At 40.6% G+C, this 72089-nt stretch overlaps 1 protein-coding gene across 1 annotated transcript; it reads left to right on the top strand.

Annotated features, from left to right (window-relative positions):
• Positions 1-28711: 28711 nt before the first annotated feature.
• DENND3 (DENN domain containing 3) lies at positions 28712-66160 on the top strand (the record flags this gene model as incomplete). The annotated part of the gene is made up of 23 exons (XM_079533236.1): positions 28712-28795; positions 33892-34168; positions 34888-35003; positions 35487-35626; positions 41446-41557; positions 43110-43229; positions 43747-43965; positions 45320-45441; positions 45624-45779; positions 48968-49064; positions 52251-52354; positions 52676-52857; positions 53486-54007; positions 55078-55340; positions 56373-56543; positions 57523-57652; positions 58046-58153; positions 59682-59821; positions 60997-61157; positions 62552-62685; positions 63706-63821; positions 63951-64088; positions 65960-66160. 23 exons carry the CDS (start codon positions 28712-28714, stop codon positions 66158-66160), a joined length of 3813 nt encoding a protein of 1270 aa, XP_079389362.1.
• Positions 66161-72089: the final 5929 nt, after the last annotated feature.

Here is a 72089-nt window from a genome sequence, read left to right as displayed (position 1 = left end):
TATCTGGGAGATGAGAAACAGGTTGGACAAACTGCCAGTGCTAGAGGTTTTACAGTCTTCCTAGGCATCTCAAAACTAATGTCCTCTCTAAGAAAAAGTTGCTTGTCATCTCTAATTACTCTCTCCTTTTTCACTTTAAATTCGTTACACCTGACTGCCCCCCAAGGGACATGAAGAGCAGTTGCACGGGTGTGCAGTGCGGAAGCTTGCTTGGATTGTGACCTGAGCCTACAATTAAAAGCTCAGGTGTGGGAATACAAGAGAAGCAGAAATACAGAGCAGCAGCTGTGAAGCAAGATAAACAGCGTGAGAACCAAGGACACCTCTAGAAGAAGAAAGGACGTCTCACGGCTCTGATTGGATGAGCACCTGCATGAACGGTTGAAGAGAGTTTGTAGAATGCTCTGTTGGCATGGAAAGATGGATGGGAAAGTTGTAGGGGCAGATGGAGAAGCTAAAAAAAAAGAAAACTTGTGAAGGTATATAAGTGATGTGAGCACTTGTAATAAGGGATTTGGATCATTCACATCTGAGCCTGTGCATCAGATGCTGCACTCAGGTGTGGCATATCTTCCAAACTACTCTTCTCATTCAGATGATGTTCCTCAGAGGTATCCAGGCACTGGAATCACCTTCACATAGAGAAAAATACATCAAGAGTAAAATAAATAAAATAGCAACATTTGCTGTCTGTAGTCCAAGAAACAAAATGAATGGGGCCGTAGCACTTCTGGAAATCACCGAAGAACTCTCTCCACAATGTCACTTTTGTGGCAAGTCAGCATGTGGCAGTGTATTTCATCTAGGAGAGAAGAAAAATTTCTTAGAAAGGCAGCTATCAATGGTGCCTTCTGCATGACAGATGACCTCCCATATGGAATCCATTTGGTTGCAGGCAGAAGCAGCCATGGAGGTGATTACAGAGATCCTTAGCTCTGCAGCTCTCTGTGACTCTATGAGGACAGATGGGTTTTCTCATAGTTCTTAAATCTTCATTACCTCCACCCAGCAGATCAGAGAAAAAAGAAGAGCAGATAATGGAGATACGAGACTCTGAAAGCACCCAGCAGCTGACAGGATAGCAGATGCTTAGGTTTCCTTGGGGCATCTATTGTATGAACATACTGAACAGCAGAGGGAGAAAAAAGAGTCACTTAAATTATTAGGGATGGAAAACCTTTTGCTCTGAGGACAGGCTGGGGGAGATGGAACTGTTAAGCCTGGAAAAGAGAAGACTCTGAAGAGTCCTCAGAGTCGCCTTTCAGTATCTAAACGGGGGCAATAGGAAAGAAGGAACAGACTTTTCAGCATGGACTGCTGTGATAGGAACAGGGGAAATGGTTTCACATTGAAAGAGGAGAGGTTAGACTGGACATATAGAAGGTGTTATTACAATAAGGGTAGTGAGGTACTGGAATAGGTTGCTCAGACAGGTGGTGGATGCCTTGCCCTTAGATAGTTAAGATCAGGCTGGACAGGACTCTGAGAAACCTGATGTAGCTGTAGGTGTCCCTGTTTATTGCAGGGGAGTTGGACTACATAACATTTCAGGGTCCCTTCCAACTCAAATGATTCTGTGATTCTATGATTATTAGCTTTATTTCAGACCTTATCATTTCAGTGTATGAAGATGAAGTCCTCAGGATTGATCTATGTATACAGCATGTCAGCATAAAACTCTGGATCTGTATGAAGTATGAGAACAAACTCAAACATCATTAGGGACCAGTTTTTGGCTGTGCAACAGAAACTATATTGCAAAACTTCATCAAGAGAGAGCTTGGATGAGATCTGGGAGGGAACCTTGGAGAACCTTGAAATAAGGTAACAAGAGGAAGAAGCGAAAGGTGAGTTAAATGGAGGACTTTTACAAGATAGACCAGTGAGTCATCTCACTGTACTGTGTGTGGTTTTGGGCACTACAATATAAAGACATAAAACTGTTAGAGAGTGGCCAAAGAAGGGCTATGAAGATTAGGAAGGATCTAGTTGGCAAAATGTAGGGGAGCAGCTGAGGTCCCTTGGTTTGTTCAGCCCAAAGCAGAGGAGCTGGGGGGAGGCCTGATGGGGGCTGCAGCTCCTCATAGGGAGCGGAGGGCAGCGCTGAGCTCTGCTCTTTAAGGACAGTGACAGGATCCAGGAGCTTCCCTGTATTTTTGAATATAGATCTCTTAACTCTATTGCTCACCCATCTCCACTTTCTTCCCCAACCCCAAAGCTCTAGGGAAGACAGACAGGAGGTATCCATAACAGTCCAGTAGAGACAAAATTCAGACTCAACACACATGTGCTGCCCTGCCTCTGCCTGAACTTCTAATGAAGTGCAAACTGCAAACAAGGTTACAGCAGCTTATCACTTGCTAAAATTGCTGGGAATAAAAAAAAAGTTGTGGAGTCACAAAAAATAATACAGGAATAAGTTTGAAAAGTGCTCCTTTAAAACAGATTAAGGACAAAGAGAGACTGTGGTCTCTAGAGTTATGCTAAAGGCCTTTGATGCACAGCAGCTCCCAAAGGATGATATAAATTAGCTATTTCTAGCCTGAGCAAACTTTTTGCTGAGTCACCATCGATGCACAGTTTTTCTGATGACCTCCTCATCAGAACACTTGTCCTCCTTTTCCCTTTCTTCACTCCATTCCTCCTCTCACTGGCATAGTGTTTTATTTACACTCTGTTTTTCTTCCTTATCTACACCATTTCTCTCTTTTCAGACCATCCCGTCACACAGTCTCCTTTCAACCATTTTCCTTCTGTTGGCCTTCTTTATGTAGAATCGTAGAATATCACAAGATGGAAGATCAAGCCCAGCAATCCTTCCTCTGTCACTGAAAGGCTCAGAGCCATCCAAGATCATTTTCCAACCCTTTGCTTCTCTTTGGGGAAATCTACCATTTGTCAGAAAGGGAGAGGGCAGCAGAGTGAAATGTAAGGGTTGTGCCGCACAGTACATCAAATCCAACAGTCACACCCGGCTCCATTTCTGGTATCTTGCTTTTTTCACCTGATCTCTTCATCTGGCAGTTTTCTTCTCTTACAGGAGACTCCCTGCTGGTACTCCAGCATTGGATCAGAAAGAAAAAGGTTGAGCTTTTCCTCTGTGCTATCTGCTGTATTCCACTTCCTATTTCTATCCTTTCTCCTTTTGAATAGTTCCTACACTCGACCCTTCTCCCCTCACCCATCCATGCTACCGCTTACCTGTGCCCATCCAGCTTCCCCCAATCATTATTATTCTTCTTTAATTTGTATTTCTTTCCTTCGTTCCTTTCTTCTTCTTTCCTTCTCAATGAATTTGTTCATCTAGACAGGAGTAGGGCAACAAACAGACTTTTAGGTCCAGACTTTTCAGAGATATTGAAGAAGGACTGCTGCAATTTAGTTTTTTTTACTTGTTTTCTTTGTACAGAAATTTCAGTTCACTGTCTTTTCACAGTGACATGTTCAGCAGCAGGGTTTATTCTGTAAATTGATTCAATATTAGGTCTGTGTTATTTCCACTTAGCAGAAGTAATGTGATGCTGCTTCTATTTCCTGCATATTCTAGATCAGACATGAATATTTGTCCGCAAATGAAACTTTTTTCAACCATTCAGTCTGAGCAAGAAGTTGCTACTTGCCAATACTTTCATCTAAATGAAGTTTCTAATATGCAGAGTTATGGACTCAGACACTAAATATAAACACTAAATTTCCCACTGTTAGATCTCTTATCGACTAAAATCGGAACGAAATACTCAGCAGCAGTTGTTTTTTCACAGTGTTCCAATAACTATAATTGCTTCTTTCTCTATCTAGACAATAAACTTGTAGTGGAGCTGCTAGGTTCATGATTTCTTGTCCACAGACACCTACTCCAATGTATGTAGAAGAATCAGTATAAATTGATGAAATTCTGATGCTTTTTCCCCTAGATCATAGAAAATCCTAAGGTGAAAGGGACCCATGTAGTTCATTGAGTCCAACTCCTAGCTCCATGCAGGTATACCTGTTTAAAATGGCTTAGAACTAAAAGGACTAAGATTTAGGTTAGATGTTATGAAGAAATTTTTGGTCGGCAGGTGGTGAGGCACTGGCACAGGCTGCCCAGAGTGGTTGTGGATGCCCCATCCCTGGAGGTGTTGAAGGCCAGGTTGAATGGGGCCCTGTGCATCCTGATCTGGTGGGTGGCAACTCTGCCTGTGGTATGGACTTGGGACTGGATCAGCTTTAAGGTCTTCCAACCCAAGATATCGTATTATACCTAAAAATTAAACCATGTCTCTAAGGCTGTTGTTCAAAATCGGGTAGATACTGGCTACTGTTATAACTTCCTTTAATTGTGAGTTGTTTACCTCATGCATAATGATGTTGAATACATTTCTGCCATATGTACTTGTTAATAACAAAACAAATAGGAACCCACTTTTGAGAGAATAAAACTCTAACTCAAAACTTGTGTTTAATCCTAGTGGTTACTTAGCCTGGATGCATTTACCAGAAATATATCCATGGAAACCTTACTGATAGCCAAATCTCCAAATCCACTTTGACACTGGACTGCTTGAAGCCAATATGCCTCTGGTGTTGTCTGACAGCAAGCATGGAGGATTGTCAAGATTTATTTTCTACCTATAGTGCTTTCCTCTACCTCTCCATGGGTTTTCTCCATGGGTCTCTTTCAATGGCTATTTATATGGACTCCACCTTCTTCTAAGTAGAACATCCCATGACCTTGAATAGCATCTCCATGCTGGTGAAATAGGGTGTTATCATTAACCTCGTTATTTAACAGAGTAGTTAAAGAGCTACTAAGTGACCTGCCCGTGGTCAGAGATACCACATATCTCACAGAATGAGGCCATCTATCAAACCAGTGCAGAAAAAGATCACAGAGATTCCTAAGTGGAAAGTACTCCCCAGAGAACAATTATCATAATTAATTATACTAAAGATTAAACACTTCTTTCTTTTAAAAACAAACACATACCAGTTATGGCTAGGTCCTGGTCATAATTCTGGTGTGTGCTTATCACTTCAGTGTCACAGCAGATGCAGAGCTCTGCAGCAAAGACACTCTCATTAATTCCTCGACTGCATCGTAATCTGTAGATTTCTGGTTGAAAATAACATTTGCATTTGAATTTTGTAAATCCTTAGAACTGAGGGAGGAACGTGGCCACTAAGCATCTCCCTATAGAGCATAACAAAACAGACTCCAGGTCTGGGAGGAGCTGAGCACACATAACTCTGACCAAAAACTGTAAATTCAAAGTTTCTCAGCTTCATGTAGCATTGAGGACACACAGCTGAGAACATTGGTGGAAAGATGGTAATAGAACAGTTGGTCTGGCTCCATCTTGCTATGCAGCTGGAGAACAGCTGTGTGCTGGGTAGCAGTGTCATCCCTCATTTAGAAGAATAAAGTCACTGCAAGCTTTCTTTTAGGATATGTCTGAGCTGCCTGAGCTCCCTCTACAGCTTTGTCAGGGCAAATAAGAGACTCCGTGTCTGCACCCACCTAGGGGAATGAGTGAGTCACAGCCACGAGCAGCTGCCTGATGGCACAGATGTACATTTGAGCTAAGAAAACTCAGCTCAGAAGGACTGGGCTGGATACAAACTGATAGTAATTCCAGGAAGAAGAATCACTCACCTGAATTCAGATCAGTAACCTGACCTAGCTGTAGATGTCCCTGTCCATTGCAGGGGAGCTAGAGTACATGATCTTTAAGGGTTCCTTGCAACTCAAATGATTCTATGATTCTGCAGAAGCCTTTCTGTGATGCAAAGTCGACACCTTCATTGATGTCTCAGGAAGGGTTGCATTGGCTGATGCTCCTGGTGCCAAGCAAATCCCAAGGACAAAGCTGCCCTGAGGTACGGCGTCTTCGCCATCCCAGTGTTTCCAGGGCAACCAGAGCTGGAAGTCAGCTCTGATGAAAGTTCACCAAATCCAAGCTCTTTCAGACATAATATTTTTCACTCGCTGAACTGGCATCATTGAAAATCCTTTCTAAACAGTAGCTCTAGTGTGCACAGCCATGCTGAGTACCACCAAGAGCACAGTAGGAAATACATTCTGGAAATAAGAGACGGCTCCGCTGCCTTCAGTGCTGTTATTATTCCTTAGGAACACAGACATCACTGTACTGGAGGATGCATAGCCATTTGGTGGGGTAGCTGCTTTCTGGAATGGAGACATCTGTAGAGTGTGGAAACAGGCTCTGATATCTCTTCTCCCTGACGGAGGAATATTAGTTGCCTATATATAATAGATACTGAAGTGTTTATCTCTCTTCTAAAAGAGTTGGTTGGTTTTTTTTTTTGTTTTTAGCTTTCAGGACTGCAAGTGTATACATACCTGTATCTGTTACCACATCAAGATTTCTCTCTTTTTGGTTGAAGAGAATACCACAGCTCCATGCTTTGCAATTACACTGATCAACTGCTTCTGTTTTAAAGTTACAATTTGCTATTTTCTCATCTCTTTGAGCGATACTTTGTTCTTTTATTATATGAAAGAGGAAACGAGCACTTCTAATCCATGTGTCCTAGACCACGTATTATCTGATTTATTGCATCTTATCCTTCCCAGATAAATGGCTCCAATTCTCTTAGTTTCTCTTTCATTCACTGTAAGAACACTGCTTGTCCCTGAACTCCACAGCCCTGTTATTTATATTTGAAACACCATAATAAGCACTGAAGTCAGTCTGCCAGTGACTGCAATCACACGTATTGTGATAGTATTAAATAACCTCCCATCCCAGTTGCACCAGGGGGTGTTTGGGTTGGATATTAGGAAAAAATCATTTCCAGAAAGAGCGATGAGGTATTGGAACAAACTGCCCATGGAGCTGGTGGAGTCACCATCTGTGGAGGTTTTAAGAAAAGGGGAGGTGTAGCACAGAGGAGCATGGTTTAGTGGGCATGGTGGTGGTGGGTTGGTGGTTACCGTAATGATTCTATGAAATTTTACCCCATTGCATCCCATTGCATTCCATCGCATCATATCCTATCCCATCCCATCTCTTCTAAGCCTCGTAAATATTTGGTTGTTGGTTGTGATCGTACCTCCAATGCAGTTCTGCCCTTACCCTTCTGCAGTAACCAAGGACATTCTCTGAGTCAGTACTTGCACTGATTCACAGTGGCACAACGGCACAATGAACTGTGACCGTTCTAACTCCCAGCTGTGGATGTGTTCTGCAGGAAGTCTGTCTACAGAGAGAAGTTATCCCAAAATCTTTGGAACAGTCTCCCACACAGATAAGTCCTGGTTTAGGGCCACGTACAAGTCTCAGGAGGCAGTTTGGGAAGAATCGTGGAGATGCATAAAAGGAAAGATGAGCATATGAGCCATGAAGGTTGCCAGGGATAGTGGAGCTGGGAGTACACAAGGCTGCTGTGACAGCAGAGCTAAATAAAGTGAAAGTGACACAGTCAAAGACCTTGAAACATGCAGCACAAAATAAAATATTTCCCCAAAAGACAGATCACTCAATTAAAAAAGAAAAAGGGCCAGTTTCTAGGCAGCTGTAATTCTCTACAAGAATAGAAAAGGCAACATTCTTCTCAAATTATGTTGAAGGGTAATAAATCCACAGGTAATTCTTGGAGAGACCATTCAGCATACTGACTGACAAAGGTCTGCAGGCCCTGCTGTGTGGCTTGCAGCTTTTTCAGCTCATAGCATGAAGACACAGCTTGGAGGAGTCACGCTGCTGCGATTGCTTTTGGGCATTGCATGCTGAAGGCTGATACTTCTGCAGACGTGACCTCCGCACTGAAAGTCTGGGTGATGCATGCAGCCTGTCAGTCCCAACAGATCGCTCAGGAGAAAAATTAAGAACTGAGGATTTCAGTGGAATTGTCTCTGGTGAAACTCAGCAGAGCTGTGACACGTGCTGTAGCAACTTTCATAGTACGTTTAATTATCTGACATCATTTAAATAGCTGCAGAGCTGCAGCTAGATGGAGTAATCACTGAATCTGATGCAGACAAGTGGGTGTGATATCCATGGGAGCTGATGTTTTCAAAGTGATGTTGCTAAATGCACGCAGGACTGATGGAGTTTTGTCTGCGCCTTCAACATTTTCTTCTTGCTACAGTTCAGAGTTTTTGGGGAAATCATTGCTCATCTGGGAAAGTACAATCCTTACTTGTCTAGGTAGGAGCAAGTGGTGGGCTTGCTCCTTTGTGTTGCTGTGAACCAATGCCTGTGGTTGCAGAAACTCCTGGTTTCTGAGCCCAAAGGCTGTGTCAAATGGGAAGGACAGAAACCAATGAGCCTGGAGGGTTTCTGTCTGTGCACGATGTCTTATGTGCTGAGCTTTGGATACAACAGCATTTCCTTTGGCAGCTGCAGTAATCCTGTCCCAGCCGTATCTCTGACACAATCTGGCCCTAAAATAGCCCGCTGCACTGAACAGAAGTAGGAGATCTCATTTTCAAAGCATTTCCTCTCCTGGTAACCTCCCAGCTTTTGCTCACAGTGCTCCAGCATCGCTCCTGCCCAGAGGAAAGCCTCCATGGAGGACAATGAAGGCTGAAGTTGGAACTGTGATAATGCTGTCAGAAAAATTCCAAATGTCCTCGAGTCCCCCCAGAATCATAACAAGAAGCACCTAGTGCTGTGTCTTCCACAGCATGGCTAGAAGCCATGTGAGACATGATGCAGGGCATCGTCAGAAGGGAATTGTTCATGGAAGGGGCAGGAAGAAGCACATCTGCGAAACAGGAGTGAGCTAACATTCTTACAGCAATAGCTCAATTAGGATATTTCAGCTGTAGTGGGATGATAGTCACGCTTAGCTGGACTAGGAGGAAGGAAATCTCTGAGGTCTTGTCTTGTTCCAGCTTCTTTTCAGCATCTCTAGCTCAAATCCTTACTTTCAGTCATTTTGCTCAGACCCTTTAACTGACGGTCCTTCATTCTTGTCATGCCCCACCTCATATTTCCAGTGTACATAACTATGAAGTTTAAGCAACTTAAAGCTGCCACAGACATTGCTTGTCACCTCTCCTGAAGTGTAAAACATGTAGAGCTGTTGGCTCTCGTTAACTGTATGACCACAGAGTTTCTGGTTTCAGCCCTGAATTTGAGCAAATCCACCAGCACTGCACTTGGTAGACGCATTCCAAGTGGAATTATCATGGAATTATGGAATCATTAAGGTCGGGAAAGACCACCAAGATCATCAAGTCATCATCAGCCCATCACCTCCATACCCACTAACCATGTCCCTCAGTGCCACATCAGTGCGTTTCTTGAACACATTCAGGGAAATTAGCTCAAACGATCTCTTCATGAGAAAAATGTGTCTTTAAAACTGATGTAATGTTGTTTAAACCAAGTCCAGCTGTCAGAAAAGAAACTTCTTCCTTTAATGAAAAAAAAACAAGCAACCATTTTCTTTTCTCCTTCAGAGTTCATCACTGGGCAACATCTGGATATGGTCTAATTACCATCGCCCAGAGAGGCCTGAAGAAATCCTCCCTTAGCATAGTGCTAAGGCTGAACAACAAACCAGGGGTCCTGCACTCCATATTGCAGGCACACCTTGCCTATCCCAGCCAGATGCTGCCCAGGCTGGTATATTTGCCCAACATTCTTTGCTGTGATTAGCTCCCCATAAAACTCAAGAGCAATTTCAGCTACTGCTGGTGGTGGCGGGGGCGGTGGACATCCCAGTGGACCTCTCTGCAGAATAGGGAAATCCCACTGGGGCAAGGGGGTGGCTTCCTTCCTGCCCAAATATCCTGCTCCAGCTGCAATGAGAGGAGACAGGTCTGGCATTTGTGTGCATCCTTTTGACTTCATCTGCATTTCAGCTTGGTTCTGCCTCAGCTCTCAAGGCCTCCATGTGATCAGAAAAAGGGCATTTCCCTTCACATTTCCTCCCCTATTGTACCCTACAAGGTAAGAGTTTAATAGCAAGGACTTTGCTGCAGGCTCACACAGAAGGAAAACACTGATGATAACATGAACATCAACGGATGAAAAAAAGAATATAGCTCAGATTCTAGAATATTCCCTACATTAGAACTAAATAATCTTTAAGGTCCCTTCCAATCCAAGCCATTCTACGATTTTGTGATTTGATGATTAGAAGTGGATATGGAGTTTGAACTAGATTTTCAAGGAGAGAAATGATTATCAAGGAAATCACTGAGAACAACTTGGGATGAAGCACTCAGGTGCTTCTGGTTGAAGAGGATATCCAGCAGTCTGTCTCTCAGAACATAAATAGGTAACAGATAAAAAACGTTATCTGCAGTTTTGCAATTAGTGAAAAAACTGTCCTCCATTCCTCCATCTCTTCCTTCTCTCTTTCCTTCATTCCTTCAATCTTTTTGTTTCCTTCCTTCTTTCCATCCTTTCTTCTTCCTTTCTTTCTTCCTTCTTCTCTTTTCTTCTATTTCTCTCTTCTATTTCTTCCTTTATTTTTCTTTCTCTCTTCCTTATCTTTTCCTTTCCCTTCTACAGATCTAAATGTATATATATTTTTAAGTTCTTGTTGTGTGCTTAAGTACTTCTACCCACATAATTTTGCTTGGTAATGATCACTCTCAGGGAAATTCATCAGAGCAGAAAGCACATAGCAAAATTAAGAGGATTCACAACAAATTGCATGGGACTGCTGATAACCCTGTAAAATTTCTATCTGCAAGCCATGGGGTCTGAGTCTTTAGAAGACCAAAAAGTCAAAGTTTAATGGGGTGAGCTGGGATAGCACCGAGCTGCTCAGCTGGGAGCTCCTCAAGTTGTCAGCTCTGCTCAGTGATCCAGGAGGTGGGGAAACGAGGGCCTTGGAGGAACTCACAGGCAGACACAACCCCAGCTGGGCAGCCCACCCTGTGTGGCAGGCTTAGTATGTGGGGTGGGCATACCTTATGGTGCCTGTGACAGATGGAGTAATATGGCATAGTGAATTCATGAGAGCAATTCAGGCCACCTGCTACCCGTGACTGTGAGGCTGGGGGGGCTAGGCTCTGCCAAATCTGGAAGCAGTCTCTGAACCGCTGTCAGAAGCCGTTTCTGATGCTATAGTTATAGCCTGAGTGTGCTGCCTTCTAAGGTAGCTTGGAAGCAGGATGGCTGTTCCAACCTGTGAGCCAGGAGAGACCAAAGGGAGCTGCAGTCCTTCAAGAAAACTAAGAAGGGGGTTGATTTAGGTATCCGGTGCTATCTAACATTGTATGTTCATACTTGGGAAGGTAGCGGAGGTTTGGGCATGGGCCAGAGATGTATTTGCACATGACTTACACTTCAGATCAGGCACACAATGTGACTTGCTGCCTACAAGGCGAGGTGTTGTTTGCACATAACTGTGTCTGTATTGTCCATGCAGCTGAGCATAAACAAACGACTGTGTACTTGTTTGCAAACATCAATCCTGCAGAGCAAGGAGAGCAGTTGCACAAGAGCTGGATCTGTGGCAGCAGCTATCAACTCCCTGAAAAGCACAAAAAGGTACAGATGTGTGTGGCGCAATTAGCAGCATGACAATGAATGTTTTTCTACTGGGAGAGGAGCCAGAGGAGGCTTTTTTGTCTTCAGGAAGCTGTCAGCCCTTCTCTGTGCCCTTCCTACAGAATTTCTCTAAGCGGGGAAATGAAAACCAAATTTACTCATCTATTCTTGCTTTTTGTAATGGAGATCAGATAAAGGCAGTAGGTGCTTCCTGCAAATGGCAACAGCATATACGAGCTGAGCAAAAAATCCATTCAAGGCTGGATGCCAGAGGAAAAGGTTGGGCTTGGATGTTCTGCACTGCCTGGAAAGCAACTTTCACATAAAATTGTTTTTGAATTTTGACTCTCAGAGCATTTCCACCCTGTCTGATGAGAGCTGTTTTCCCACCTCACTTTGATGCTGGCTAAATTAATTGCGTGATTTCTGACTGGTTTCCTTCTTGCTAATAATTTTTAAATGTTTTCAATGAGAAAGGCAAAATTTTGAACAGAAATATGCCACCTTTGTGAAAACAGGCAGATGGGTTGAAGAGAAAACACCTGTAAGCATCTGTACGAAAATAAAGGCAACCATCCTTACCAAAGTAAAGGCTATCAAATTATTCCTTGTTTGAGACTCATCATGTGATGGACATCTCATAGGTGCTGCTGCTGTGGGAAAAGCTTCACTGGGTGCTTTTTGATAGGACAAGGGAAATAGTTTCAAACTAAAAGAGGGGAGTTTTAGACTGAATATAAGTAAAAAGTTTTGTATGATAAGGGTGGTGAGGCACTGGCATGCATTGCCCAGAGAGGTGATGGATGGGTCAGGCTGCACAGGGATCTGAGCGCCCTGATGTAGCTGCAGGTGTCCCTGTTCATTGCAGGGGAGTTGACTAGATGACCTTTAAGGGTCCTTTCCAACTCAAAGTCAATCATATTCTATGATTTTCTTATTCTTTCTCCTCTTTCGCTGTGGAAAGCAGTGCAAGTCTAGGAAATCATGTTTTGTTATTGCTCCAAAATTATTTGTACAAATGATTGCGTGTTGCTGGAAAGATTCCTGCATGTAGCTATCTTTAAACAAACAAACAAACCCAAACCCACAATCCATGGTTATGATACTACTTCCTTTTAGAAAAAGCTGTCAGTGTGTCAATATCACGTGCTACAAATGTAGTCTGATCTCTGAGATTATTCATGTACTATTTCTAAACGTCTAAATTTACCCCTTTAATCAGAGTTTCTAAAAGCACTCTGCATATGTTACAAAGCAATTCCCCATGGATAAGGGAAGGTTTCACATGGGAGAAATGTGTGGCTGGCAGGTGAAATGATTCGCCTTGGGGTTACAAAGAAAGCTGGGAAATGAGGTCCAGCCCTGAAGACACACTGGGAGTGTGGCAGTGTGGCAGTGACCACAGGGCTTTTTGGCCAGTGTGCATCTGTGGCATTGCTGCCTCACCTGTTTGTTTGACCAAATGGGTACAACTGAGAGCTGAACCAGCTGACTTTCAGCTTCTTAGCCAAGCAACATTCAAACCTATGTCCAAAGCATAACACACTGACCTCTTTGCTGCCAAGCACTTCATTAAAGACTACTTTGGTGCTTTTTTTTTTCTTCTTTCCTATGAAATAGTTACTACAACGGTTTCATGGACTTTTTAAAGACTAAGAAAAAAAAAGAAGCCTATCACTAAAGCTCTTCCTTTCCACAGTAGGATGTGGCTCAGTCTCTGGAGGGTGAGAGTTCCTTCCCCAGGCTAGACAGTGTCAAAATGCTGCCTTTCAACATTCCTGCAATTGTAGCAAATGGCATTTGGCTGTTGAATGCTAAACCTCATATAACTAAATTTCATCTGTGGATTATTTATGTGTTTGTTCACTGTTTATTCTTTATGTATCACTGGAAAATCCTGTTGCACCATACGGAAATTAAATAACTCTCAAAGCATCAACCACTTAAATCTCCCCATTCACATCTGTAATGGGCAAGGAAATACTGAGACAACCTTCTGCTCTCAAAGGTGTATTGCAAAAATCCCATATGCATTTTAAATATAGATTTATCTGTTATATTCTTCTTAGGATAATGAAAAAGTTATCAAAAGGTCTACTTTCTGTATTATTTTCTGAGCTTTGCAATTATATAACAATTTCGTGAATTTGTCCTGCAAACATCTGTGTGTGCAAACTTGATACATTGGACAGAACTTAATTGAGGTACAACTGATGAAGGAAAAGCTTTGTTAAGGTTTCCCCCCCCCACTGTTTAAGCTCTTCCCCTCTGAAGCCTGTTTGGTCAAACTGAAATTGGATAAAGAGATTCCAGTCTTTCTGCAACTATTTTCCTAAAGAAATTTGTGATATCTGAGCCTTGAAATTATGATTATCATCATGTGCAAAATTTCCCAAAGACATTTTGGAGCTTTGCAAGAATTAATATTTACAACAGTCAAACACCCAATGTCATCAGGCTTTATGGCAGCTGCAGGCAATGAAACACATTAATCCATGGCAAGTAACAATCCTAGCCAAGCCACCTCTGCTCCTCCTTGCAGAAGAGCACAGAGCTTTGTGAAAACTGGATGGGTCATTAATAACAACGGACTCTTCAGCTGAAGTGACTTCCTGGTTAATTTAGAGCTCTGTTAATATGTCTGGCCTTGCTGATTGCACTCAAAAGTCTGGGACAATGAAGAAATCTGAGTTTATATTGTATTGGAGCTCATGTCTCAGCCCAGATCGAGACACACTGAGCATTCCTGGGTGTCCCAGAGTTTGGGAATCCCAAGCAGGAAGATGGATGGTCTGGATGAGAGAAGATCTTTACCATTCCCTCGGTGAAAGCTAAGACGTGCCATGTCTGTTATAGACGGGAGGTGGTCTGAATACGTCTCCTAGTGGTTAAAAGCAGCCATGACATGTTTTGCACGTGCTTTGCTAGAATTTTGAAGCTCACGCCAAATTGGATATGTAACTTTTTTCCCGCCTAGAATTACCTTCCTGTTTTAAATTGTATTTTCATCCTTCCTAGAATGCTCGGACTTCCTCTATAGCAAGGAGGATGATAACTGCAAGAAAAAGGATATAAACAGAGAAGGATGGTCAGCACTCTGACTTCTGCCCATCACAGTGTGTTTTAGGCACTTTCCTGTCTGTCTCTCCTTTTCCTCACTACTGTGGATGTTATATGTTGGAATTTCATCACCAAAAAACCTGATCCCATTGTGACTGACACAATAAAAATCTGAAACGAAAAGGTAATCCTGCTCCAAATTGCTTTTGAGATGTATGACAAGAAAACAACAGATGGAGACGGTCACTGAGGGGAATTAAAAGCAGCATTGAGGCAATACTGATCAGTGTGATAGGCAGGCAGCACAGGATGTAAGCTGTTGCCAAGGCTTTTGTATTGTGGCAAAGAAGGGAAAAAAAAAAAAAAAGGAAGGATTTGACAAAAGCTAATGAGAGAGCTCTGTAAATATTTTTGTAAGCCCAGAGCATGAGAGAAAGCATGAAATTGATTGTTTGAATGTCTAACAGTAACTAATTTGTGTAGTATGATAGCCATGACTTCATAATGGAGGTTATGAAGGGTAATTCACGAGCATGCCTAAGTGTGTTTAAATACCACTGCAGAGTGGAGGATTGTCAAGCTAATAATTCCAGAGAAAAGTCTTAGAATCATGTTAAGGAAAGGCTGTGTGATTTTAGGTGGGCGATAAGCAAAGAAATTGGAAGCTGCTGGGCCATAACCTTCTGGTATGAGCAGAGGTTATTAACATGAAAACTGACAAAGGGATTTTTTAGCCATTGCAGACTCTGCTATATCAGGTTGACTTCTGTTTTCATTTGCAATGGCTAAAATATGGTTGTGGTTGCTCTGAATTTAGAGCTAGTGTGTGTTTATTTCAGGAAAAGACATTTCACTTAGGGTGAGATACTACATATTGGGATCAAAGAAGTTCTATAAACAGCAAGTCTACAGTCAGCACGTTGCTGTCAAGGAAGTTAGCCTATCTCAGCAAGATTGATGTAGCTACGGTGAAGGAAGTGTCATACCTAAAACCAGTGTTTCTCTTAAACATGTCTCATTAATACTTACAATTAGATTTTAAAGCTATTATTTGGGAAACACAATAGCTTTTAAAAGAACTCTGCTTTTAATCTCACAAAACTCCTTGGAGCCAATTCCTGATGGAGCCTACTGGCTCTGAATGCTTTTTGTCTGCTGCCTGCAGCAGAGACAAAACTGGGAGGACCATTGTGAAACAGACTCTGTATGAAGCCACAGTTATTCATGACATGTGACAGCAGCCACGATGACTTTCCTGAAACACAGATACTCCAAATCTTTATTCTTTGGAATGGATGCCAATATTTTTAATTATTATTATTTTCTAACATCCAGGATTTTCTATGCCTTAATTTTTATAGTTGAATTTTAGGTTGTCAAATCTAATCTTTTCAAGAAGCCTTTAGAAATATTTTTTTCTAGTATGATTTGTGTAAGATAATGCAGGCTGGAGCAAATGTGACCTCTCCATGCCCCACTCTTGACTAGACAAAAGCAGTTGCCTGCAGCTGTGTCCATCTCATCCTTAAAGGGGTTTTAAAACGCCACTTGATATGCTGAATGTATTTGAATGAATATTTTTTGTCATTACCAATTGAAATAACTCCTGCCACCTCCTCATGACCTTCAGAGCTAGAAAACAGCATTCTTTAGGACAATTGGAATTCTGATCTGGGAAGTATTTCCTTGCTCTTGAAAGGAGGTGTTTAGTCAGATCTGTTAGATATTATAGGGAACTAATTTAACAAGTCCTGGGCTCCAGTTTCAGGCTGGCTCAGATATGAGCTCATTTGGTGGCTGTGGGAACATTTGTTGGGGTATTTTATCATCAAAATTTTCCGAGTCTCTGTGAAACCTGAACAGGATTAAGTCACAGTAAAAATCAAATTCTTGTTTAGTTTTGCTTTCAGAAAATATGGAAGTAGGCCTACCAAGAGTTAAAAAGAAGCAGACAAAAGGAGCTGGGGTTTTCTTAGCTAGAAGATACTGCACATAATAAGGAAGATAAAAGGAGTACTTTGTGGTAGGGGAAATCCTGACCTCATTTGTAGGACAGTTCACTCCAAGTATGCTCTTAGGAGAAAACAAGACTTTGAATTCAGTCAGTACACCTGCCAGCACAGGACGCAAAATTTAAGCTTTTTTTGTTTCTGTTACCAACAGTATGGGGAAAGGGAAGTCCACACTTCACCCAAATTTTATCTAACTTCTGTTTTTCAGACAAAGGGTAATTCACCCCTGAGTTTCCTCAGAGGTATCTTTGGTTTCTGAGAAGTTGCGATGGCCATACAACTCCAGTTTATACTGAATACAACTGCAGTTTGAAAGACAAAATTTTGGAAAATTTCATTTAGGTACTTCAAATTCAACGTATAAAAGCATAATAAAAATCAGCAGCTGCTTTGGAAATCCCCTGCCTCTATTTAGGATGTGCATATGTTCCAAAGATGGAAGAAAACATACTCCTACTTTGTGCAAAGATGAAGATAAGTCAGCTGGATTTTAGTAGACAGAGGGTCTGGGTTTTATACTCACATTTCCTTTTGAAGTTTTCATTTAACTGAGCTAAAAGCCTCAGCTGCCGTAATTACGGCAACTTCAGTTAAGAACTGATTTTTTTTTCTCTAAGAACTGACAAATTTTGAGTTGTCTTGTTTGTGAAATGGTGAAATTGTGAAACGCTTCTTATCTGCTCTTTCATGGGCGTGTATTTGTGCCAATGCTTGTACAGAGTGTAAAAACACGAAGTCCTCATTTATTAAATCTGAAGATGAAAAATTGCATGAAATAGAGGAAAGGTAACCACCCCTGAACATCTGGCTCAGCCTCTTACCTGTCCTGATTGTGATGTTTTTGCTTTGAACAGACGGAACAAGGTAAATAAGTTGGCTAAAAATAAATCCATGGTGCTGTTACATGTTTTCTTCTTCACAGAAGACAAAACATAGAAGACAACAGCTCAGGTTCTGAATGTCAAGGCATGATATAGTTCATCTACAGCCAGCGCTGTTTGCCTGATAAAAATGAAAGCAATGCATGTTTTTTCCTCATGTTATCATACAGAGGTGAGTCAGGGCAAACAGCTATGCAGATACATGTATTTCATTTATAAACTTAGTGATAACTGCATTATTATTAATCATAGAGAAAATAACTAGCTGGTACTACTCAACATCAGTGTGCTGGCAGGGAAAGGAAATCCATTTTGCTATACACCAGAATATAAAGTTAGGAGTAATCTTTTAGACAGTCATTTGCTAGTCTTAGTAACTTTTTGTTAGCAATTAAAAATGGGTGACAAAAGTTAGGCAATTTAGTTTTTTGTTTGTCATTCTGACAGCCTAAGTACTGAATGCACGAATGACACTGTGATTTCTTTTTTTCCCTCAGTTGTAACTGAAAAGATGCAGATATGCAAATTCTTCTTTAGAAATTTGCAACTTCCAATCTGTATTTATTTCTGTACTGTTACTGGAACAGTTATGCTGGGGGTTATCACATCTGTCTTCAGGTACCAAGTGAAGTATCTGAGCTGAAATCCACCCTGAACTCCCTCTATTCTCAGCAATGTCCACATCCCACTGTCTGTTTGAATCCTGGTCTAAGTTGTTCCACAGTTGTTATGACCAGTAACAGTAACACCTTCCATTAAAACTGGTAATTTTTACACACTCCTCTGTCTAAGCAATATCTAAAAGACAGGCTGGAGGGAAAAGATTTGCTTCGGTCTGCTAATGCATGAAGTAAATGGCAGTAGCACTGAGAAATTCAACTGCAGCAGCTTCTGGGTGCTTGGAGTAGTCCTGGAGGTAAAGAACTTCTAGTTACAGGGCTGTGATTATTTCTCATATTAATCCACACCACTACTTAGTCAAAAATACACCATACCTTTGTTTACAATTTAATGGTCTGCATCCTGAATGTCTGCACACACTTATAAAGACAGATTCCTTCTGGTATGACCATGCATGTCTATAATGTGCCATAAAGAACTGTGACATTAAAACAATCAATAATAATATAGCATCTTCTCTCTCCTCCCCAGGAGAAAGCTTTTTTGTTTATAAACTCATCTCCTGTTTTTTTTTTTCTTTCTCCTTATTCTTTGTGGTATAGATTGCAAGCAGGGTGGCTAGATTTGATGTTGCAAATCTAATGTGACATACTTCACTTGTTCCAGCTAATTCCAGCTGTCACCTGGGTCTGTAACTCAGCTTTAAGCAGCTGCTAAGTGTTTGGAGCTTTGCTTCTCTGGATCTGCAAGTTCTGAACCATTCAAAGCAGGATTTATCAACACAAATAGGATAAAAGCTTAGCCACTACTTTATTATTTTTCAGAGTACTCACTAGTAAACGCGTGCAGCTTTCTCCCTGTTACTTTCCTTATTCCTTTCATACTCAGTGCTGCCAGGAAGATATTTCTTTTTGTTCTGGAGAAACACAAACACTAGTGAAGGCAGAGGATTAAGATTTTTAGGAAAGATAATACATGCAGTGGAGGGAGGTAACCTTGCTTTTGTGTGGGAAAGTGAGCCATTCCTTCAGTTTGAATTAAGCAACTCTGTTTCACCATTACTTAGTATTACATTAATGCTGTGGGGTTTTTTTTCTTAATCCTGTTGAGAAAAAGTTGAGAAAAAGTGAGAAAAGCATTTATGTATCATGCTTGTTTTTATGCACTCAAAAGATCAACCCTCACAGCAAAGATCCAAAACTGACAACTTAAAGTTTTATCATTGTTTCCTAATGCCAATAATTTGTTGATTTAATTTGCTGCTAGTTAAAAACAAAAACACATTCCCATAATATCCCTCTGTTTCCCAGAGTCCACTTCACTCTTTTGTGGGTTCCTCTCCATGGGCTCAACTTCATTCTGCAGCAGGTGAATTTCAGAGGCTCTGTTGGAGATGGAGGTCTCATCTCAGGTAGGCCAAGCCCTGAAGCTGTCCTGCTACCAAAGCACTCAGTCCATCTGCTTTTATAAAGAGAAGAAATCAGAGAAAAAAATCAGATTCCACGGGATCTCAGCCTCCTTCCTGGCCCGTATCTTCTATACAAACCTTGCATTCCTCCCTGCTACAAATCAGAAAATGTCTCATTATATGACAAAAGGGAAAAATAATTTATTGGCTTTTGAGTGGTGCATTAGGGTGCAAACAATATTAACAAATATACTAAGCACTGAAAGCAGAGGATACCTATAAAAACCTTCATTTTCAAATATATGCTCAATGTCATTGTAAGAAATCTGAATACCGTCATCCTATAGAGTGAAGACAGATGCCTGGCTGAGTCTTTTTGCCTCCTGGTGTGGTAACCAGGATGCACAGAGGAAGAAAGAGGGCCATAAAGGAAAATGATCCAAAGGATGGAACACCTTTCCTACGAGGAAAGGCTGAGAGAGCTGGGGTTGTTCAGCCTGGAGAAGAGAAGTCTCTGGGGTGACCTGAGAGCAGCTTTTCAATATCTAAAGTGGGGCTACAAGAACAAAGGAGGCAGATTCTTTATAAGGGTGTGTTGTGATAAGACAAGGCAGAATGGTTTCAAACTAAATGAAGAGACATTTAGATGGGATATAAGGAAAATGTGTTCTATGATGAGGGTAGTGAGGCACTGACACAAATCACCCGGAAGGGTGGTGGATGCCCCATCCTCAGAGACATTCAGGATCAGACTGGACAGGGCTCTGAGCACCTGATGTAGCTGTAGGTGTAGAACAGCTGTAGCTGTTCATTGCAGGGGAGTTGGACTAGAGGACTTTTTAAGGGTTCCTTTCAACTCAAATGATTTTATGAAGATCTAAGCAAGAAAGCTCAGAGGGAAGTTGCAAAGAGCTGGGTTTGCTCTTAGTAGCTTGAAGAGAATAGGAAAGAAGAAATCAGTAGCTGTTACTTAGGCAGTAGCCATCTCTGACTCTTCATCTCACACACCTTTTCCTTACTGCAGCTGGAGGGGTAAGCACAGCTTTTCTGAGCTCTGTCATATGCTACTGAGGTAGCCAGAGCCATGGGTGGTTTGTGATCAGAAAGTTGCTTGTGTGTCTAGAACAGGCTTTGCTTTCTGAAATGAGAGTAGTGAAAGATAATCAGGGGAAAACATCGCCTGACGAAGTGGGTGAGAAGTGGTTAGAATTAATATGTAAAGCAGGCTGCCAATTTTGCATATTTATGCAATCATTTTTCTGGAGGATGTAGCTGCTATATATAAGCTCTGGTGTTTATTTTAACTTAGTAAGAACCGAACACCACCTGTACTCAGAGAATAAAGACAAAACAAACTCACACTGTTTAGCTTTTTGTTTTTTAAGCTCTTCAGAGAAGAGACTATGCCATAGGTCTATAGGACCCTTAGCATCAAGGGTGTTTAAGGCCCCCTAATGTACTTAGAAAAAATAAAGTAGAGCACAAAAATATCGCATGGGAGATCCTACAGCTGGCTTAGTGCTGAATTACAAACTCTGCTTAGTGCCAAAGCTTTTGTGCTATTTACCTTTAAGGATTGCTAGTGGTTGTACTGAAGAACAGAGGGTTTGGCTGTTGTTATTTTACAAGATTTAGATAAGTTGGAATCACTTGGCAACTCAATTTGAGAGCTGCTTTCTCTGAAAGAAAATATACTGCTTTTTAAAGATGTATATATATATTTTAAATAAATGCAGCCTTTATAACGTACAAATACACTCTGTGAACAGTGCCCTGCAGCACTCTTTTAGTCATTGCTTTATTAATGTCCTCTTTGATCCATCCCTGGTTAATTCAGATTGGTCTTGCTGCAGTAACTCTGAAGACTTCCATATTGAGCTTCTGGTTTTGCTTCATTTCAGGAAACTGAATGTTTCTGGACATTACGTAAGTAAATTACCTTCTTTCCTTTTGAAGTCTTTATCATAATGATGTTATTTGCAGGGGTAATCATGCATGTCATTATAAAAAGGTGATTGTATCTTGTTCAAGTCAATCAACACTGCACTGGCACTGCAATATACTGGCAGCAAATCCCTGTAAGAAGGTTTCTGTGAACAAGAATCATGTTAAATCCAGGGAAATATGAATTAAAGAACAGACCTAGCAGGAAAACCTGTTCATAGATTTATTTCTGAACTCCACTACCGTGCTTTCTCAATTAAATGATGCTGCTTTCTTGTAATTTTAACCACGGAAAGACAGGAAAGACACAACCAATGTAGTTGAACCAGCTCTCCCTACAAGCAGGTACTCTGTTCATGAAAGATGTATGGATTCTATCAGCACACCTTCCACTTCTTAATCACAGATCTACCTGCACTGCCTTAAGAAAGGTGTGAAAGAGTGTCTCACAAGGTAGTGCCATGTGTGTGCCGTATTCCCAGCATGCTTTAACAACAACCTCTCTTTTGGTTCAACGCAGGACACTGAAGAATAATATATTTTACAATTTATATTAATGCAACTTCCAGATGTTTGGTGAAGGGGCCGAAGTGCAATCTGCTGAAAGATGTAAACCAGCTTCCTTTTAAAACAATAGCAGAATTTTAACAAAGAAATACCAGAAAGCAATTAGTTACTGCTATTATCCACGTGCCCTGGATCAGTGCCCTGCTCTGCTGGATAACTCTACTAAACTCAGAAAAATGCCTTCTACCTTGAGCCATTTACAGTCTAAGGTTGCAATGCTATCATGAGTTGTGTGGGCTTGATCCTGAAGAAACTGAGGGCTGAAGACTTAATTCTGAAAAAGATCAGCAAGTGAGCTTACCAATATGTAAAACATGTGGATGAGAACAAAACTAGTAAGAAAGTTGCTGAAGCCTTTGGTCTACATAATCTGAGAACTCAAAAGAAGTCTGGATCTTTCAGCTAGGATTTAAAAATAAATCTGTCCTCTGTGAACGTATTAATAAATTAGCTTCTAACTCAAGCCTGAGTATATCACGAGCACTTCTGTTCGTTATTATAATACTCATCAGTGACCAGACTCAAATCCTAAGGTTGTATATGCTGTAAAAACACAGAAAACTAAGCAAGGTTCATCTTTGTGAAGTATGACCCTTCTTTTATAATGTTCAGTCATTTCCACTTGTGTCAGATTATATTATTTCACTGAGGAAAATATTGTATTCAGATGGCTTTCTGCTCTTGGAATTTTTGAGGTAAAGACAGATAAATTGAAGTAAGGAAAGATGGCAACAGATTCAGCTGTGCCAAAAAAGAAAGCCTGATACCTTTGATGAATAATTCACCTTAGTAAATATTGTCTCTGTACTTTAACTTACAGGATACCCTGCAGAAAACTGTAAGTGTTGTTATGGAGGAATAAACAAGAACTGTAGAAAATAAGGCAGTGGGGGCACACTGTCAGGTGAGTTTGACAACCCATAATATGGCTGTGCTATTTTAATATCAGGAAAAATGGAACATGGAAAACAAACACAGACTATTGGGCATTGTTTGTACTACAGTCATTTCTTTCTGTGCCACCAGCTGTGCATAGAATCATCCTTGGCCCTGGGGCAGTACAGGCTGCCTGCTCTCATGCTAGACGTTGCCACACCACGTCCCCATGCAAATCAGGGAGTTTGATGCAGTAAGCTGCAGTTACTTATTTACAGGAGGTTATGTGTCCTTTTTCAGTCAGGTGTGATGTAGCAATATGTATCTAACTGCTATATTTGGCGTGTTTGGCAATATTTAAATATAGTCCTTTTATAGTGATGTAGAAGTACACCTGAAAGTACCTGATATGTCTAGCTATGCAAATGTTGGAACTTTGTTCTCTGTCTGCTGCACTTTCAACTCTCTGTGGACCCTTGGATGCAAATAAAGCAATACAGGCTTGGTTAACTATAGAATCAAAGACAAATGTTGTTTAGAAGGGACCATTGGAAGTTACTGGTCTCATTGCTCAAAACAGCGATAACCTCAAATCTAGATTAGGTTGCTCTGCTCCTTATTTAGCCAAGTTTCAAAAGTCTCTAAGGAAGGAGGTTACATTGCCTCCCTGGGGAACTTGGGTTATTGTTTAATCTCTGTCATGATGAAAACTTTTTTCCTTATATTCAAGCAGAATGTCTTGCTGCAACTTTTGGCTGTTGCCTCCCATCCTGCCATTGTTTGCCTCTCAACAAGCCTGTGTTGCTTGTCTTTATAACCTTTCTTCAGGTAGGTTCAGTTAGATCTCTTCTTAGCCTTCTTTTCTGGCAGCTGAGCCCTTCTGTCTTACAACCTCTACCTCCATAGGGGCATTTCACAAGTTTGCTGACATTGTCCTTCATCCCATGGACAGTGCTAGCGATACAGATGTTAAGTCTTACTAGCTGCAATATCCAGTGCTGATGAATGCTACTCACGACCAGATGTCAGATTTCATGCTGGTCACTGCAACCCTTTGAACTCAGTGGTTCAGCCAATTTTCAGCTTGAGGTCCACCTATGTAGTCCATATCTTTACAGCTTGGCTTCAAGGATTCTTTGGGAGACTATCAGAGCCTTGCAAGAATGTAAGCTACATCATAGAATCACAGAATGGCCAGGGTTGGAAGGGACCTCAAGGATCTTCAAGCTCCAACCCCCTGCCACATGCAGGGTTACCAATCTCCCCATTTAATACTAGACCAGGCTGCCCAGGGCCCCATCCAACCTGGCCTTGAACACCTCCAGGGATGAGGCAGCCACAGCCTCTTTGGGCACCTATTTCTTCCACTTCCTACACAAAGGAAAGGGAAGGCAATCCGGTTGGTAAAGCACGATCGCCCTCGATAAACTTTTGCTCACCAATTCTAAGCACCTTCTATCCCTACTGTGCTGATTAATGTCTTTCACAAGGCCGTGCTCCACAGTGATGCTTTGCATGCTAGCAAACCAGGAAGACCAGCATGAAGTGCTGTGATACTAATGTGATCTCATGTTATACATAAACATACTGGCTAACGCCTACAGATAATCTTTGTTTTGTTCTACATTCAACTGCAATAAACGAGACTTGCTGCCTTATTGTGGTTTTTCTTGATACAATTCTTATCTAGAGATAAAATGAGTTCACCTGGAAGCTATTTATTTCATATGGAAAATGCAATTGTTTGGTTTCTGTTTTAACCCAAATTAATCTTCTGTAAAAATGCTGAAGTGTGAATATTTAAAAATGAACAATGTTGTACTTAAACAGTCCCCAAGGCTAGAGAAAATTTGTTTATGCACAGCAAAGTTCATTTTAACTGTATGTGCTATTTTTTCATACTGAGAGATGCAGGGGCAGATATAAATAGATCAAGAGGGAATGTGTTTGGCTTTCAATATGTGTTTCACTAAGTTAGCATTAACTATTGATAAAGGAGTTCACTGTGTCGTGCTTTTGTCAAGCTAGGAACTGCTGATAGACCTTAACAAAGTGGAGCATCCTGAGAGGTTCTTCAGATTTCAGAGACAGAAAGTATTTTTGTTTACAAAAAAAGCAGTTCATAGTTATGAATTAAGGTACCTGTACTTATGTATGTTAGGATTTCGTAGGTTGATGTACACAAGAATTTAGTACACAAAAAATTACCCGAAAGTTTAACATCTGAGTTTCTGTCTCTCTGCACTTTTGACCTCTTCTTTTTTTTCTCACCACTTCTGTAATTCTGAATCTGAGCTTCCTTTACAGCATTCTGGTAAAAAGACAAATGTTATGAAATTTTAATGCTTCTATTAAAAAAAAATTGTTAAACTACCAAGACCATTGGCTGTCTGCGACTGTGCCAGATGGTAAATAACTGGAACAATAAACATCATGTTAAGCAAGTCAGTTTTGAGGGACATGTTATACATTCCATGTAAACAAAACACTGCTAAAACTGACCCTGCAGTGATTAGATTGAGGAAGAAGCTCTACTGTAGCCTCAGGAACATCTCACAATATCTGCAATGCAAAATATTTCTAGTATTCAGGGCACTCGTGTTAGTCCAGTTCTTTTGCCAGGACAAGGTAATGTTATTATATGTGATAAAGCTCAAAGCTGGCTTTTTTTCCTTCAAGAATTTTCAACAGATCTTTTTTGAGTAGAAAACTGAAATTATGACCAGTCTATTTAAGAGAAATATAGAGATGATGAGGAATAAATGTTGCATTGACACCAAAAGCTGTTTCCTTGGGGCTCAGTTACCCTGTCACAAAACAATTTGTGTTGAACTGAAAGATCACTGACTGTAAAATTGGCTGAGGACATTCCCTGTTTGGTTTACTGGAATTCTAGCATTTTGTTTCCTTTATACAAAGAATTCTTAACCTTCTTGCTGTATTTGTATACAGAGAATCACTGAGAATGACAGTATCATGTAGGTTGGAAGGAGGTTTCTAGCCCAAACTCCAGCTCAAAGCAGGGTTAGCTGTCAGGTCAGATCCATTTGCTTGTGGCTCGATTCCGTCTTTTCTTGAAAACCTCCAGAGATGGACATGGCACATCTTTAGGCCCTTGTTCCAGTGCTTAACTGTTCTGAGAATGAAAAGTAGTTTCCTCAGGCACATTCAGTACTTTCCTGATTTCAGTGTATGGCCTCTGTTGCTCCATTTCCTGTTGTGCACCTCAGTTAAGAGCCTGGCTGTCTTATTGATGACCTCCCTGGAGGTCCCAGGCCTGCTATTAGTTCCCTTCAACCCATCTCTTCCCTAGCCCTATTCTTGTAGCCTCCCCTCTCAAAGTCTCCAGCCCCGACCATCATGGCAAGTCTGCTGAATTTGTTACAGTTTACCAATGTCTACCAGTCTTGCACTCCACATTACCCACAGCTCTCTGCTTTTATTAAGTTGGGGGATTACAGTGAGGCTGATGAGATTTTACTTGCCTCATTATCACTCTGTCACTCCCTGGTGGGGCACAAATATTAAGTCAGACAGCATTGCTGCACAAGTGTCTGGTATGGCACTCTTCTCTCCCTACCATATCCTACTCTCATTTAGTGTAGCTCGGTTTACCTTTATGTTTTAAAAGAGACGACAGACATTAAGGTAATTAATTACAACCATTATACAGTCTGAAAAGTATTCTGTATATAACATACTAAATTAGATATTCTTGCAGGTTAAAAGATTGCTATTGACAGTTCTGGGATCTGTCCATACTTCACACTGTAGTGCAGTGTCAAAGTACTAGCTCAGGTACTGTAAGAGCCTTCCCAGGGAAAAATGATAGACACCACTTTCTCCTTTTTTTTGCACTTGCACTAGCTTATTCAGAGGTGGTGGTGAAACACTACAAATCAAAGAACACTGAACGTTAAGGGGCGTGTTTCCCTACAAAAGTTTAAATTAGGAGTAGATCTTCATAGCTGGAGAACTGTGAGGAAACAGCAGATGATAGCTGACTTCTTTAATAGATGAGTAGGTACAATTAGTGGAGAGTACAAATCTGGAGGTACTTTGTCAAAGCTGATCCTGAGTTAGCATATTTCTATTGTCAGTGAAACTTATCTATGAACTGTTAAAGGTACATGTGGTAAATCGTAGTTAATGTTGTAATGAATTTTCTTTTGTACCATAAACAGTGGTAGCGCAAACCAGACAAACTAAGTAAAAAGGAAAGAAGATGCAAATGGAGCAGTTAATATATGCTGAGATCCCTAAGCTGCCCTCCTCTCTCCTTGATGCCTTTCTGCTGAACCCAGTGTGCTCCCACAGAATAATATTGAGCTCAGAGTCACTGTACTCAGTTGGAGAAAACAATAAAGAGGTTTTTGTAGCAATATTAAGAATGGGAATAAATGTCTGAAATCCTGAGAAAGACATCTCAAGACTGTGCAGGACCCTTGGTTGAAAGTAATAATTCAATTTGCATAGTCAGTTACCAAGTGGTTGCATGGTTGCTAATGTAGGTGTAAATTTGCATTGCCTGGCAATGAAAGAAATGACACAATGCACCAATAAAACACATCCATGGAATTCTTCTGCTTCATTCCTTCTGGAAGAAGGAATACAAAGCAGAGATACGCTGAAGTCGGAAAGGATATTACAACCTGTCCTCTCTGACTTTTGTTTAAATAAATGCTTTCATCTACCCAAGAATTTGTACTAAGATTTTACAACCTAAGTGTTTAAACACTTGAGATGCCGTGTTTTTTCATGGATCTCTAGACTGCAAAGAGTTAGTATGACATACTTTAGAACAGCATACTTCATGCCATACTTTTCTTTGCCTAGAGCACATAGTTTTTACCAGACAAAGACTTAAATAAAGACCTGTGCATTAACATGGGCACAGAAATGGGTGTTCTTGTGGTCCAGTTAGTGGAAGGAAGCAGTGGTCTGAGCTTTAGTACTCAATGAAAGAAAGACATGGCTGTGCAACAATTATACAGGCATGCAATCATCTGAACTGTAAGTGAAAGAGAAGACAGTGAACTGAGCATCGTATGAATAAACCTGCAGAATACAAACAACGTCTATATTGATTTTCAAAAGGAAATTCCTTTAGTCCTCATATAAATCATGGTGAAACCGTAAAAGCTTATGGGCAATAGGGAGTGACTCATTGTGTATAAAGCAGCTCAAAAAGAAAGCAGAGTCCCTTCAGTTGTTTCTCTGCTGCGTGGGCAGCCCCGATTGGGAACCTTCTGAGATGAAAACACCCCACAGACTGCCATCAGCCCTGTGGTTACAGCTCGTCGAAACTATGACGCGTTACGTAAACGTGACACTATTAATGCCAGTCACATACTACTGCTGAGTCACCTGAAGCAAACAGGAGGAGGACAGCACCTCTTATCAAAGCACTAGGCCATGACTTCACCCGCTTCTCAGAGGCACTGGCAAGCTTGAGGCACCTGAGCCTTTTCGTGCCATCAGACCCTCCGGGAAACTGGCTTAAGCTTCCTTTTGGGAAGAAAAATGGCTTTTCCGGGGACTCTCCCGGTGGAGAAGAGGTGCGAAGAACACGACCTTCGCAGCGAGATGGGGAAATACCTCAGCGCCTCAGAGCGGCGGGCGACCGGCGGTGAGGTCCCGCCCTCACCCTGCCCGCCAGGTCACCGCTTATGGCTCTGATTGGTCACAGTCAAGAGCGACAGGACGGAAAGCCAATCAAAACGCGAATTGCCTAAGGGGGAGAGGCGGGCTCTCAGAGCCGGGTGAGGCAGCGCTCCCCCCCTTCCCCACCGAGGCGGCCGACTGGGAGGAGCGGAGAGGCCCTGAGGAACGGCGCCGCCGCCGGAGGATTGCCGTGTCCTGTCCGCTCTGCCTTGCTGTGCCATGGAGGATGTGCTGCCTTCGGGCCTGTTGGAGGTCTGCTTGCTGGTCGGCGTGCCCAGGGAGCAGTTGAGGACTCAGCTGCAGGTGAGGGGGTCGGTGGGTGCCGGACTCGGTTGTCTATGGGGTTGCTCCTGTCTGCGTGGCTCTCCTGGAGGTTTAACTCGGGCTTGGACGAAATCAGCCACTCTCCCACCCCCCCTGGCTCGGCTTCTTTCCACCGATCAGCAAAACTGCTGATTTGCCTCGGTGTTGTCATTGCATGCGGCAGAAATGCTTTAAAAACAGTTGTTTTGGTAGGAGAGTATCAACAAACTAGGGGTTATTCCATAGTGGTGTTAAGCAATGACACTTTCTGGATGTATGTGATGAACACAATGGGTTTCTGTAAGCTGGAGCAGCAGGATGTTTCAATGGTGCGTATCCTTCACAGATTAACATCCCATTTTCCATCTTCTGGATTATAGGGGAATAAAGCACCACTAGGAGAACATGAGGGTGTAAATCCCTGCATGGAGATTAAGCTTGGAATCACAAGTGCTCTGATTTCTTACAACCTGTTCTATTCAGGCACAGCAGAAGTTGCTAGCTTGTGTTCTGCTTTGAGTATTTGGTTTATAACTTGTTGCTCACCTGTTGTTTCCCATGTGAGTTAACAATTCGACTCTTCCTGATTTTGCTTTGTTAAAATGTGCTGGTGGCAGTGTCTGATACTGTCCTGCTGAGGGAGAGGCTGTGATGCTGGCACATGCTGAAAGCCAAAACTTCTGCTCCCACGGATCTCTGCTGTCTGCCTTGAACTTGACTTTGTGTGGTCTAATAGCATTAGATAAAAAAGTCTTTCTTGTTGCTCACTCAGAAGACAGCTTTGCAAATGTTGGCTTCTTAAGTGATATTGGTTACAGTGAGGTTCAAATTCCAGGACCTCATTCACGCATACGTTGATATTGGGGAAGTAGATGTGCCATAAATCTTATCACCAGACTTTTGTAACTGTACGTGTTGTTTTGGTATTTGTTTGAGAAGTAAACTTAGAATGGGCGAATTTCTTTTTTCAGTCCACTGACATGCAGTCAGTGTGATCTCATTGCTTCCAAAAAAACCTGTAGAACAATACATAGGAAATTGGATTAAAAAAAAATAACAAATGGAGCCATTCAATTGCTTCGCTTACGCCACAGGTTTTGAATCCTCTGTTTGCTCAAAATACAGAATGCAGTGTCAGAAAGGAAAGTAGTCTCTCTGGGTATTAATATTACCATAGTAACATCTCTTCAAGTTGTTGAACTGCAGGGATTTCAGTCGCTGTCTGGGGGAATGTTTGTAGGGTTATTCCACTTCCTCTTCTTTCCACAGTGCTATCTTTGTGAGGAAATGATAGGATATGTTTTGTGCAATTACAGTGAATGCAGAAAGAAGAGAACTGATCGACAAAGATGATTGAAAAAGAGAACTTTACTGTGAAGTGCTGGGCTCAGGTGGTATTTGCAGGTGTAACCTTCAAATCTTGGTCTTGAAAGTGTGTTTATGCAGTTATTTTATTGCAGTACGGGGTTATAAAGTAATAAAATCAGTGGGAGCATGATAGTTAAACCACTCCCAAAGTAAGAGAAGCTTTGTATTATTGACCTGTCGACAGTGGAGATTCCGGGAACAACGATAAAATTTTGTACTGAAGCTCTGCAACTGAAGTTTCTGGGCTGTCATCCATTGATCCTCCTTACTGGCAATGTGGTTGTCACTATGAGGCTTCTGTTGGAAGAGATCAAAGACAGCTTTTCAAATACATATGACATTTTTGGTGTTGGCAGTGTATATTTTGTAGGGCTGAGATGTACAATAATGAAGATCATACAGCCGACTTCTTTTCCCCAAGTCATTGTCAGATGTAAAGCTGGGTTTTGTTATGACAAATGTGACACGTGAGCAGTCTGCAAGATGTCTGACATCTTCCAATTGCCTCAGTTGTTGATTTCTGTATCTGCCTACCACTCCCAGTGATACAGATGTTGCTCTGACAATGGCTGTGTTATGCTTTCTGGCTATCTTAATTCAGGCATAGCCCGCAAGCCCTACCTTCAACCCCCTCCCCCCCCCCCTTTTTTTTTTTTTTTTTTTTTTTTTGCCTTTTTCTGTAATAGCTCTCTGGAAATGAGTTGTCTTGTGCAAGAAGCCATATATTATCAAGTTGATTATTAGTCAGCGATGTGCTCTTGTGGCAGTGAAAGCTGAGCATGTAATGGTTTGCATTATCAGAGCCATAGCAAGCAGGTTGAAGGTAAATGCTGGCTTTTGTCATCGTCATAATTCAGCACAGAGGTAGATACCTGTTTGGAATATATCCCAGCTTTGTAGAGCTCAATAAAGGCAATTGCTTACAAACAGAAGTAGATGTCTGAATTTTATGAGAGCTGGAGCACAAGTGATGAAAATTTGCTTTTTAATGGATTTCTGAGACTCTCAGAATTGTAGGTGCTGGAAGGGACCTCTAGAGATCATCTTGTCCAATCCCCTGTCAAAGCAGGCTCCTTAGACCAGGTGATGTCTGGATAAGATCCAGAGCAGCCTGATCTATCTTCACTTGTTGCTTTTAGTAAAAGTTTCTACTCCAGAGGTCCCTTCCAAACTAACTCTTCTGAAGCTTCGTGACTTTCCCTGCCCAGCTTTTCTGTAAAGAAGCCAGTTCTTTCATGACATTTGGGATGCAATGAACTTCTTCAGTGACAGAAAGAGGAAAATGAGATCAAGGAGGTATCACATGGCTGATATTACACTCTGTTCTGTGATTTCAACGTTCTACTTCTCGTGTTTAGAATAGTGGTCACTGAAAAAAAGACTGTTTCTTCTCTATGTCATATATGGTACTATTTTCACAGGAGTAGAAGTCATCTTAATGAGGAATCTTGCAGAGTTATAGGAAAGAAAAGGCATTAGTTTTTGTAATAAACTAGGTATGCCGTGGGGCATTTGGTAGTGAAAAACACCAGTCAGTAGAGTGCTCCAAAACAAAGGAGTGACGGTAGGAGAAGAGAGTAAGAAATGAATAGTAGGAGAACGTCAGTATTGTTCTGTTGCTGCCTATCCACTCCCTCTGAACTGAGAGGGTAAGAAAATATGACTCTGACCACGGACATTAATAAGAGCTGATGTGAATGCTGGTGGGTAGGTCACTGGGTCAGTGACAGCACTGACAAAGCTGTTCTGTGAATGAAACCTGGTGTCTAGTGCCTCTCTTGCAATCTCAGACATCCAGGACTACTGTGTCAGAAACTGTGACACTGTGAGGCCGTTAAATTTCTGGCTGTCATCCAGTATTTTGTAGCACAGAGATGCCTTCAGTGCAAGTCACGGATTCCTTGTCAAAGCAACCTTGTATGAAAAACTCTGTGGGGCAAATCTGCCGTGTTGAGATTGCTACTGCTGAAGTAGGTGTGTGTTTCCCTGGCATAACAGCCGTAGGGCTAAACTTTAATTCTGAATTTCCATCTGTAAAATTTTGCAGCATGTTTTTTGAGGCTCATCATGTTGGATTTATCTCTGTTCAGAGTTTTTTTCACTTGAAGTGGGTGTCAATTGCCAACTAGAACAATGAAGTTCTTAGCTTGGCAGGTATGGCAGTCAGTATTCCAGTTTGTAGCATGCTCTTTTAAGTCATTAATATATCTTTTAGTATCCCAGTTATACTATTCTACAGTACTGTGGAGCTTAAGATACGTACTAATATGTCATGAAGGTAAGTATTTCTTCTCATTTTTGCTGTGATGCTTCAAATGTGAAGAAGACTGATGGTGCACTGTTGTAGATTAACCCAGCAGGCAGCTAAGCACCACAGAGCTGTTTGCTCACTGCCCCAGTGGAATGGGGGTGAGTCAGGTAGAAAAAAAGGCAAAACTTATGGGTTGAGATAAAGATAATTCAATAGGATGAAAAGGGAAGGGAAAATAATGATGGCAGAAGAATACACAAAACAATTGATGCATAGTGCAGTTGCTAACCACCTGTTGACTGATGCCCAGCCAGTTCCTGAGCATCAGCTGCCTTACTGTCCAAATCTCCTCAGTGTTATTGCTGAGCCTGACACCATATGCTATGGGACGTGCTTTTGGCCACTCTTGCTCACCCGTCCTGGTTCTGTCCCCTCCCAGGTCCTTGTGCACTCCATCTCCTTGCTGGAACAGCACTGTGAGAAGCTGAGATGCCCTTGGCACTGTGTAAACACTGCTCAGCAGTAACTAAAACATCAGTGTGCTGACAGCATTACTTTGATCCTAAAGCCATGACGCAGCACTGTACAGCATGAGGAAGAAAATTAACTGTACCTCAGCTGAATCCAGGACATGGACTCAGCTGCTCAAACCTATAAGCCAAAACCTTGATGAAAGAAGATTTGCTTTAGTGAAACAAAAGAGCTTGCTTTTATAAGTATTTTAAGAAGTGGGGAAAATAATGAAAGATGTCATTATTGGTACTCAAGGAATATTTTAAATAAGTGTTAGTGCTGCATGCTAAAAGTTAGAAGTTGCCTGTGTACTTTGTTTATCAGTTGGCAATGAGTTGAACATGGAACAGCTTCTCGACCGCAGCGAGGCTTGCCTTTCCTGTTTCCAAATATCCGTTCACTGAACAGAGCTTTCACTTTGCTGCTTTGGTTGTGCGGAAGGAATTAAAATTACCGTGAAATGATTGAAAATGTAACTACTTGTATCTGTTATATGGTCAAGAATACAAAAAGTGCTCCCAGGTTTTCCCTAAAATTGAACAAAGGCTTACCTAGGGAGTTCAGCTCCACTTCTTTTTTGTTTGCTTTTATGTACTTGCTGCCTGTTTTGTGTTGTTAGCAAATTTTTATTTTAAATACAGCTTATGCTTATTCTAAATGCTTGGAAGGAGAAAATAACTTACTTAGGATTTGTTCCTTTTCTTATGCAAAGGGATTTATTGATAAGGTATGTTTTGAATGATGAAGAATGATTTATTGCCAATTAAAAATGACCTGTGTACTCCTCTTGCATTAATTTATTTAAATCAAGAAACTAAATGAAAGATGAGTTATCAAGAGAAAGTGTATTATGAAACCACAATTTTAGAAGAGGAGAGAAAATAGAGCTAAAAATGCTTCAAAAGAAAACAACCTAGGGGGATAAGAGTCAGTTTATTTTCTTGTTACTATTTCTTTTTTAAAGGACGCTCAAAGAAAACCCAGAAGTCTTCTTCCCCTGGATCCAGAAGTTCTTTCTGTATTTGTGCCTCCGTTTATCAGCAGAGATGATACTCACTCGACTAACACAGGTGGTAATAACTTCAACAGAGGTAAACGCCGGTCTTTCCGAAAAAAGAAAGAGAGACCGAAGTTGGAAAATGCCAGGACTCTCAATGGGGATCAGAAAGCACCTGGCACTGAAGATGTTACAGTTCCAAAGGACATTGATCTCATTGGTTTGCCACAGCTGTGCTTCCCAGGTACTGCAGTCTTCCCACTTCTAAATGAGAACTGTTTTAATATTTGTTGATCCATTATAAAAGCATCTTTACTATACTGATGAATAAATAAATGCGTCTGCTTGTGAGCAAGTCGGTGTTGAGAGCAGCTGTGATGTGCAGGGCTGTTCAGTGTGAGCAGATCCATCAGTGCTGGTTGTTGCAACAGTTCCAAGAGGGGGAGACCAGAAATCCCTTTCTATTGTTGGTAAATCCTGGTTTAAATGAACATATATTTTCTCTTTAACTTTTTTTTTTGTTTGTCTTAAACGACTGAGTACTTTTCACTTCACTTTTCATTGGCTCTTAAGATATCCATGAAGTCATGACTATTTCCTCTAGGCTTAATTGCAACAATTTTAACAGGCATATTGGAATTGCAGACCTTGCAAATATCTTGGAGGGGAAAAAAAGTGAACAAAACTCATCTGTTGTATTTTGCCATTTAAAATGCAAAATAACTATGTAATATCTTTGCTCCTTCAGTACTGTGTGGCTTACAACCTTTCTAATAAGTGTTAAATAAAATGCAATATGTGCATTCTAAACACTTCAAACGAGACATTTCTCTTGAAATTAGGTAGAAATGAGCAGTATTTGTTACCAGTAATCATTTTTTAAGCAGTTACAAATATGTGTATAGACTATTAAAAAAAAAAAAAAAAAAAAAAAAAAAAAAAAAGTTTCTGTCTTCATTGCAGGAGGACTTTATATAACTTCAGAACCAAGAGAGGACCACATTCACTTCCTGGTCTTCACAGATGTCTGTGGTAACAGAACATATGGTGTTGTTGCACAGTACTATCAGCCAATGCAAGTATGTTCTTTAACTCATGCTCTTATTGAAATATATTAAGAGATAAACACTTTGAAAGTAATGGCAGGTGTGTTTTTGAAATTTAGTTATCTGATAATTTTTGTTAGTAGGAATCAGAACAAATCAAATTTTATAATGCTGTTGTCATTTAATGCAATGCTGTTATAATGTAAATCTCTGAAGAAACTGTTATGATTTCAATTAGGAGTTCTGAATATTTAAATGAAGTCTTTTCCCTCAGGCATGTTTTGTGTGTGTGTGTACTCTGTGTTCCTTATAAACATCTTCTCTCCTAAGATTCATTTAATAAGTGTGTTGCAGTGTTGTAGGCTGACATTTTTCTGAAGAGCTCAAGGGAAATAGACATCCAAATCCCTTTAAAATTTGAGGGAATTGGGTTATCAACTCTCTTGGGTTCTTAAGAAAATGCCAGCCATAAATTCCTGATTAACATAAACACATTAATCTGTAGTTTCTTTGTAGGATGGCTGTATTGCCTCCAATGGACAGGCCCAGTGGGAATCTGTGCGGGCAGGGAAGAAGCCTGGCTGTTTTGTACCGCTTGCTATTTGTGTTATATCCAGATATCCATATTTTAATGCCCTCAAGGATTGTCTCTCATGGTAAGACTTGCTATCCTGTTTGTCTCTACTGGAAATAATTATGCAGGTCTTAATGTATTAATATGTGAGTTTGCATGATACTAAAACAGCTGTTAGTTTTAAGTTATGAGTTGTAGGGGAGTGGAAAAGAAGAAATGTAAAGTGAATGTTACTTGGATATAAAGAAGACAGACTGCAATTCTGTCATGCTGGTATAAATCATGACACTATTTATTTATTTTTAACTAAATAATCCAAGTTATGTGAGGAAGTGCAGTGCTTACTTGGCTGTCATAGAAGCAGGAGACAGCATTGCAGCATACAGAGTACATTACAGGTGGAAAGTGGCAAAATATTATGCAGCACAGATGGGTTACAAGATAAGTAATCATGGGTTTGTCTCTTCAGTAACTTATTTTGAGGTCATAACCCCATTACCTTTGTTTGTGCTAGATCTATCCTGCCATTTTCAAAGCATATGTAAAGATATTAATTGTGGGACCTAGAGATGATGGCAACTGGATATCACAGAATGGCCAGGGTTGAAAGGGACCTCAGGGATCATGAAGCTCCAACCCCCTGCCACATGCAGGGCAGCGAACCTCTCCGTTTAATACCAGACCAGGCTGCCCAGGGCCCCATCCAACCTGGCCTTGAACACCTCCAGGGACGGGGCATCCACAGCCTCTCTGGGCAGCCTGTTCCAGCACCTCACCACTCTCAATATGTAAAGAACTTCTCCCTGACATCCAACCTAAATCTTCCCTCCCTCAACTTAAAACCATTTCCTCTTGTCCTGCAGTTATCAACCCTTTCAAAGAGTTGATTCCCCTCCTGTTTGTAGGCTCCCTTTAGGTACTGAAAGGCTGCAATGAGGTCACCCCGCAGCCTTCTTTTCTCCAAGCTGAACAAGCCCAGCTCCCTCAGCCTGTCTTCGTAGGGGAGGTGCTCCAGTCCCCTGATGATCTTTGTGGCTCTCCTCTGGACCCTCTCCAACAGCTCTGTGTCTTTCTTGTACTGGGGGCTCCAGACCTGGACACAGTACTGCAGATGGGGCCTCACAAGAGCAGAGTAGAGGGGGACAATCACCTCCCTGTCCCTGCTGGCCACCCCTCTCCTGATGGAGCCCAGGACACCATTTGCTTTCTGAGCTGCAAGAGCACACTGCTGGCTCATGTTAAGCTTTTTATCCATCAGGACCCCCAGGTCCTTCTCCACAGGGCTGCTCTTTAGGACCCCTCCTTCTAGTCTGTATAGATGCTTGGGATTCCTTCGGCCCAAGTGCAGAACTCTGCACTTTGCTGTGTTGAACCCCATCAGGTTCACCCGGGCCCACCTTTCAAGTCTGTTGAGGTCCCTCTGAGTGGCATCCCTTCCTTCCACCATGTCAACCGCACCACTCAGCTTGGTGTTGTCAGCAAACTTGCTGGGTGTTGCTGGTAGTGCAAAATTGATGCGGTCACTGAAATGGAAAGGAAACCTTTCTTTCCCTTTCTACTTTCCTGCCTTGATCACTTTTTCCATTCCTTCCACTGAGGTTGCACCAGCTGTCGGTGCTGCTGGAGCTGATTCATGGCTGCCTTTTTTTACTTTCAGATCTCAAGTAAATGGTCATCTGTGTAACTGTTACAGCTGTGTTCCTGAGGTGTGATGCTTTCCCATTTATCTAGCTTTTTAAATATTTATAGTATTTTGTTCTTACAATATTTTGTGAGCTCAACCTTTATAGGGGCATAGTGCACAATAGCTTTCTGCTGCCTGGGAAATAGCATAGATTCAGCTTTTCCAGTAGTTTATATAGTAAATTCATGAATGAGTCATTTGTTCTCTGATGTGAGATAATACTGAGCTGGGAGAAGCAGTCAATGTGAATGGATTTCTAAATAGTCCACTAAAGAAGCAGTGGGAAAATATTCAGGAAAGCCATGGAAAATTCCAGAGGTTGCAAAAATATTTCTGGGTCTCTTGTATTTGTTCAGAGCAGACAGGAGCCAGCTTTCAGGTGGAGTCTCTCCACGTGCAGGAAGAAACTTGCAGGTAGAGTCAGCTCTTAAGAAATGCAAGCTCCTGCCTCTGGCTGGATATTTCAAGCACTGTAATTAAACATTTCTGTCCTAATCATACATAGTAGATTTCTGCACCTACTTAAAGCATTAGCCTTTAGGCTAGCTTTAGATAGTTTTATCTTTTAAGCTGTACTGCTTTTTAGAGGGAGTTCAAATTTATCTTTAACCTACCGTTTAAGCTTTAATTGATTAATAAACACGTGAATAATTATATGGGAATTCCAGAGGTTAATAAAACTATGTGCTGTCCTGATCTTATAACAGGTATTTGTCATTCAGTTGCACATCTCTCCTTCCATATTGCTGGGTCACCTGGCTGTAAGATACTATTGTGTGGAGCTGCAAGGTGAGGGGAAGTGGTGAGGCTGACTTTTCCTGCTGGACTGGAAACTCAACTGCTTATGTTTCCATGATATGTTCTTTTGGAACTTTTAAAAATTTTATTTTTTAAGCTTGTAATCGCTGCTTGTTTTTCTTGATTGCATTTGATAGACAAATTCAGAGTATTCTGTTGTTTTTATTTTTTTGCTCTTGTAAAATACCTCCTGCGTGCTTCAGTGGGTGAGGAGGAAGGAGTGGAGAGATAACATTATCATTATTGTTGTTACTTTGTATTAGTGACCTTTGTTTTTTCCAGCATCAGGAATAAAACAGTTGCTGGGATGTGTGGTTGTTCGGAATATAAGCAATTATAGCAAACAGGACCTCAGTGATACATTTTGAGCATAGTTCTCTGTACAGCTGGAGTTGTTTCAGGTTTTTGTAACATTTCAAAACTTCATCTTTTCCTGAAACCCAGAAATGAAGTTTTTTTCATTTCAGGTGCCTTAAGTGCAGTCAGGTGGCCTATGGGTTAAATATTTAATTTTAATGTTTTCGCTGAGCAGATGTTCTTAAGTAGTGGTGCCTTATATACTTAACAAGTAATAACAGCAGATTAGAAGAGTGTTTTTGTTATGCTTCAGTGATGCTTCAGTGTTGTTTTGCTGGATGCTTCGTTTATTTATTTATTTATTTTTTTCTTGTTTTTGTTTTTTCTACCAGCCTGGGGATATGAAAACAATTTCAGATGGACCTTAAGCCATCAGTTCTAGTATGTAACCCTTTCCTGGTAATAACTAGTGGAAAAATACTATTTGCTGTTGTTGATGAAGGCCTGATGTTGAAGTAGCATCTAAACAGATTCTGCTTCTGTTCTGGATCCTGTTATAGCAAAAGATTCTGGGCTTGTTTAGCTTAAAGAAGAGAAGGCTCCAGGGAAACTTTATTGCAGCCTTCCAGTACTTGAAGGGAGTGTATAAACAGGAGAGGGAACAGCTGTTCACAAGGGTGGATAGTGATAGGACAAGGGGGAATGTTTTTAAACTGAGACAGGAGAGGTTTAGGTTAGATATTAGGAGGAAGTTTTTCACTCAGAGGGTGGTGATGCACTGGAACAGGTTGCCCACAGAGGCTGTGGATGCCCCATCTCTGGAAGCATTCAAGGCCAGGCTGAATGTGGCTCTGGGCAGCCTGGTCTGCTGGATGGCGACCCTGCACACAGCAGGGGGTTGAAACCAGATGATCACTGTGGTCTTTTTCAACCCAGGCCATTCTGTGATTCTGTGAAGATTTTGTTTTTCACCAGAATTCTGCTATGTACAACTGGTTGTTTCCATGACATGCAATGCAAAGGGTTGCACATAGGTGGGGTGATATTGCTTTCAAGTAGAAGAGCCCTCAGAGGTGTTTTATCATTGTAAGCATTCCTGGATAAAACTTGGGCTTCTAACCATTCTCATATGGCCAAGTGTTGTAGAAATAACAACTAAGAACAGAGATCAATCTCAGATTCGAAGTCAGTGTCAAACATTAGATCCATGTAAGTGCTTTGAACTGCAAGATGAACTTGCTAACTTTCATCAAAGTTCTGTTAAATTAATTTTACAGCTAGTTTTCATGTTACTAGTGTGCAGTAATTCCAGATCTAAAGCAGTTGAAATGGACTCTGCACCTCTTCCTAAAGCATGCGGATGTGCATCGAGATGGGTTCACAACACTGCAGTCATTGCATTTTTCTGTGTTATTTGAAAAGGTTTGTTTTTAAATGGAGAGGTTTGAGCACTTCACACGATCTGTTTTTCACCACAGTCTGTTACTCTATGTGTAAAATGAAACATCCCTACCAGTAGTCTGCTCCTGGATGAGCTCCTGTCTAGGATGGATGAATAGACTCCATTCAGATAGTAAATCTTCCAGCCTATGTATTGGTCTTTTCAGCTGCCTTGAGAGCAGTGTACAAATTGCTCACAGCACTGAGGCAGTACAAAGGACCTATTCTTACGTGTTCTTGTTAGATGAAATATCTGTTTGAAGGCAGTTAATAGTTAATGGAAGGTTCATAAACTCCTTAGGTCTCTCTTTAATATTTCAGAGATTATCTCATTTATTTCAGTAGATGTTTGCAGTAGCAGAGCTGTCAGCTGCTATTACATTGCATTAATGGGCACGGTGTACTGATTAGGAAACTCCTGCTATCCCTTCTGTATGTCTCCTCCTCACCACCAGATCAGGCTGATTCTGTTATAGCATTTACTGAATATGTTGCTGCAAACTTTTCAGTTTAAAATAATAATAATAAGCAGCTGACATATTACAGTGTAATTATTCAAAAAGATTCTACTCCCTGATTTTCTTTGAGAAATTTTAATTTCCCATCCTCCACACCCTGCAGTAGCTGCTGAGGCCAGGACTGTTTCCAAATGTGAATTTATTAAATACTATGCTAATGCAACAAAAAGCTCGATAATATAGGACAGTGTTTTTATTCCAGAATCTTAATTCCATGTACAAATATCATGTCCTGATTTCTAATATATCACCTGATTTATTCAGTTGCTTTGTAGAATTTCTTGCTCAAGAACCAGTATTCTTCTACAAGAAGCCAGTAAAGGTACCAAGCAGAATAAAACCTCAGTGGAGAATATAACCACACAAAGTTCCTAATTTTTGTACATAAACCTCTGCAGGCTTACATTTTAGGTTTTTAGTTTCTAGTAATTATATTTCATTAATTCTGTTGGACGTTCTTGTTTGTGGTCTTAATATCATGTTTAAACATTCACGAGTTGTTGGCGCATAATACAAACCACATCATCTTTGTAGCCTTGGAACAGCTGAAGTACCACAGTTCTAAAACAGATATTTGACAAGTTTGCACAGCTGTGTTTATTCATTTTGTGTTTAGGACTGGTAACAGTAAGCAGTGTCCAAGCAGGCCTAGACCTTATGCTAAATATGCCTCTTGCTTCAGATTTCCATGCAATTTAGCCTGTGTCTTTATTTCTTTTTTTATCTACAACTTCTCTATTCCTGAGACACTACGTTCCTTTCCAGAGTTGATGTCTGATGCTTGGGATGAGATGACCATCAAGTGCTGCAACTGTTTGTGTGTTGTTTTTGAAGCAGTCTGTATAGGCCACTTAGTATAGCTATATCTCACCTCTAGGTTTCTTCTGCCATGCTGAGACAAAATGTGTTAGCTCTGGTATATGATGTAGCATTATTTTATGAAAGAAAACAAAAAGCCCCACGAACAAAAAAACTGCTTCTGTTGTACGTCATCATAAAAAATGACTGGAACTATTGAATATGTGGTAAATTAGAAACAAATAATTTGGTATAATAACTTCATTGCTGCTAATAATGTTTTTTAGTTTTAGGTTACCAGCAGAAAAGTTTCTTTCCTGTTTGTGTGTTATTCTTCAAAAATAATTGTCTATCATTTCATTCCAGCTTATTAGTGCAACTGCGATCTTTCAAGGGCTTAGATGTTGATGATCACATAAAAGAGTTTGCAGCAAAATTATTTTTGATACCCAGCCCGCCACCAGGACCACTGCACTTGGTAATTACTGATGCTGAATTTCATCATTATTTTAACATGGCATGTTATAAAGCTCTAGGATGTTGCTCTTGTATAAATTGGAGAAAGTTCTTTAGTATCAAATCAGAGATTTCACCTGCTGGTGTATAATTGATGTCAATACCCATGCTCTGAAATTAAGGCTATGTATTATAAGTACAAGAAATCGTGTGACCAGGGTGCAGGCTGGAGCACTGGCATGCTTGTTAGTCGTACTGTTTAACTTTTAATACTTTGCATGGAAAGATTAGGTTCATCTCAGATAGTTACTGTATGAGATGATGCCATGGGTACATCTGGGCACAGCATAATCCAACTTCTGGTTTGCTGAGAGTCAGCCCATATAATCTCTACTAAAAGCAGCTGGAAGCTCCAGTCTGCACCTGCTCTATACGAAAGGAAGTTTACCTTTCACTTCTACAATATGCCACTGCCATCTCACTAAATACACATGCCTGAACACAAGTAAATTATGTAGCTGTGTCATTTGGCCAAAGTGTGAGAGTTCCCTGTCTTGGGCCTGATGCGTATGTCATCATGGCTGTCATCTTGATTGTGTGTTGGATTGATGTGCAGCTATGTGACTAAGAAGTAATGCAGCCCCTGTGGAAAAAAAATGAGAGTAAAGAAGTAAGTTGCTAGGACAACACATATGGTTCTGGACTTGTTTTTATCTTGTCTGAGTGGCTCTGGGGAAGCAGAGCAGTATATAGTGAATTAAATGTTATGGGTAGGGTGGATTTGCTGCTGCGTGGAAAAGACCTAGCTGAGAAGAGAAACTCACATAAATGTTTGTATTCTGTGTGGAAGCTAAGATGCCTGGGTTGTATCTCTTTACAACCCTTTGAGTCAAGCTGGATGTCAGCTGAGTTGATGGTTTCAGCATGTTACCTTTCACAGAGCTGAAATAGTTCCAAGGAGGCAGTGCTTCAGCTGTATGCTTCTCCTTAGCTGATTTCCTTGACCCAGGGATGAGGGGATAAAGCAGAAACAGATAGCATAGCTGAAAGTTTGGCTAAACCATCTGCTGAGAGATGCAGCACATACAGTATTCACCCCCCTGACATTTGAACAGGAATATCTGAAACATGGAAAGGTGTTGTTTGGTTCTGTTTGTTTTGTCATCTGCATTTCAGTTCATGCTCAGTACTTTTGTTCATACTTTTCCTATTTCCTATATGAATTTTATCTATGATTGGGAAATCTGAAGTTTTTCTACAAATATAAATTGCATTATTTTATTGAAATTAGAGCAAATAAGGTTTTAAAAGTCTGTTAAAATAATTCTTTTCAAGTTTTATTGGCTGAAGATCGTACAATTATGACAGAAGAGAAAGTTCATTTTAGTCTTTCAAACTAGATACTATGCCCTTTCATGTTTCCCATTATTTCTATTTCCATTTTCTTCAGTATGTGAATACCTGTTGTCTTGCAGTCAGTTGATTTTAACATTGTGTAATTGGAAATAAAGTTCTGACTTAAATGTGGTATGGAAACACTTTCACTAAGAAATAGAAAACATCTGTTTCAACAGGTATTTAATATGAAACCACTTCAAATAATTATTCCTTCACGAGAGGATCCAGACAGTCCAGTTATTGACTTGGATCTTCATCTTCCATTGCTGTGCTTCAAGCCAGAGCAGGTGCTGCAGGTAAAATGATTAAATGTTATTAAATGGGGAGGTTGGTGGCCCTGCATGTGGCAGAGAGGTTGGAGATTCATGATCCTTGAGGTCCCTTCCAACTCCGGCCATTCTGTGATTCTGTGGTTCTGTGATAAACCCAGTCAACTTTCAAATGTATTTGAGATTGGCTGTAGTGGGAATTTGTGGTTTTAAAAGGAAACAAGATGTTTTAATTACCCAAAAGAATATTACAAACCCAAGAATTCAGGTATGCTGTTCTTGAGCATGGGGCTTGTTTTACCTTTGTGAGATAACCCACGTGTTTCAGCTGAGCCTTATCTTCACTGACACTGGTGGCACAACTCTTGCTGACATCCACTGTCACTGTTTTTGTCTGTTCTTGGTATCAATCCCTAAGTGTACGTTATTTCAATTTAAAAAGATCTAAGGTAACTACTGAGGCTGTTTTGGAAGCAGATGAAGTATTTGTGTATGTATTGTATTTTCTGAGTATAACGAACATTTAGCTTCTTGTTGTTTTCAGATTATTACCTGTATTTTGACTGAGCGGAAAATGGTGTTCTTCTCTTCTGACTGGGCCCTGCTGACACTTGTGGCTGAGTGCTTTATGTTATACCTTCATCCCCTTCAGTGGCAACACACCTTTGTGCCTCTTCTGTCTCGTCATATGCTGGATTTTGTAATGGCTCCAACATCTTTTCTTATGGGATGTCATGCTGATCATTTTGAAGTAGTTAGCACAGTACGTTTTTTGACTGATACCATTGATACCATTCTTGCTGTTCAGTTTCCATGCATTTATTTCCTTGCTTCTTTCAGATGCAGCTTGGAACATTTTTTAATTAGATATGTAAGAAATGAAGAAACTGAAAGTAATGAAGCCATGGAAACAACTCCTCCTTATACCCCTTATCTTTCATTTATTTGAAGAATAAAAAACGTGACTTCTGGGAGTTCTGTTTTCAATTCAGGAAAAATTCCACCTATGTGTTGTGTATAAGTAGTCTCCCTTCAGATCAGTGAGATCTTTTTTTTTTTTTTTTTTGCTTAAAGATTTGTGTGGGATGAATTAGATGCCTTTTCCAGGTTAAGAGGTGAGCATGCACTTGAAAATGCTCTAGTAGTGCTGCTGTTCCTTATGATGGAGTTGAGTAATTAATAATAAAAAAAAAGCAATATAAGGAATACAATTTCTCGCTTATTCTGAAGATTTGTTTTTGTCCTCATCTTTCAGGCTCTTATTTAAGTAAGTTTCTTTGAGTGGGTAATAACAATCTTGGTTGCCCCAAAAGGTTTAAGAAAGACTCAGCATCGTAGTGCTGCACTAATGAGAATATTCTTTTTTGAGAGTGTTGCATCTGTTTTGAATACTCACAGAAGACCTAACATGGAAAAATTTGTGAAAGTTTATATTGTATTAATCCATCTGGTTATAAGCCAAATGTAACCTTATGTCTAGTTAAGTCCAATTTAAATCTAAGTATTAGACCTTTTTAATAACAATTCATTTTCACTGATAAGATGATCTCACTGTCAGAAATATCTTCAGATTAGAGAGCACACTTTGATATCATTTGAAAGATTTTTGCGTGCTTATAGATGCTGTATTACAGTCAGGTCTTTAAGACTGTTAAAATTGCAAACTAATGGATCTGCCTGGACTTACAACTCCATATAACTTCTTGTGCATTAGCACGTGTTTCAGTGTTTGAGGCTCTTCTGACACACCACATGGTAAATACAGGAATAAATGCTGAACATATAAAGCTTTTGTAGAACTTCTTTCCATATGTAGGTGTGGTTTTGTACATATCTTTGCGTGTGTACTTTTTCAAGGTGTGGCTTTAACACTCAGTATTAATTTAATGCTACATAAAGAGCATACTAGTTACCAAATGTTTGTGAACTAAGATTAATGTCTGCAGAATTAATGATACGTATCTTGTAAGCTTAGATATACATGTGGTCTTCTAGTTTGGGGAAAAAAAGTAATCCTTTTCTGATTTATCTTCTGGCTGAAATAATTCATTGCCTGAGTTAGATTAAGGAGAAATAGCAACATGTTTTCCATAATTTTACTTTTTGTTTCTTAAAAGGAAGCTGAAGATTTAATTCTAATTAATATCGATGACGGGAATATTTCACATTCAAAAATGGTTGAAGAGGAACCTGAAATTCCAGATGTTCCAGCACAAGCAGCAGAAACTTTCAAAAAGAGGTGAAAAGATGTGTTGAAGCTGTTGTTTATCATAGGGCATAGATAGAGGGTCCAACATGATTTGAGAAATTAAAAAATAAATTGTTTTGTATTATGTAATATTAAGTCTAAGTGACTTTTTCCCTAACAAATATCAAGATGTGGTGTTTGGATGCACCTTGATACTTTTCTTCTCTCTGTAGAGCGGAGAGTCTTCAACTGCATTATGATTTAGAGCTGTGTCATCTCCGTGCCACCACAGACCTTGGTGAACTTCAGATGCGCAGAAGGGCTTGGCAGCAGAAACTGAACACAGAAGTTCAGCAAATGACTTTGCAGTTAATTGTTAATATCTTCAGGTCAGTGGATATCGTATTTTTATTATGAGAGCATATGGTTGCAGTTGAGATGCTTCCCCTGTCATTGAGAATGCTCTTAATTTGTCTTACTTCCTAGGTGTTCTGTATATCTCTGATGTTTTGTGAGGAAATATGAGAAGGTGGTCCTGCTTAGAATATGAATAATAAATGTGTTCTGGTACATACAGTGCCTCCTCTAGGTGGCTCTGCCTCAGTAGAGGAGTTGAACAAGATGAACTCTAGAAGTCTATTCCAGCCTCTATGTTTTTGATATGCGTGGCTAGGAAATCTTGCATAAAGCTGTTCTAATTCCTGAATTTGCATGTCTCTTAGGCAAAGATTTCATAAAGAGGAGTGCAGCTCTCATAATTAAGAACAGATTAAGGCCCAGGGATATTAATTTGTAAATGAATACCATATTGGTCAGTCATGCTACAGAAAAATGAATCATAGGATCTTTTGAGTTGGAAGGTACTCTTGAAGGTCATCTAGTCCAACTCTCCAGCAGTGAACTGGGACATCTATATCAGGATGCTCAGAGCCTTATCCAGCCTGACCTTGAATGCCTCCAAAGATGGGGGACTTCTCTAGGCAACCTTTTCCAATGCTTCACCACCCTTACTATAAAGTACTTTTTCCTTATGTTCAATCTAAATCTCCCCTCCTTTAATTTAAAACTGTCTCCCCTTGTCCAATCACAGCAGGCCCTGCAAAAGAGTCTGTCCTCTTCCTTCTTATAGCCCCCCACTTTAAATACTGAAAGGCCATTCTCAGGTCTCCCTGCAGCCTTCTCCAGGCTAAATAGCCCCAGCTCTCTCAGCCTGTCCTCTTAGGGCAGGTGTTCCATCCCTTGAATCACTTTTAGTGGCCTTCCTCTGGATGTACTTTAACAAGTCCAGGTCTCTTCTGTGTTGAGGACTCCACACCTGAACACACTCCATATGAGATCACACCATTGCGAAGTAGAGGGGCAGGATCACCTCCCTCACCCTGCTGGCCACACTTTTTCCAATGCAGCCCAGGATATGATTGACTTTCTGGACTGTGAGGGCACGTTGCTGGCTCGTGTTCTGCTTCCCATCCACCAGCACCTTCAGGTCCTTTTTGGCAGGGCTGTGCTCCATACTTCCATATCGTGCTGCTTGTACTGATAGTGAGGGTTGCTGTGACCCAGATGCAAGCCCTTGTACTTTGTTGAATCTAGTGATGTTTTCTTGGGCCCACTACTTGAATCTGTAGTTCTTTCTGGGTGGCATCCTGTCCCTTGAGCGTGTCAGCTGCACTATGCAGCTTGGTGTCATCCACAAACTTGCTGAGGATGTGAATTCAAACTGAGACAGTAGAAGAGCTAGAAACAGATTTGGGAGCTGAAGGACTCCTGAACTGGCTAGATGGAAAAAATGCTGAGAAGGTTTGAGACATTCAGAGATAGCAACCGTGTGAGTGAGAGTAAGGGAAGGAGAAGAGCTGTTGAAACTCAAGTGCAGTATTGGCACAATAGTTTTGTGGTGGTATTTTAATAATGATGTAGAGTAGGGTTTTGATTTTTTCCTCTAACAAAGAGGTCTAGTTATATTACTATTCCTTGTTCTTAAGCTCATCTAATGTATGCATACACATCTTACCAGGGTACCCATTGTCAATCCTGCTATTATTTTCTTGTCTTTGGGGCAGTTGTGGTGGTATGGTAGGTCATTTCTAAAAACATGCAGAAAATTGCTGGTTGATGTGCCTAAGCTTGATTTCTTTTGCATAGATGGTAACATACTCAAGCATGAGAACAAAACTGCTTGCCTGGCATTTCTGAAAAATCTTACTGCAGATAACTGCCTCCATCTGTTTCTCACTGCCTCATGTTGGAGATGAAGTTCCTGATGGCTCAGCTACTGCACTGCTCGCATGAATGCTCTCTTAATGCTTTCACTAAGGAGATACAGTGCAAATACCAGGTCTTTGTTAACCTGCTTGCATTTGTTGGATCGGCTTAGGGAGCATTCATACAAACAGCTGGGCCTCCCACAAGGACAGTAGCTGCTGATTGTGAAGGAAACAGCAGGCTACAGATAGCACAGCTGGGTCTGGAGAATAAAATGTGTTTACAGCCTAATGTGTCACGGCTATGGGGTTTGGTGGATTTCAGCATAACTGGCACACTTTTGGCTACAAAAAATGAACAGATACTTTGCTATTTGATATAATAACATTTTTGTAAAGGAATTGATTCCTTTCTTGCTTTCTTTCTCCTTTCCTTCAAACTTTCTCTTTGTTCTTTTTTTTTTTTTCCAGCATTGTTTCTTCTATCTTCTAAAACTATGTATCTGCCACCGCCCAGGAGTGAAGGAAAGTAAATCTCTGATGCTATTCTGCTGCCAGTTGCTACTGTCTTCAGTGAAGCACTGTAGTATTTTCGTGTGCATGGAAGTTTTGTGTTTGAAGAAAACAATGATAAATTATATATAATTGTATAGAAATATGTACTTGTGATAACCACCATTGACCTGAACCCATATGGCTCGATAAGCTGTTTATAGGCTTACATCACTGATCTGTGAAAGATGTGTGACACAGCAGTCTAGTTTTCCAGGGATGGCACAGGGCCTCTGTCTGCTGTGATCGTGCATATACTAAGAATCGCATCTGTTTTTTCGTAAAGCTTCCTGTTTTATTTCAATAACTCTGTTTCTTTAAACATCACACAATCGTCAGTTATTGCTGGCTCGAGGATCAGAGTTTTAGAGTGCAGGAAGAAGTTATCTGTTATCTCGTGCACCTTAGAGATGCAGTGCAGTGGGACAACGTGAGGCCAGGTCACGTATTTCAGATTGTCCCTGTGAATGCTTGCCATCATGCTTAAAATGGTTTGTCTGTGATTCAGTACATTAATACTGTTTCAGGACCTGAGACAGGTTATGACTTAAATATAAAGATTCCTCTCCATGTGTTGTTGAAATTGATCCCCCTTAAGTGAATTTGCTGATTGGAAATGGCAGTCACAGCAGGTAGCCTGTCTTCCTGTAAGAGTCTGTGTTCTTTTCCTCTGTTTCAGAAACTCAGACTTGCTCATTAAAACTCAGTTTGCCTTCTGATACTGCAACACATTGCTAGTAGTGCTAGTGGGCTGCTGCAAAACTTACAACTTAGTCACAAATCTCCAGTCGTATTTATCTTTTTATTTATTTTATCCCCAGGGAGGTAAAAGACCACCTAAATTATGAACACAGAGTGTTTAACAGTGAAGAATTTCTGAAAACAAGGGCAATAGGAGACCAGCCATTTTATGGAAAAGTAAGTTCAGTATTAAATATGTTGTAATTCTGTTATTAATCTGTACTTGAGAATTAATGTCAGAAATTAGTGAAATGGTCGTGGTTTGGTTTGTGTAGTGTTATTGACCCACTGGATGTCACACTTATTTACTATAAACAGCATTTTTGGAGAGCAAGATATGTAGTTTCAGAGCAAATTACAGAAGCATGGCAGAAGAATGAGCGACTCAAGTCGGAGTACCTGCTTTATCTAAATCCTGAGCACCATGGCAAGCAGTTGATGATGCCTGTTTGGCTCCAGGCCATGAACCCATTTCCCACAATGCACGGCAGTGAAAGCATGCTGTGGACACTGAGTGCCACTTTGCTCATGTTGGGTTATAGGATGTGTACGATGTCAGATGACCTGTGTCCTTGCAGCCTGTGGCATTCTGATGCATGTGGGGTCTGAGTTGAGACAGCTGACGTGATTTACCGGGTATTCTGACTGTGGCTTACTTTTATGAAGCCCATGAAATAAGACATGAACAGTGCATGGCCTTGTGCCAGGCTCATAGGCTACAGCCCCTCGGGCCTAAAATCCCCAAGTAGTTTTTCCTAGCCCGCCTGCTAACACACAATATTAGTACATATTGGAATATAAAACCCTCCAGCTGTGTGGATTTTGTCTGTAGAAGTTCTTTTCATTACTGCCATCATTGCCTTGATCCTGCTGTTAGAGTAAGCTTGATTTAGGCCCTCTGAAGTTCCCAAGTTTAGTTTTTGTCAGTATGTGTGATGAGACAGATGTCTATGAAGAATACAGATGCGTTTTCCTTTGGAGCACTGTTGCAGGAGTATGCTTTTAAAATAATGGCTTAATGTATCTGAAGGAAATGGAATGGGTATGATTTCCTTGTTAAAGAGAGAGTGGCTTGATCACAGGACTGTGAGATGTAGAGCAGTTCTCAGTACCTTTGGTGGAAGACTCACTGATCATCAAAGGCTGGAGATCCTTTGGGTGAGGAGAGGAAGTAATGAGGAGGGAAGTGAGAACAGAAAAAAGAGAGGATAAGGGAGAAAGAGGCTGAGAATAGATAGATTTGTGCTGGAGTTTCTCGCACTGCTGGAGTACTTAGCTTGGAAGCTAAGTTGAGATTTTCATCCTTGCAATTGAGACCAGTATTTTTACATTAAACTGTTTGCACAGTTAATTAGTTTAATATTAACCTCCAATTAATTGAACTGTTGCATATCTGAGAAGCAGAATTTACATCTTCTTAAGGTTTGCGTCTAATCATTTACAGTGTTCTAGGAAAATTCTGTTGCAACAAAGCAAGCCAGTATCCCAGGATTTTCAACTCATAATTTTTAAATAGCCGGGTTATTAACCAATCAAAAGCATCTATTAGTTAAGTAAAAAATGATTTCAAGACTTACCTGATCTGTGAGTACCTGATTTATGAAGCGCTGTGTGTTATTCTCCAAATAACAATTAATTAATTTCTCCACAGTTTTTAACAGATACTTAATAAAGTGGGTTCTTATCCCAGCCTACTTTCTTAAAAATTATAAAGTTGTGTGCTTGTCACTTTTTTTGGTGAAACTAAGTTCTTCAGTAAGCTGTGGGTTAAACAGAAATTAAACATAGCATAGTGATAGGCTTGCTTTCAAGTAAATCTCACAAGGTAGCAAAATACAGAGTAATTGCTGTTGGTATCTAATGTTACTGGCAGTGTTAGTGTTATATACTGATAGTGTTATCTCAATTAGTTATCTTTAAAAACCTTTAGAAAGGACACCATTCCTGCAGCATGTCAGTTCATGAGGGCAGCCCTGCAGAGAAGAACCTGGGGGTCCTGGTGGATAAAAAGCTTAACATGAGCCAGCAGTGTGCTCTTGCAGCTCAGAAAGCAAATGGTATCCTGGGCTCCATCAGGAGAGGGGTGGCCAGCAGGGACAGGGAGGTGATTGTTCTTCTCTACTCGGCTCTTGTGAGGCCCCATCTGCAGTACTGTGTCCAGGTCTGGAGCCCCCAGTACAAGAAAGACAGCTGTTGGAGAGGGTCCAGAGGAGAGCCACAAAGATCATCAGGGGACTGGAGCACCTCCCCTATGAAGACAGGCTGAGGGAGCTGGGCTTGTTCAGCTTGGAGAAAAGAAGGCTGCGGAGTGACCTCATTGCAGCCTTTCAGTACCTAAAGGGAGCCTACAAACAGGAGGGGAATCAACTCTTTGAAAGGGTTGATAACTGCAGGACGGGGGAAATGGTTTAAGTTGAGGGAGGGGAGATTTAGGTTGGATGTCAGGGAGAAGTTCTTTACATATTGAGAGTGGTGAGGTGCTGGAACAGGCTGCCCAGAGAGGCTGTGGATGCCCCGTCCCTGGAGGTGTTCAAGGCCAGGTTGGATGGGGCCCTGGGCAGCCTGGTCTGGTATTAAACGGGGAGGTTGGCGGCCCTGCATGTGGCAGGGGGTTGGAGCTTCATGACCCTTGAGGTCCCTTCCAACCCTGGCCATTCTGTGATTCCTGTGCATACAACAGGGAACAAAATATGCCATCTACTGGAGAATATGTAAAGCAGAAATTTGTGAAATAGCATCTATGGAGGCACTAAGGATGCATTGTTAAGGGATGTGTAAGAGATGAAAATGGACAGATAAGTGGCGTCTTGAGTATGGACTGTCTAACTGTTGATATAATGTTTCCATTAATTTCAGCATATCAGTATTAATTACAAATCTTTCTCATCTGCATTTTTAAAACATCATAGCAAAGCATGGATACATAAGCAATAACTTATGAAGTGAAAAAAATAGCAACTGCAGGACTAGCAAGGGTATTTTAGGCAAGCTTTTGGAATATGTCATTAATATAAAGGTTTTTTTTTTTTAAGCTTACATTTAAACGTACAGATGTTTTTCTGTTAGTGCATTAGTGCTATGTTTAAACTTCAGTAGCTAAATCGGCCTCTTTTGCTCAGTATTTCCCATTTTTGTTTTGCTTTCAACTTTTGGAAGGTGGTCTGAGGTTACTGTTTGCCTCTAAGCAAATGTGGAAGGTGACTGAAAGCTGAGTTAGTTCTATTGCTGAAGTCAGGTACTTCTGGTTTTTTGTGATTGCTAAAATGAATGTTTTCAGTGGTATGTCTTGAAAGATGATAAAAATGCTCAAAACATGCTGCTAACTTGTAAATGATCCACAGCTAACCAGTCTGTCTCTCACAGGTTTTAGAGACCTACATGTTTCACTCTTTTCTTAAAGCTCGTTTGAACAGAAAGATGGATGCTTTTGCTCGACTTGAATTGAGCACCCAGTCTGAAGAGGATAGGTAACTTTTTCACCTTGCCTGTTGTGGTTTTGAACTTTATCAGAGATAAATGGTATGAGTGCTGAAAGACCTTTTGACTGTACCGGTATGAGATTAGGTTACCTGTGAATAAGATTGTGACTAATTAATGGGCCAATTTATTAAGCTTACTGTGAAGGAGCGATATGGATGTGTCCAGTCATGGCTGTGAAAACTGTAAATTGACACTATGATTATCGCTTGATTTTTTTTCTTCTTGCTGTTTCATAGTATTAAGTAGTTATTTAGTTTGTGTATATATGCAGAATTTTAAACCTAATTATATAATTTTTTGTTTTTCAGATTCAACTTGATGTTTCGTACTCCGAGAAGACTTACTATGGAGAAAATGGCTTCTAAAAGATTTAATTCACAGAACATCATTAACAGGCGTATGGTAATCAGTATGCCCAATCTGCAAGATATCAAACTACCAGAGAGTCCTGCTAGAAAATCCTCACTTCGAAGAATAGAGACAGACATTGGTGAGTGAAGAATGTGCTGAATGAATGCAGTTTTTTTTTCATTTTGTATGATATCACTGAAAGATTTCCACAAAAACAGTGTCAGATGCTGGAAGGAAATGGTGAGCTGGGTCATTTTCTGCTGGGGCCCCATCTGTGCTTCTCTTTGCACGTTAAATCAGCTTGTATTCTGCATTAAGTTCTGCTGTACCAGAGGATAGGGGCATGATTACTGTCCTTACCGCCCTTATGTCCATTTCTCCACTGCATTTAAATATTTGCTTAGGTTTACTTTTGTGTAACTAAGCAAGGCCTTTCCGAACTGCAGATATAGATTTATTCACATGTGTAATTTTACTTGCGTATTTTAGTGTGTTACATAAAGAGATATATGAATAATGTGAATATATACATCTTTAAAACATGTATTCTCTAGAAAGGAAATTACCAGAATGGGGAATGTTCTGATATTAAGAAGGATGTATATAGATATACATTTGTGTCCTTAGCATAACTTTAACCTTAAGGAATTTTATGCATTTTAATTGAAGAAATTGTCGTGGTGGGATTCTTTTTGTTTGTAGTACTGCTGGTTGCAGAAAAATTCATGCTTTTACTAATTCCTGTACCACCTTTTTTTCACTTCTAGCTGTGAGAAAGCCCTCCAAACCAGTTAGTACATTCAAAATCCCAGAAATTCACTTTCCTCTGATGAGCCACTGTGTTCACTCCTACTATACAGAATTCTTCAACCATCTCAGCAGAGCTATAAATACCTTACCACCTGATAACTCAGCATTGCTGGCAAGGTACTTCTACCTCCGGGGACTTATTAGCTTGATGCAAGGGAAACTACTAAATGCACTTTCTGACTTTCAGAACCTAGATAAAACAGACTTAAGAATTTTCCCTACTGAACTTGTAAGAAAAATTGTGGAAACCTTGCCTCCTTCTGAGCGTTTTCAAGCTGACCGCAAGCCTGAGCTAAAGAGGCTGATAAGCCTAGTGATGGAACAACAAAGGGAAATGACAAAAACAGATGACCACGTGAAACACTTTGAATTGCCAAAAACACACATGCAGCTGGATGATTTTGTGAAGCGAATCCAGGAGTCTGGGATTGTCAGAGACACAGACACCATACATCGGCTGTTTGATGCCTTAACCGTAGGTGGGTAGAGGGTACATTTTTACTGATCATCTACACTGACACAGTGACAATTTAAAGCTGGTTTTGTTTTTGGGAGCTAGGATAAAAGAAGATGTGTCTCCAGTTGTTTCTCTTCTTAATAGTCAACTCAGTATTGGAGCTTTCATTTAATTGAAGTAAGTGTGGAGAGTAGATGGATGTAGACAGGATGTACACGTGTACGTCTGCACATGTATGCACAGGTACATGGATATATCTGTGTCCACAGTAAGAGATGAAGAGTCCTCTCACATATTTAAGCATACAACTTAAAATTTTTCAGATTGAATTCATGGGCTGGTTTTTATTCATTTTGTGTTTTAATGGTGTACAGTTCTGCTTTGGCTAAGATGAGTCAAGTGACTATAAGCCTGTCCTAATTGCTAATGGGTAATGTCTTATAAAACCAGTAAGTAATCTGGCGAGGTGGCAGACCTTTGAAAAGAACTAGCAAAATACAGAGTTTGAGTGGCTACAGTTAGATTCCTCTTGAATCATTATCATAGCAAATGGAGAGCTTATGTTTGAGAAAACTTTTTTCTCTTGTGAATGAGATCTGAATGTTGTGATAGATTTCTGAAAACATACATTAAGATTGCTTTTATAGAATACTATTCAATTCTATTTCTATACCTTCTTACTGCAGTCATTGTTATATTTTGTGGCCACAGAGATTAAACGTCAGTTAAAAATGCAAATTTTTTAATGCCAAAAGTAGCATACATCTCACAAGAACTCGATATTCTGCTGTCCAAGCTCACTTGAATTCTTTTTAATTTTAATTAAGTACTTGGAATAACTGTTGCTGAAGTCTTTAAATTAATTAATTAACTGGCTTTTATCCTGGCTTGGTACATATGTTGTATATTTGCATTCTGTGGAACCAAGAACTGAAATGCCATTGTGAGAAGTATTCAGTTCAGTAGTGCTTACCCAGTTCTGCTTATTTTACTGTTAGAAATGCAATCTGGAAGCCAATATCTTTTAAAACTATCTTTCTATTTAAATCTATATAATAATTTCTCATAGTAAACAGGTTTTAAAATTTTTAGGGCAGCAGAAACAAATTGATCCTGAAACATTCCGAGATTTCTACAACTACTGGAAAGAAACTGAAGCAGAAGCTCAAGAGGTGAATCTGCCACCAGCAGTAATAGAGCATCTGGATAAGAATGAATGTGTCTACAAGTTATCCTGCTCAGTTAAAACTAACTATGGTGTAGGAAAAATAGCACTGACCCAAAAGCGTTTATTCCTTCTGACTGAAGGAGGACGTCCTGGCTATGTCCATATTGCTGCTTTCAGGGATATAGAGGTGAGCATTGAGTCATTTTCTTGAATAATTCCACTTTGAGGGTGACAGAGCCCTGCAATAAGCTGCTCGGAGAGGTTATGAAGCCTCCTTCTCTGGAGGTTTGCAGAACTGACCTGGACACTTTCCTGTGCAATTTGCTCTTGGGAACTTGCTTTAGCAGCAGGAGAGGGTTGGAGTAGATTGTCTCCAGTGGTCCCTTCCAACCCCTGCAGTTCTGTGGATGACAAGCAATGTTCCATTCTGCTGAAAGACCTACCTCAGACTGTCTCAGTAAGAGCTGTAATGAATAGCTCTGAAATCAGAAACTCACAAAGGATAAGAGGTCTTGAAGAGGTGGATGTGTGCTAGGTGCTGGGATAGTGTGGTTTAAAAATCTGGAGTCCTTAACATCTAGATCACAGAATGGCCCGGGTTGGAAGGGACCTCAAGGATCATGAAGCTCCAATCCCCTACCACATTTAATGTGGTCACCAACCTCCACATTTAATACCAGACCAGGCTGCCCAGGGCCCATCCAAGCTGTCATTGAACACCTCCAGGGATGGGGCATCCACAGCCTCTCTGGGCAGCCTGTTCCAGCACCTCACCACTCTCTCTGTGAAGATCTTCCCCCTGACATTCTACCTAAATCTTCTCTCCTTCATTTCCTTTGTCCTGCTGTTATCTATCCTTTCAAAGAATTGACTCTCCTCCTGTTAGTAGGCTCCCTTTAGATATTGAAAGGCTGTAATTTAGATTTACAGGACACAAGGCTTGGTACACAGAGCCAGAGGAATATAATAACATGAATGTAAATGTACATTTTTGACTACAGTGTCAGAGCACCAATCTGTATCCACTCTGTAGTGAAGCCTGGGTGATACTGTTAGCAATGATCATTTTCACAAAACCTGTTAACAGACCGTTTCTGTTTAGTATGTGTATGAACAACTGAAATATTAATTGTAGTTAGATAAAGGTTATCCTGTAGGATTAATACTGCATCTTAGTTGTGACTGCATGGTACACCTTCCTTGCTTTTCTTGTTTCCAGGATGTTAAGAACACAACTGTAGCTTTCCTTCTTTTGAGAATACCTACTCTGAGGATTGAAACGATATATAAAAAACAAGTATTTGAAGCTAACCTGAAAACTGAGTGTGATCTCTGGTACCTGATAGTGAAAGAAATGTGGGCTGGAAAGAAAATGGCAGATGATCACAAGGTATAAAAATGGGCACAGCCAACTAAATAATGTGAAATATGTGCTTTCTGTTTCTGTTCTAAATAATTTCTGAATCAGTCTTGGAATTTCTTGGTTTTAGCATGTGATATCTAAGTAATAAGATGTTGTTTCTGATGTTGCTTCTAAATATAATACATCCAGAATACTAGCAAAATAGTACACTTAAATATGTACAATTAAATACTGCATTTAAAAATAAGGAATTTTTTTTTCTCCGTTAATTTGGACCTTTCTGTTTAGTTACCAGTTTTGTGAATTACACTGGTAGCTTAAGCTTACGAAATGAGAGCAGTGATCCTAAAAGAAGCTTACCATGCCTTACTTCCCTTACACAAAGTGTAATGTTTAGAGGGATTATTTTTTTTTTCTTTGCCGTGCTGGAATCTTGGTAGCTGTAGATCCTGTGAATAAATAGAGCAAGATGTGTCTTCTGCCACAAAACCTTTGAGGAAGAAGAAGGATCATATGAGAATGGTTCCCAGCCAAAAGATTAAATTCATCATGAGTAATGAATTTAATAGTGAAAAGGCATTTTGGTGATTTTTTTTTAGGAAGGATTTGGGTAGTATTAGATGAGGTCAAGAAAAGTGTGCTTCTCTACTATGCAGACAGGTCCAGGATGGAAATTGGTGTCTGTCCTGTGTGTGCTGTCTGTCTTCCATCAGTGCAGTTCATACAGTTTCAGTTGTGCATTCTGAATCAAAATTGTGCCAGATCCGAAGTACCTCTTTCAGTGCAATGAATTAACTGTAGCTCTTGGTTCTTTGCTTTATGCCCTTGCTTTGGGGTGAAATCTCATGTGATAGTGAGGTTTGCTTGCAGGTAGCATGGGTTATGCTCCAGAAAAGCAGCTGGCTAGTGCTTGTGCTTAAGCTTGACTTGCATTGTGATGGTTGAATATGGAGACATGCAAGAATGATGAGTAGTGGGTAAACTACAGTAAGACTTTTTTCTTTAGGATCCTCAGTATATTCAGCAAGCACTGACAAACGTTCTTCTGATGGATGCAGTCGTTGGTGCGCTGCAGTCCTCCAAAGCCATATATGCAGCCTCTAAACTGTCTTATTTTGACAGGATGAAGAATGAAGGTCAGTCATGTAACAGTGCTATGAAGCCTGCTGGTATCTCATCATCTGTTTCAGCCTTTTCTGTTTACAGTTTGTTTTTCAAACTGGTTATCTGTAGAGATATAAGATGATGATAGCCTTGTTGCTCTTTGGTTGCCATTCTTTATTAAATATTTATTTTTGTTTAGTTAGAAACTATACTGATATCAATATACTGTGTTGGGTGGGTTTTTCTTGTGTTTGTTTTTTGGATAAATGCATGTGCTTCCTTTATTAAAGTACTGGGCTTTCACAGTCAGCTAAAGTTAGAAGGAAAAATGGGAATAAGTGGTACATAATTATTCTTTCATGAGGATTATAGATCTGCTTCAGGCTCAACTATGCACTTCATGACCTTTTAAAAATCTGTTTTAGTGCCTATGATGATCCCCAAAACAACCTCAGAAACATTAAAGCATAAGATCAACCCATCAGCTGGTGAGACATTTCCACAGGCAATAGATGTCTTGCTTTATACTCCAGGTAAGGTGATGTATTTCTTTATAGTAGCCTCAATTAACCTATAAAATGTTATCTCCTAGCACCTGGTATTATGACTGTCTGATTTTGTTCACATTCTGACAGGCCTTGGTTGTGTATAGAATACTAAAACAGAAAATTACTGAAAAAGAATAGTGATATATTAAGGTAGCTTTCACAGTCTTAATTTGCCATCCTATGTGTGTATGTGTTTTAATTGTCTTCAATTATATGTTAATGTGTCAGTTTGCCATTAAGTTTTCTACCTTGCTTATTGAGCAGGGTGGAAAAATGATGTTCCAGCACTGACCAGTGTTCACTGCTCATTTTCATAGTCACTACTCATTTTCAGTAGTCATATAGGAGTGTTTAGTTGAACCACAGTGCAGAAATCCCAGCCAGATCTATATTCCTGTGACTCTCACTGTATATGATCTGATATCTAATTCATCCCATGTGATTTAAGTCCATGCCTGAAGAATGCATTATTATTTTCTCTGTGATCTTCTGTGTGATATTTGGCACACTTATATCTCGCTAATTAAAAATGCACTGGAAAAAAAGTCAGGGGCAAAAGCTTCATCTCATTTTAGCTGCTTAATTTGGATAGTCTTGGATTTTTCAGAGCAGTCATATGTGCACTTAATGAGATTTCAGCCCGAACATAAACTAAGGTTTTCACCTCAGGTTTCACACCTGGAAGTGAGGAGCGTGCTGTTAGTGTGTACTTGTGAGAAATGACTTGCATAGGGATTGTGATTCAGAGGCACTAAGAACTCACTGGATTTTAGTGTATGTCTTGCTCAAAACGTGCATTTGGCCAAAAGGCAAAGAAGAAATCCTAGAAATAAATATCCTTTGTTACATGATCCTGATCTATTTCAAGAGTAAATGGTCTGTGAGGGAACAAATACATGATCATACTTAAAACAACAACAAGGAATAAAAAAAAAAAAAAGCACTTTTATCTGGGGCTGTTCACAGTAGTTATGAATCTGAGTTGAGAGGTGTTAATTCTGAGTTAATTTCATAACTTTACTCATCTCCTGACTTAAGTTCACGTGTAATTGCTGAGACAAAAGCACAAAGTGAATTCCACAGTTCAGAAAGTTGGATGGAGAATCTGTGTGTGGTGGTGGTGGAGGGTTTGGTTGTGCTTTTCTTTCTTTGAATGGAGCTTGCTTTCTTCTAAATGAAACAGTCATGTGGCAGATGGAATGAATGGAGTCACTAGATTTATTTCATAGGGCTTATAAGCCTCCCTGCAATTCCAGTTATCTAAACATTTAATTTGTCAGTGAAAAAGATCATCTCTGCTCTGAATAACATTGAAGTGTGAGGTTAAACCATCAGGTGAAATCACCAATTAGATAAGGAGCACAAATTCAGTGTGAACTGTGTCATTTGTTAACTGGTGATGTAAGTTCCAGAACACAGAAGCATTTCATTGCTCTGCCTCTAATAATGTTTTTTCCATGTGTCTCTGGAAGTGTTTTATTTTCTTCTCTCATCTTCTCTGCTTTGTTTCTAGGGCATCTTGACATTTCAGAAAGACCTGACAATGCTCATCCAAAACTGTGGTGTGCTTTAAACGAAGGGAAAGTTGTGGTCTTTGATGCATCTACCTGGACTATTCAGCAGCACTGTTTCAGAATGGGCCGCTGTAAATTGGTAAGACTAACACTCATACCATGACTGATGATTTAGCTTGTTTTTTCTGTTGCTGATAGCCTAATTAACACTGGGCCACACAGTCATCCCTTAGAAGTTGAAGGATATTTGAGTTATGCTGCAGTTAACTTGGAGAAATGGAAGATTGGGAGAAAAAGGTTTTGTAACAAAACAAGTCAACTGGTAGGAAGTGATGGATTGACTGAGGAGATGGCATGCTAGCCTAGTGGGTTCTTGGAGCAGGAAGGCTGGTTGGAAACAGCTGAGTGGAAAGAATCTATATAAAAAGAGAACAGAGATAGCCCTAAGCACAGTTGAAAAGTCATCTGTGCTGAAGAGCTAGAAACTGGAGAAATGTGTAAGGAAACTAGTGGGTGATACAGATAGTTCTAAAAGAAGACTCAGACAACAGATCAAGGAGAGTTACTTGTGGGAATTTGAATTGAAAAACTCAGTGAAAGGGAGGGCTGAAACAGGCTTTGGACCGAGTGAAAAACATACCGAAGAGGGAACATGTAGCAAAGAGCTTCATAGGTGACTTGTGTGGAAGTTGAGAAACATTTCTGTGGATGGATGCGGGGAAAAAAATTGGAAAGGGGGGGGGAGAAAGCTGATGGTAGAGGAAAAATAGAAATCTTGGAGAAGAGCTGGATGCTGACCTGTTCTAAAGAGGAGGAAGAGAAGAAGAGGAAGACTTGTCTTGTGGAACTCAGGAGGGAGAAATTAAGAATTTCTGAATGGGGGAGGGATGTTCCAGGCACAATAAAGGAGAAAGTGGTGTTTTCCTAGGTACCACTTTAAGTAAAGTAGGAAGGGTGTTTATATCAGATGGTGAGTACAGCTTCCAACCCAGAAGACAGAAATACACCAAATTCTGTGGTTTCCCAGTGCCCTCTGTAACTTCTACGTTGTTTAAGCCAGGAAACACAACTTTGAACCAATTACCAAAATACATAATTAATCTTGTTTACTGAAAGTTAAACTCAGCTAAGAGATCTGTCCTTCTGCTCCCTCCAGCTGAGCAAAGGATAAATACTGGAGTGCTGAGTTTTAATCCCTTACTGTAATCACCAGAAAGCTGTGACTTGTAACGTAGCCTTTTTCCTTTATATTAAAAAGTGGGTTTTTTTTGTTTTGTTTTATTTTTAGTATTTAATCCTGTTTTTTCTCCCCAGACTTGTATGGTAATGGTAGAACAGAGTCAAGTATGGATTGGTTCTCAAGACTCCATTATTTATATAATCAACACTCACAGTATGTCTTGTAATAAGCAACTAAATGATCACCATTCTGATATTACAGACATAGTTGTGGAGAAGAAGAATGGAATACCCAGGTATATTTAATTACAATGTTTTCTTCTTAAAAATGCATCTACAACAAAATGTTGAGAGACTGGAAAAGTCACGAGTGTTAAGGAGAATCTTCCTGTGGTTAAATAGAAAGCCATCCTACTACTGTCAGACATCACTATGTCTAGTATTGTAGCTCCCATTATTGTGTATTGCAAACTATTTCCTTCCTAATGAAAAATCATTATGTACTTTGGAACAAAGATGATAAAGGAATATTTTCTTCAGGCGAGATGTAGAGCAGCTGGAAGTTGGTGGCTCTGTACGAATCAGTAGAGATGCAATTTAAAAACTATTTCATTTTTGCTGTGAGCACTTCATCGTTGACCGGATTTTTACAACATGCTTCAGAGTTTATCCTGCATGTTTTTAAAGGAAATAGTACATTCCTCATTTTGTTCAGAGAAAATGCTTTTAATCTTTTGGTAGCATTGGGAAGGGTGTAACTGAAGGCATGAACTAGTTAACTTAGAGTGACAGACCAGAGACAAGCCTCAGTTCTCCTAGTGTTGCAGCAGGCATGACTGGGTTTTGAGGGGGAATTTGCTTAGGTGTCATTAGGGCCTACTGGAAAAGGTACTCTTATCTGAAGAAAACAAATGTCAAAGGTAGGAGGGATTGCATGATTTGTTTTCTCAGGTGCAGTAGCAAAGAAAAAAGATATTGAGATGTTTTGGTCCTGCCTTGAGAGGAAAAGAGAAAATCGAAAAGGCAACAGTGTTCAGGAAAACTATAGGGGATGTTTTTGTTGTGTTTAACTCTTCAACCATGATGTATTCCATGCTCTAGTTCACTTAGAGGCCTGAATTAGCCTGCAGTGCTGCTAGTGAGGTAAGGTCTTGGAGTATAATCTGTGACGAAGAAAAAAGTATCTGTGCCAGAATACATTAATTCTGACAGGAGACAAACAGCTAGAAGGATGGATGCTTGGCTGTAACTCAGAAGTTGCTGTTGGCTGCTTAAATGCACACTGAAATAATGCACACTCAAATAATTAAATTACACTAAAATAATGGAATTGGACACTCCAGAACATGACCTAAACCAGCTGTGATGAGCAAAATAGAACTGTTTAGAACCAGCAGTGTAAAACAAACATAGGTAGGGAAAAAGTATAGGTCCTTCCTCAAGCATTTTGGTGTTCACACAGAATGAGTGTGCTCCCATCCTTTCAAAACTCCAGTCACTGTTTGAAATGGCTGAGTACAGCTGACTGCTTACTGTTAAAATTATAGTATCTGGCCTTGAAGCCTCTTGGGCTTTGGCTTATTGTAAAACTTGTGATTTTGCAAGTCCTTCTGTATGAATTTTGTTCTGAATGTGAATGTATAACATACTGGGTTTTTTTGTTTGTTTTTTTTTTTGTCTGTGTCAACAGTGAAGCATACTCAAGCAGCTTAGATGGAACAGTGATTGCTTGGAACATCAGCACTCTGAAGGTTAACCGTGCTTTTCAGCTGCCCTGCCAAAACCTAACTTCTATTAAACTTCATAATGACCAACTGTGGTGCTGTAAGTTAATTCCTCAAAAATTAAAAAAATAAATAAATAAAAAAGCTGTTTTATTAGTCAGACCAATACATTAAACTCACACTCTGACTTTGTATGCACGATGTTCTACCCTCAGTTCCCACTTAGTGTGTTTAAGTAGCCTTCTGTAAGTGAGGCCTCCAAAAGTCTTACTTAATTAGCTAGCTTGAGTCTCTCCTGAGAATACTGCCTCTGCTACAGGAGGTGGCCTCTGGCTGCACTGTTTGCCTGACCCCTCCTTGCCATACCTGTAGATTGGAATGGAAAGCTTAGAGGAAGTTGTTTTAAAGTCTGAAGGGGTAAACATCTGCAAGTTGCTTTTGGTATTTTGACTTTTTAATTTTGATTGTATGGTATTGATCTCAGTTGGTAATCCTCAAACTGGGCACATTTAGAACTTGTCATCCCTTCTGCAAGAGTCTAGGTGAATAAAGCCAGCATTTATGTTAAACATCTTTTCCCTAGAAGTAATTTAATAAATTACTTGAAGTAATTGCATAAATGGTGGTGTGTTCAAGACTGCACTGATAGTAAGTACTGCCATGCTCAGGAGCCTATATCTAAGCACACCTTAACAGAACAACAGGTGAAACAGAAAGCAGGTGCAGTCTTTGGGAATTTGTGCAGCAAGTAGTAGCAGTGATTTGGTGGGTTAAAGATTAACTTTGTAGCACAAACACTTCATCTCAGTTCTGTAGATTAAAAGAACTGTGTACTAGGGAACCTAACTGTGAGACCTCCTAATGTAAAGGAATCTCTTCTCTCATTATTTTTGGACTTTAACAGGTGTTTGTACTGCAAAAATAGTAACCAGCATTTGAAGAAAACAGAAGTAAGAAATAGATACTATAAAAAACAGGAAGAGCCTCTAAGATGTCACTGTTGATTGAGAAATAAGACAGCTGTTAGGTGCATCCATTTTATTTTGCCAGTTTTGCTCAGGGCTTATGGATGCGAAAGGAGTTGGCACTTCTGCTAATAACCCTTTATCTGATATTGAAGGCACTGGAAGTTGCATATTTGTAATGTCAACTTACGAATTTCGACTACAAATGAAGATTGAACATCACCTGAAGGATGTGTGTTCGTATTTCCTCTGCTTCCAGCTCTTTCCTGAGGTATTACATTTGAACTGCTAATATGGTGTGAAGAAAGCTGTCGCGACACGCCAGCAACTGTGTAGTTACTTATTGCAGTATGCTTGCTGTCAGCAGTGCTAAGGTTAAGCATAACTTTCTGTGCTTCAGAGAAATGAAGTGTGGGCATCTTACTCAGGGAGTAGTGACCTGTATATTTGGAACACCAGAGACTTTGCAAGCACACCTCAAAAAATTCATCTTCAGGATTGCTCTGAGATTACCTGCATGATACAAGTCAAAAATCAGGTGAGAGACGTTTGGACTGATTTTCATTTGTTGTAGAATTCTTTACCAAAGCTTTGTTTGTTTACAGCTCTCACAGGCTTTTATTAGTTAGCTTCCTTACGGACTGTTTGCCAATGTATTAGTTTAAAACATTGATTTTTCTTTCAAATCATAGCCCCCCACAACTGGCTGCTATGACTGTAGCCCAAAATACATATCAGGCCAAAAAAATCTCACAAGTAATTAAAAGCCTGGTGACTTTTATTAGCCATTGACATTTTCAGCTGAAAGAAGCTGAAAGTTTAGGTCCCTTGATATTTAATCTCAGGGCTCCTAAGACTAAACCTTGGAAAAGGTTAATAGCCATGCTGCTTGGCATTTATTGTTTGTCTGTTTTTGTAGATGACCTTTTTCTTGTTTAGTTACTGCATGTCTAACTGAACAGAGACAAAAGGGCCTACGCTTCCTACCTAGCTATCTTGAGTGCCTGTCATTTTTGGCCTCCAGCTGTACCTGCTGTTTCTGGGTAGTATCAGTAGCTGTGCAAATGACTGTAGCTGTGGTATGACATGGGTGTGCTTAGGGTTAACTTACAAGTAAATAGCTAATATAAAGGAGAAATATTTTCATTTTCCCCTCAGGTTTTCCACAAGATGGGAATCCATCTTGTAGAATGACATTTTTTTTTTTCCAGGAAGTGTCTTATGAGATAGGAAAAGGTTTTTGTGTATCCAGCCCTTGGCTAAGTTTGTGAACAGAAATGAAATATAGCTTTAGATACAGCACTCCCCCAAGCAGAGCTGGGTATGTTTAATTCTTATTTTAGGGCTTCCTCCCACTCACACTGCTGCCTGGTGCAATGTATGCTCTGGGTGTGTCATGGATGAGAGAGCATGAGGTTTCCCAGAGCCTTCTCCTCACCTTACACCTTGAATATCACCTTACTACTTTATCACATATTCCTCTTACCCACATGCCTCTGGGAGCCTCGACTCGCCCTGTACAAAACTATCCATGTGAAGACCACAGCTCTATTCTACCAGGCCAGACCAGGTGCCTCTCACTATGCCCTATGTCTTATGGTGGCAGTAGCAATACCATGGAGGGGGAATGCACAAACTAAGCCTTCTTAATTTTTATTTTTATCTTCACTTACGACTGCTGCTCCTTGCCCTTGATAGTTTCAGTTCTTTTTCTCTGAATCTTCTCAATGTCCTTGCAGAGTGTGATTAGAACTAGTCATAGCACTCAGGATATGAGCAGGCTGTGGTTTTTGTACAGTGGTGAAGTGACAGCTTCTGTCTGCACTGTACCTGTGAAACTTAAGGCAAGCTGAGGGCTTTTGGATGGGAACCTGGGCAACCTGGTCCAGTACGAGATCTGGAGATTGATGGCCCTGCCTGTGGCAGAGGAGTTTGGAACTTAATGATCCTTGGGGTCCCTTTCAACCCAAGCCATTCAATGATTCTGTGCTTCTATGGATCAGAATCCTTGTGCTTCTATGGATGATGATCCTTGTGCTCCATGTCTACATGGCTATTATTCCCCTCCTGCTGCCCTGCCAGTCACTGAGGCAGTTTACCTCTTTGCAGGAGCTCTGCTGACTTGTTCCTGGTAGTGTTTCTTCGTGTGCTCGGTGATCTTTTTCTCTGTTACGACCTTCGCTTTTTTTCCAGGAATGGAAATCAGATACAACAGTCTGATTATTTTCTTTTCCCCAGAGATCTCTTCGGAACCTCTTCGTGTGGAGGGGAAGCCATTTACTCCAACAAATGCATATAAAGGAAATTCTTACTCGTTGCCATTTTCCAGCTTAGCAAAGGAAAACCCTATCTCAACTATGTCTTAAAATTTCATGAGTCAAAAAAAATATTGTTTCATTTTTCCTCCAGATGTGGGTTGGCAGCACTGGAACATCACAAGGCAAAATCAAAGGGAAGATCTACGTGATCAGTGCTGAGAAGAAGACTGTGGAGAAAGAGTTGTTTGGTCACGCTGATACAGTAAAGGCTCTTTGCTCTGCAGAGGACAGATACGTCCTCAGTGGTGCTGGAAAGGAAGAAGGGAAAATTGCTATTTGGAAAGTTGAATAGTGAAGCTATTCAAAATATGTCTACCTGTGCTGGAAAAAAGACCTCAGACCTTGGTTACTCTAGCTACTTCTTTTTCAGCCACCTGTCAGTGTTATTTTTGTATTTATTCAGCTATTTTCAGTAGCTGCATTGTTGTTGAAAATCAGCTTTGAAATGATTCTCTCCTTGCACCTTGTACTGCACCTGCACATTTGATAAAGAAATGGAAATGTGAGTAGAGGGATCACTGGCTTAAACTTAATCATATTTTATTGTGAAGGATCTGAGTTGCAGGCCAGGTCTGTTATGCAGGCTACATTAAATTAGCTGAAGCTGCTGAGGATAGGCTCAGTAATTCCACAGGAGCTCTTTCTCAGCAGTGCATATAGTAGCTGGAAATGTTCACTGAAATCAAACAAGGAAACAACAAATCCCAGAATGAAAGCAAAAACAAAACACCCAATGGATTTGTTTGATTCATTGAGTTAATGTAAATGCTGAGTATTTATCTTTCTGAACTATCAGCTAGAATTAGCTGGGAAGACTGTCCATGATCACTGTATGTATATATTTATGGTGCTGTATTATTTAAAAGGTAGATACAGGCAGACTCTTCTTGATAGCACTGGAAACTTCCTGCTGCTAAAACAGGATACTTGCATAGTGTCAGTAACTGTTCTTCTCCTAAAAACAATGCACAGCACTTGGCATTTATGAAACTGACATTATTTTCCCCATCTGAAATACTTTATTTAACTACTGTACGCATTATATTTGCTTTTGGAAGCAACCTTTTAGTAACTGTGCAAAGAATCTCTGCCAGTCCTCCCTTCAGCCAACATTTCTGTAATCAGAGGAACTGCTGACATTCAATATAGAACCTTCAAAGTCATCAAACTATGCCTTAACTACTGAAGTGGGCATCATCAAATTGCCTTCTAAAGGGTTCTGTCAAGCAGCATTTCCTAATCACTTCCTAAGGTACTCTTTTTCCATTGATAACAAAATCATCTGCAAGTAAAACAATCTTTGCAGAATAGTTTTACTTGTATCAGTGCTGAGTGAAGTGGAATACAATGCTTAAATTATTACAAACAGAAGGAACAAATGGGCTGCTACTTTTTCAACAAATATAAGCTGAAACTGTAGGCCTGGTAGAAATGTAAACTACTAAAAGTATACTCCATCTGTAAATCTTTCAGATGAAAGGTTTTATGTGATGATAACTGTAATTTTACTTTTTTAGTGTTTTTCAATTGAAGAATATTAAACACTATATTGATACTCTGGCTTTTCTTTGTTCCTTTTTCCTGTGTAATGTAGTGCACAATACAAGAACTGTATTTTTTTTTTTACATTGACTTACATTCACCTCTTTGTGCTAAGAATAACTGCCTGTGTTTCTCTCTGCATATTCTCCTTTCTAAAACCAGCTTCTGCTGCTCATGTGTCCTCCTTCTGAGCCCTTCCTCTGTAACTTCCAGACTCCTCATTTCCTCCCCAGGCAGCTGTCTGGCTGCTGGTGGTAGGTGGAAGTGATTATGTTCTGTCTGCAGAGACACACGGGAGCTGAGGTGCTGAGATGTCAGTTGTTGCAGAGATGTACCCAGCTACTGCAGCCTGTTTGCCGGTGCCTGTCTCATTCCTGCTGGACTCCTTGGACCTTGCTTTGCTGTCTCTACTGGTACCCTGCTTGTGTAAATGCCAATTTTTATGCTTGAACTCTTCTAGAAATTTTATGATGTATTGATCGAATAGCAACATAATTTATTGATTAGATGGCTCCTTTTCAGAACACTGCTCTCTAATACCATCTGTTGCTATGGCTGTTGAACACAAGCATATAGGAGTGCAATTTAACCACAGCTGGTAAAACCATGTGAAATACAGATCCTTCAACAGTCATCCCTAAGGGCAGGAGTAGCAGCGATACAAATGTGACTGATCTGGGGGCACAATGTTGTTCTGACTTTCCTATGAGATGAGAAAGCTCAGGTATGTGTTTACTTACTATTTCTGCTTTGCTCCAGTGTTACAGACGACAGTGAACCTGCAGGAATAGGGCTTTGGGGTTTAGCTCAGTTTTCAGTCCGCTTGTTCTTTTCCTGCTGTTTGCTGGGCCCCTTGGTGGTGGGGAGGGCTTCTCAAACCCCAGATACCCTTAGAGCTGCTCTTTGCCATGCTGCCTACTAAGAGTCTGGCAAATTAAGCTGCCAGCGAGCAGCACACACTAATCCTGCTGATGGATGCCTCTTCATTCATATGTTCTCTGATCATCTCTCTTGTGAGCTTGCAGTAAGCTGTTTAAGGTGAGAGCAACTTCCAGTTGTGTTCATGACACAACACTGTGATGGCACTTAGCAAGGACTCCTGCAGATGTTGACGTTATAAATGCTACTGCTTGAATGCTTGGATTTTGTAAAACTTCTGCTGAGCTTTTCAAATCAAAGGCAAATTCTCAGGGCTCAAAACAGGCTGCCAAACAGCAGTGGGAAAGTTCTATGTTCTACTGGAGATTGCCTTCTCCTCAAAGTGATGTATAAATATTTATAAATAATGTATAGATAAACCAGAAAAAAAAGTCGCTGCATCCTGCCAACCTGTATTACAGCCAGTATTTCAGTTTCCACTTGTCTGGAGAGATTTGGGTACTTCTCTATCTCTCTCCACTCAACACCAAGTAACTGCCTTCCTGAGTGGGGATAAAGACCTTCCAAGCTTCAGGAAGCCACTTTTGGAACAGATGCAGCACTCTGAGCTCTCTTGCCCAGCTGCTGAGCTGCTGTTAGGACTGGTCAGCTGTAACTTGAATTCCCCAAGTCTCCCTGTGCTGCCATTCCTTCCTTTTCTGCTTCTTTGGAGCACTGCTTGCTTCTTGCAGTTCAAGGTTGACTTTTGATTCCTTTCTGCTGTTGATTTTTCAGGCCGAGGGGTGGCAGTGTTTGCTTCTAGAAATGAGCCGCATTAACCACGGGGACAGGAGCTGCTTGAAAAGTCCGGCTGTTGTGTGCTGGCTGTGATCCCCCCTGTGGGCTGTGCAGCGAGGTAGGAAACAGCTTCTTTTGCCATCCAGCCTGTAGTCATGGGCTGCTGTAGGAGTGTTGTAGGGATAGGCGTCTTTTTTGTCAGTACTGAATGACCCTTGCCTTTCACTCTCATCTGTTTAGAGCAGGGGAGAAAAGCAGAAACCCATTTTAGCACTGCTGCTGTTACTTGACTTGCCTCTGTCACTCTTGCGTGAAGAATCTACTTTCCTTTCCAGCACTCCCCCCATGACTGCTCCAGGATGCAGCACAGGTGCTGGCTGTCACTTGCTGCATGTCTGCAGTGTTGTTCTTGTCTGTGATTGAATCAGATTCCATTTAGGGGCTGAGGACAAAGTAGATGATGCTGGATGTATGCTGAAGGATTGCCCACCTGGTTTTCCCCACTGCCCATCACCCCTGGCACTAGGATTTGGTTCATTTTCTCCTGCAGTGATGCCCCTTTCATCACTGAAGCCCCTCAGGGAGTGTTTCCCTGTGGGATGGATGCCCTCTGCCTGTTTTTGCTGTCCTGAGCTCCCTGCTCTCTTTGATGTGCCCTTGTCCCCTTCTGCCTGTTTACCTCTGTGCCTGCAAGAGTTTCATGTCACAAGGCTGGATGTGACAGTGTGAAATTCTTGGTGATCCTACAATTTCACTACTTTAATGGAGAAATACTAGTAGCAGGTGGATGATTGGACTGGATGATCATAGATAGAGGCTTTTCCCAACTTTGGTGATTCTGTGATTCTCTGTCTTAGCCTGTGTGTGGCCAACCACACAGTGCACACAAATCCTGCCAGGCACAGCTGCCTGAGCACCCCAGCCTGTTGCTTGGGATTGCTAAATCACTGTTCCTTCCTTGACAAGTGGCATTAACTCTCCATCAAGCATTGCAGGCTGGTGATGGGCATGGGGACTGCGTTACCACCCACCACCCCAGATGGGAAAGGTGGATGTGGGGGGGTTGTGGAGAGCCCAAGGGATGCCAGGACTGACCCCCACTGGGGGTTGGTGAAGTGACAGCAGTTTGCTTTTTTCTTTTTTAGGTCCCATTGCTCTTCCCTGAAACGATCCTGCCTTGTTACTGGAAATGATGCAGTGAGGTTTCCCATCTTCCCCTTTCTTTGGCATGGTGGACAGAGTTGGTACATGGATGCTTGGGGGGAGATGAATGAACCAAATGCTGCACGGGCATTGATTTCTCTGAGCTGATGCCACAGGGCCTGACAAATTGCCTAAGGAGAATTCACAGACCAAATCCATCAAGTAAGTAAATGGAAATTCAACTAATAAAACAGAGCTCTTTGTGCTCTAAGTTCAACCAGGCAGCTGGCATGGGTAATCTGATAAAGGTGTCCCTTTCGCTTTCCCTGCAGAGTCTGAGTGGTTAACCAGTTTTGCTGTGAACTGGTTTATTTGTAACCCAAATAAACCAGTTTCAAATGACCCTGTTTCTTCCAGAAACTCTCCTAAGCCCTCCGCTGCACAGGGTGTCACACCATGGAAAAGGAGAGCAGAAAGAGGCTGATAGGCTGGCAAAGGAGGGGTGAGGCTTGAAGAGAAAACCCTAAACTCCCCCTCGTATTCTCAGCGATAGCATTTGCTGGCTGAGCAGGTGACAGCTCCCTCTTACCTCCACCTGGAAACAGGTCAGAACAACTAGGGCAAAAGCAGAATCTGTATTCAGGTACCTGCACCCCTCCTGGGCTGCAGCAGTTTGCTCTTCTGTCTGTATTCCCTCCCCTGATATACCCAAACGTTCCAAGTGTCAGCTCCATCGCTAAGTGCCTCCACCCAAGCTCCCTACAGACAACACAGGAATGCAAACCACAAACTCTTACTGAAATGTTTATTAAGATCGAAATTCAGAACAACGGATTGGAACACAATGTCTTGTGGAGTAGAATATCTCTAAATTGATTTTTGTTTTCTATGCATAAATGAAAAAAAAAACAAAACAAGATTATACAAAAAGAACAGAAAGTGCAGAACACAATAAAACAGTTCTCATGCAACAACTCTTTTTCTTTTAACCTTAAAACAGAAAATAAGCTCAACAGTGTAGAAATAAAAAACATACATACATTATGCCGTCTACGCACTCAAACATTCATCTGTGACATTACTTTTCTTTATTCCTTTTTCCTCATAAAACTTAACGTTATGTGTTTAACACATGCTTATAAACATTGCTAAACTCAGCAAGAGCTATTATAGTGCCCCAACTTAATAAGTTGATAAAAAAGTAGTTGTCGTATGGCCAGTTCACACAGGAACTAAATATTTTCTTTTTTATTTTTTCTGCTATGAGATGCCTATATGCAGCTTTCTATTAATATGAGGCATTTAAAATAAGCTGGTCATTGGGCTACCAAAAGGGCTTAGCGTTCATGTTACATCAGAGTAATAACTGAGAACTGCCAATTTGTTAATAGTTCAGTCTTTCTGGTTTTGGGGCTGTTTACTACAATTTGGCTGCCACTGAGTAGTGAGCAGGTGCAGGCTAAGGGGATGATTTGCTCAAGGAAGGCTTTGCTTCCAGAGCTCTACCCCCAACTCCAAATTTTAAGAACATGTCAGAGAATGCTGAACTGAGGCTGCGTCCTGGCCTTTCTGTAAAGCTTTAGCAGGCCACAAACACAGCAAAAGCCTTTGAATTTAAGAAGAAACTTTGTTGTGTTTTTTTTTTAGGGAAAATATTTGCCACTGAACAGCCATAATTTTCATCCATGTCAGACCTCTCTATGGTGAGGAACAGCAAGGCTAAAGGACAGGGAGAAGCCAAGTGCAGACCACCCCCCTGGAAATGCAATTGAAATCACATAACAAACTGAATATGTGAATAAGCAGACCCTGCTGCTCGAGCAGACTGAAGCCATGTGCTACTGCCATATTACAGAAGGACAACTAAGCCTTTAGAAAGT

This window comes from Tetrao urogallus, assembly GCF_951394365.1.
Source record: "Tetrao urogallus genome assembly, chromosome: 3".
Taxonomy (NCBI): Eukaryota; Metazoa; Chordata; class Aves; order Galliformes; family Phasianidae; genus Tetrao; species Tetrao urogallus.
Note: the sequence above shows the minus strand (reverse complement) of the source record. Positions and strands in the feature narration are given on the sequence as shown.